A 65,989-nucleotide genomic window follows, 5' to 3' on the forward strand; every position below is an offset into this window, starting at 1 on the left:
AACTAAAAATACTTGATGCTTAAGAAAATAAATTAATTCGTCATTTCACAAACCAAATATCTTAATCCTCAAGAGTCAAGTTTTTTTTTTTTTTTGTAATTTTATTTAGTTTTGGGAACCCCAAGCACATCTATGTGTAGCTATCAAGTTTCGTCCAGTTTTAAATCCGTTTGCATCATAATTCCTTTCCTCGTCAAACTTAATTGTCAATATAGACTTGACATTCGTTATCACTCATCAACTTTCCACCACTAAATCAAAACTAAACATTTAAATATCACGATATGTATTGGAAGAAGTCTTTTTGACATATTTGCAAATAAACTTGGAAGATGTCATTCAATGGTCAATTCCAAGGTGAGCCTTCAATGAATTTAGTTACATTTAGTTCCATATATAATAGACTCTTTATATTCTCGTCTTAGTAGCTTAAACTTTCGAGTTAAATTCAATTTCAAAATTCATATCAAATCATATTTCTCTTAAATAATTGAATTATGAGCCCGTTGCGTGCACAACATAACAAAGTAACCAACAATATGAACAAGAGGATGAGCTTAACTTCAATTGATATATATTAACTGTCAAAAATCAATCAGCATACAAATAAACTAAATACACAACATGCTCATCAAATAAATATATAGGTTGGTGTCATCGGTGTGTTGATGCATAGTTAGTTACATGATGGAGCAAGAACTCGTATCTGAATAGCTTCCCGAGTCATCATATGCAACGACCTGCGAGCATGAAGAGTTATTTGGATACCACTGACTAGTTGTGTAGTACTGATTTGGGTACCACTGAAATAGTTCAACTTTGGGTTTCTCTTTCTCCTTCTCTTTTTCCTTCTCGCCACTTTTCTTCACTTCCTCTACTTTAGTTATATCTGCACGGCCGAACTTTTTCCTCAAAATGGTCGTCAAATAAACTGGATCTGCACCATCTCCAACAATTACCAACTGATCCTCGCCTTGTAGCTCGATTGAATTAACTCCTGTACCCAAGTGACGAAGTTAACGTGATCAGTACGTATATTAAAGTAGGTGCATGATCAAGAGCTAAATAATATTGTTGATCATATATAAACGTCTCAGTTCTTGTAGGTTTACCTTCTGCTGAGGCCACCAACTTCATGGCTTTAGACCGGCACTTGTCGCAGTTCATCTGCACCTTGATGGCAATCTTTTGCTGCAAACCAAAAATTGCAATCTAAGTGAGCGACAAATTAAAGATCGATCCCCTGAGAGGAGTGAAGAATTAAAGATATATGCAAATTAACAGAACTTCTAGGAATGGGAACTCACGTTCATTTCTTTTAGATCTCCGATGGATAAACGAGAGCCTCTAGACTTTTGAGCTAAACTGATGAAGAAGTGATGAGCGAACTTGATAACAACCAAGGGGGGGAAGTCTCCTCCTTATAAAGAAAAGGTTCGTTATAATAAATGTGAACCAAGCAATGTAATACACTGTGACCGATGACTTGGTCCAAGAAGGAAGAGTCCTTTTCAATATAAAAGACAACGAACCGCTGTTTATGTGACCAAACTCCAAAGTCAAGTCGTCGGAGTGAATGGGAGATTTGGAGAGACGGTACTCTATTATTTTGAAGTAAACTCATTAACTCTTCTCGGTTATGTTGTTATCTTAGCATGCATCTAAGTCCCTAATCACTTTGGAGTATAAATAGATTTGTTATCCAAAGCCATTAATTAGTCTAAGCACAATTCACTACCCGTAAATGGATAGTCGAGGGTTCCTCCAAGAAACCGATAGTGCTAATTTGATGGCCCAAGATGTGAAGTAAAGTTGCACCAACAGAGTCGTAATTAAATTGGCTACATACTTTTTCAGACCAAAGGTTCTCTTGATGGTCATTAGTTAGTGCATCTCTCGTGATTAATTAAGCCAAAAGCAATTTTAATCTTAATACTGATCTTTTTGACTTGCCTAGAAGGAGACCAGAATACTTATTACTACCACTAGCATTTCAGGGTCCCAATACTTATATTATAAGAGAGTAGTTCGCATTTGGCAGTCAAGTAACACTGTGTAGAGTGTGAAACCTGTGATTTAAAGTGAGACAGCAACTTGATCTTCTCTTTGATGTCGCTCAAAGCAAGTGTGCTTTAGAAGGATCATCCCATAAAATTAAATCGAGATTTTTACTCCATCAAGCGCGTAACCGAGTTGCACATTCACCCTGCTAAAATTCAAACCCACCTACTATCATACTATATCGAGCTCGCACGTACACCAGACCACTAAGTTAGTTGTACTAAATCGCTTGGCATAATCGAAGATTGTCATACTACTAATACCAATTGCTAAGAATATACGGACAGCGTTGCTGCCATGTAACAGAATTAGAGTATTGTTAGTTTTTTTTTCTCTTTCTTCGATTTGTGTTATAGGTGAGTGATCTTCAATCCTCTTGTTTTTATAGATTCTAAGAATTGTATCTTAGATTGCTGAATTGATAGAAACAACAGTTATTAGATTAATAATACTAAGCTTGAAGCTTTTTATTCTTGGGAATCACTTGGGTAGTTCTTCACTTTATTTGTATTTGTACCTTGTATTTAATTTTCTGAATTATATTATAGTGTTGTCTATTATAGGCTAAGTATGGAGTCGTCGCTCTATCTTATTTTAAATCTTATTATTATAATTATTAAAATTTAATAAATTACCTCGGCCAATGACTTTTCTCTCATTAAATAAAAAATTAAATAAAATAAAAATTTAACGAGGTGTGTTCAAAAGTTGGCCGCTATTTATTTTTCTTACTTTTTGTGTTTCAAATCTTATCATTATAATTATTGAAACTTAATAAGTTGTCTTAGCCTCAGTGCTTTCTCTCATTGAATAAAAAAATTAAATTAAATAAAAATTTAAAACAAACAAGAGGTCTTGATTTAAATAAAAATTTGTTGGCACAAATGTTTAAAACCCAGGTAAAAATCCAATCATAAACCATCAGATGAGGTTCCCGAGAGTGAAATGTTTTAATACCCAAGTAAAAAATCCAAACATAAGATCAGATGAGGTTCCCGAGGGCGTATATCAATACATTTACTTTTTTTATTAATTAGATAGAAATCCAACAATGTCTTTAAAGTACTACGGGCCTACGGCCAGTGATTATTTTCCAGAAAGAAAGCATACATAAGCTTATTTATTTATTTATTTATTTATATTTGTATTTGTATGTCATTTAATCGACATGGATAGTGATAATCTGGAGAGCCATGCGCCTCTTATTCATTTCTTCGGCTCGCTGTTTCAACTCCGGGGAAGACCCATGGACTTGAAGATCTGGGAGGGACTTGAGGTGCTCAATGCCACGTGGGACATCTCTAAGCTCCGTCATGTCTTGGAGCTCGAGGGTCTTCAACTTCGCCATGGATCTTTCCTGTATCTCCACCTGTTTGACACGCGGCATGTCGGAGATCGAAAGATCCTGCAGGTTGGGAAACGATCCAGCAGTGAACACCAGCTGCTCCCCGTCGTACGCCTTCCGAAGGCTGAGCCTTGTCAGGCTCGAGAACCGAGCGAGGGATGGGATTGGGTCGACCTCCAAATGGCAACTCGTGAGAGCCAACTCCTTGAGGTTGCCCTCTTGAGCTCGTAAGAACGAGGAGTCCAACGATCCTTGCGACAGCCGTCCTCTCAGATTTAGACTGACGAGTTTCTTTTCCGTGGGTGGGTTTGGTGGGGCCTCCCAGCTGTCCAATCGGAGGACCTCCTTTTCGTCGTCTCTTGCGGACAAGACCAAGCGCCAGAGGAGGAGCATGCAACTCACGGAGGCGCACAGTTGTTCACAACGCTCGCCCCTCAAGCCGTAGCATCCGAGGTCTCTTATTTGGGTCAAACTTCCTAATCGTCCCACCAACCCTCCGCAGGGCTCCACCGCCACCAGCGTTTGCAGTTCTTTCAGTTTCCGCAGACCTTCTGGTGCTTTCGGGCCAGTAATTGAGTTGAATGCTCTGAACGTCTGATCGGTCACCTCGCCGGCGTACAGATGCCGCAGCTTCTTGAGTTTCACTATCCAACGCGGCAACTCCTTTATCTCAGTTGAGTAGAGGTCCAGCGTCTGCAGGTTAGTGAGCTTACGGATAGATTTGGGGAGAGCTTTTACCTTTGAACACTTGAGACTCAGGTAGCGTAGATTGAACAAGCTCCCGACCGCATCAGGTAGGGTGTCGATCGGCAAGCCGGATAGATCTAGCACCGCAAGATATTTGAATTTGGATGAAATAGAAGGGAGCTGCCGAGACGAGGGCGTACTGGTGTCGAACGCTATTAAAGTCCGAAGGAATGGCAGATGTTCGCTTGATAGGTTCGAAAGGTCGCTGCTGCACTCGATTACCGACAGACGACGGGAAGTGGCATTAATTTTACTTGTTTCTCTTTCTTGTTGATTAGAAACACCACTATCACTACCACTACCACTACCACTTCCTCTTCTTCTTCTGTATGTGCGGTAAACCTCATGAAAATTTTTCTTTCTCGACAAAGAGAGAATAAACTCGCGTACAAGGTTGTGCATCCGGCAGAGTTCCACTGTACCCCTGTGGCCATGCTTCATAGGCTGCAGCATGCTCCGACGGGTTAGCTCTAACAGATGGCCCTCACCAACTTCCTCCAATGTGCTTTTCCCCTTTTCTTGTATGAATCCCTCCGCTATCCATAGCTTTACAAGCCTATCTGCTGAGATGAGGGTGTCCTCCGGAAACATGCTGCAATACAGAAAGCAGTTCTTGAGATGGTCGGGCAAGTTGCTGTAGCTCTGGTTTAGAGTGTTCTTCAGATGACGCAGCGCAGGATCGTTAACCAACAGCCAATTAATCTGGTTAAAAACTCGCTTCCATTCTAACTCTGTTTTTGGTTTCAAGGACAAAAGGTCTCCTATGGACACGATGGCCAGCGGCAGTCCTTCACACTTGGTTACAATTTTCCTCGCCCATTCCGTAACCTCTGCTGGGCAATCATGACCCTTTTCATTCCGAAAGGCCCACCTACAGAAGAGTGTCCATGCTTCGTTTTCGCCTAGATGCTCCAGCTTCATCCTTTTATCCTCGCTAGCAAATGAAGCTACCTCTTCATTTTGAGTTATAATGACTATTTTACTTCCTTCATGAGAATCTTTAACAAGGAATAACTCACGTATGCTGCCAAAATCTGCCGGATTCCATACATCATCCAACACAATCAGGTACCTCTTTTTTTGAAGAAATGTCTGTATCGTCTCTTTTAATCCTCTTGTATCCATGCTTGGAATGTCAGGTGGGGCTCCGTGATCATTCTTATATAACTCGGTTATCATTTTTCTTAAGATTTCATCATCATTTTTAATCGACTGAGAGAAAGAAATCCATGCATGACAGTCAAAATGTCCTTTTTGTTTCTCAAACACATGGCTGACCAGAGCAGTCTTCCCCAGGCCTCCCATACCCCACGCAGAGAGTATAGAGAGATCTTTCTCCAGAGACAGTAACAATTCAGTCAACTTTTTTCTCTCTTTTTCGAAACCGACGAGATCTCCGCCGTCCACGAAATGAGAAAATCTTGCTCGATCCAAGTTATCATGCTCGATAGAACTGGCACCTATTGGCGTCTGGACCCATCGTTCTCTCCTTTCCTTTAGTTGCTGAAGATTGTCCTCTGCAACTTTCAGCTTAGCGCCAATGTCACTCATGGTGAACAAAGTTTTGGGTTTCTTCACCATTTTCTTCACATAACCACAGAAACCCCTCACTTCCTGCCCACCTACTATGTAGAGATATTCATCTAAGATGTCTTCAATATGATATGCCTCCTTCCTCACTTGTTGTATCCATTCTTCTTGGATACCTTCGTTGGTGCCTCTCGTGTCTAGCTGTTTTAAGAAACCCTGCATTACTTCCAGTTCATCCTTTACTCGACCCATACGACTTGGGAGCTCTTCCAATAATGAAGCTTTCTTTGATATCAGACATGTAGCTAAATTCAGTAGTTCTGTTCCTGTAGCAATACCCAGCTTCGTAATAGAAAGACCAAGTGCAGGATCTGCCATTTTAAACTTCTTATACTAGCTTTTGTACTTGGATTTAGTAGTTCTCGAGTTCGTGTCTTGCTCTCCTTGTCTGCTCATCCAAACGAGCTCTTTGTTTTTACTGTATGTGATGCTGTCATCCAGTGACGGAAGGTAAATATATCAAATCTCGAGAGGATTGTTAACCTAATCAATGACCTCAAGCTAAAATTATAGAAAATCTCCGGTTATCTTGGTTCTGGCTAATCTTTGTATTAAACTAAATTTTAGGTGAAAAAGACTTCGTAATAGATACCTGTGTACCTCGTCAATGTTGGCATACTAGTAGATACCAACACGAGACTAATGGTTGAAACCGGAGATATGACCATTGGTGAAAGATTTTATTAGATAACTGGCACACGTTGCTGACAAGATTTATGGTTTTTTTTTTTTTTTGTTGAACTTTAGTCTTGCTTTCAGATGACTGTATAAAGTAGATATACATCTATGTCAATAGAAAGAGAAAATTACTAGATAACAAAGGTAACGCAGCTTTTTGATGTACTGATTATCTAATACTATCTCAGCTCTTCATGAAATGGAATGTACAGTTAGCACACTAGATGGTCTTAACATGCTGAAAGAATAATCTTAAAATATTTCTATGACCTTAAAACAAGTTATTGGCTAAAATAAAATCCTCCAATATTAAATATTAGTGTTAACATATGCAATAATATTACAGTCTCGTAAGTATCATATCAATCTTTTTAACTTGGAGAAAATAACATGGATAAATCTAAAAGTAGATATCAAATACTAAAGTACAAAGAGTTGCCAAAAGAACAAAAGAAGAAGAGAGATTCAAATTAGATTAATTTAAAATAACATCTTCATAACTCTTATTGACACATTGATATGAGAGGTTATGATGGAGTTATTCTCCCTTTATCGTTGTTGATAAATAATTGAACTATGATACGACTTGGTCGGATTAGATCCACTCGCGGTATTGTGTTTATTAGATGAGCCTATTTATCTAGTTTATATTTGCTTGAGAGAATAAGGTCTTTTGTCAGGAGGGCATTCGAACGCTAGGAAATCGCATTCAAACGAGAACGTTTAAATGCTTACACGCGTTTGCAACGACAGAGAACGGTATTTATGCGTTCAAACGTATCGCGATGAAAATTGTTGGGTTGTTAGTAATTTAATTTAGTTGTTTGAGTCATAAGGGTGTATCTGTATAAATATGTGGAGAAACCCTAATTGAAGTGAATCTAATAATTGAAACGGCATTGTACATTTATCTCTTTATTTCTTTAGCCATTGGTGCCCTCTCCCACCTCTTTCTTTCCACCGTCCAAGTCTTTGGTCAGCTTCCGCTAACTCCTAATCCCCTTCTTCTATAACAACTTCTCCCTCCTTCACTTCGAAAGAATTATCCTAGCACCTCCATTGAAGAGCTAACAAGGTAGGGTTTATTTAACCTTCAACCACTGTTTGGTCGATATCTCAAAATCTATGCATTCAAACCTTGCAATCTTGGATTCGTTAAAAAGCTCTCTTCAAGGACAACAACATATCCAAAGTTCAGCAAGATCCAACTACTAGATCATTCGCAGTTTCTTTCGAAAGTCACGTCCTCAAACTAGTCTAGAACTGCTACGAATAGAACCAAGCAAGTTCATAACAACTAGTATCAAAGCCAACAATCCTCGAATCATCATGGCTACAACAAGATCGAAGGTAGCAAAGCAAACAAGTGACCAAAGCTTGGAGACATACCACATGGCTTCGTTAAGATCGCCATCCCCATAGAGTTCGCGAGGAAGAACAGGCCTTTCCGATCTTCCGCGAATCCTAGCATTCGTGGCACAAACAATGTTAAAGATGAAGGCAACCCTGGTGGATTCGAGATCTCCAGCCTCGAGTGTGCCATATTCAGGACAGGCTCGGCCAAATTCAAGCGGGCCAACCCCTCCTTGAAGCAGGCTAGACCCGAAGGACCAGTCGGTGGACATTGAAGATCGGTGCTTGAAGGGCCTATGCTTCTATTGCGACGAGCGCGTCATGCTGGGCCATAAATGCGCCAAATAGCCCGCTGCTATTATGCTCATGGAGGAGATGATCAAGGATGATCTAGAGGGTGACATGGAGGACCAATCGCGGGAAGAGCATGGACAAACCGAAAAGGATGCACAATCAATTAAGCAACTTCATAAGGCTTGGAAACCACTATGGACACCTTAAGGACAAGGTGGTCGAAAGCATGATGGAATAATACGACTCGGTCGAATTGGATCCACTCGCGGCATTGGGTTTATTGGGATGAGCCTATTTATCTAGTTTGTATTTGCTTGAGAGAATAAGACCTTTTGTCAAGGGGGCATTCGAACACTAGAGAACCGTATTCGAACGAGACTGTTCGAATGCATGCATGCGTTCACAACGACAGAGAATGGTATTTGCGCGTTCGAACTCGATAAGGCGCATTCGAATGCACCACGGTGAGAATTGTTGGGTTGTTAGAGTTTTAATTTGGTTGTTTGGGTCACAAGAGTGAGCCTCTATAAATATGTGGAGGAAACCCTAATTATAGTGAATCTAATAATTGAAACGGCATTGTGTCTTTATCTCCTCCCTTCCTGCTCTAGCCATTAGCCCCCTCTCTCACCTCCTTCCTTCCATCGCCCAAATTTTTGATCGTCTTCCTCTAACTCCTAATCCTCCTCTTCTATAATAACTTCTCCTCCTTTACTCCGAAAGAATTATCCTAGCACCTATCTAACCATTTAAGGGCTCATAAGCTAGGGTTCATCCAACCTTTAGCCTCTGTTCGTCCAACATCTCAAGATCTAGCCATCCAAACCCTCCGATCTTGGAATTAATAAAAAGCTCTTTTCAAAGGCAACAACATATTCAAAATTCAGCAAGATCCAACGACTAAATCATTCGCAGTTTCTTTCAAAATTTACGTTTTCAAACTAATCCAGAACAGCTATGAATCGGACCAAGCCGGTTCGTAACAAACTAGCATGATAATCTATATTAGTATCAAAGTAAGTCACTTTCTATATATAGGTTATGAGTTCATGAAGATAATAAAGAACGATCTAATATATGGTTTTAACCAATCAAACTTAATTCAAAGGATAAATACATGGCAGACAAAATGAGGCTTACCACTTCTGGCTGCTGATTTAGAGATATAGGATAGACACCAGAAAGCCCTGCTGCTTGCTACTTTGGTACGATTAGTTTCAAAGGGCCGGCTATTTATCCAATTGTTACAGGTCGAACATACTGCTGAATAGAAAGACACCCACAAATAATTCTTGCCTTGTACCTGTCAGTCAGGTCTCATTTAGGAGACTGATGCTTGCTTTGCTTAATCATCTTTCCTAATCTCAATTGTTATGCTAAACTTGTCCAATCCGCCAAATTGAAAAACTATTATTTATTATCATTATTATTATTTGGCTGGATAAATTTAGATGTGCATTTCATAGTACAAAATTGCTGCTGAAAATTTTGGAATCTCATAAATGTGATGATCCAAAACTAGGATACTCGTACTAGCTCTTCCTAGTAATTCTTTGCAATGTTGTAGCTAGATGTGGTATTTCCTAATAATAATTTAATGAGTTAATTTAATAAAGGCAGTTATTAGTAATTTATGAATAAATTACTTAAGTTTTAGAAGAAAATAATTAAATTGCTTAATGCTTTAGAAAGGAACTTATTCTTAGCATTAATAATTAAAACTACTTGATGCTTAAGAAAAGAATTTATACGTAATTTCACAAACTAAATATCTTAATCCTTGAGGGGGCATTCACTCGTGAATTAATAACTTTTATACTACTTTACCTATGCTTATTTATTTAAACTTACCGGTGTGATTATTACACTTGAGGTAACATAGAAACTAGAAATATTTTGGCAAATAATTATAAATATCCTCTATTAATGGATGGATGAAAGAAGAGAGAGAAAGATTAAAAAAAATAGGAAGAGAATGATTGAAATAATAGTTGATTAAAATTATGTCTTTTTAAGAGTAAAATAATAACTATAAAAAATAAAAATATAGGATAAAAATTGATAGAGTGAGAAGTAAGTATTAGTAAACTAATATTAAAATTAACGGCTAAGACTTACTATGAAGTGTACGAGGCCTAAGATTTTACAAACTAGATTAAGGAACAGTTTTTGTAATTTGATTTAGTATAAGAAGTGATTCTCAAAATTACCTATTCTTATACCTATCATGTTTCATCTAACTTTCATGATTCTTTTGCTTCGCAAACTTCAATTTCAATATAGAGACTGACCATCTAACTTTCAATCTATCATTTTTGTGGTGTATGCTTGCCCGTTTTTGCTAATGCAACCCTCTATTTCTTCAAACAAAAAAAAAATTAAAAATAAAAGAAAACAAAAAACAATCCTTATCAAACATGGAATACCATCATCACTCGTCACATTCCTAACACCTATCAAAACTGAACAATTATTATAGTCTTAATTCAAGAAGTCCCTCGTTCGTTGCCATTCGATGGCTTTTCTTAATCAGCTAAATTTAATGAACTTAGTAAACAATTAAGTTTATATAGGATTAATTAGGTTTCAAAGTTTATGTTAAGTCATGTTTCACATGAATTATGACTATCATTTGTCTGCTCAACATAACAAAGTAAACAACAACGTCAACAATACGAGATCTCTCTAAAAATAATTAAAAAGATTAACATGAGCATTACTACGAGCTCAAATTAAATACACAAATCGCTCATCAAGTAAACAGCTCAAAATTTTCACCCTTAATTATTATAACTGTTTGGCTTCATCGGTGTGTTGATGCATAGTTAGTTACATGATGGAGCAAGAAGTCGTATCTGAATAGCTTCCCGAGTCATATGCAACTACCTGCGAGCATGACGAGTAATTTGGATACCATTGACTAGTCGTGTAGTACTGATTTGGGCACCATTGAAGTAGCTCCACTTTAGGTTTCTCTTTTTCTTTCTCGCCACTTTTCTTCACTTCCTCCACTTTAGTTATATCTGCACGGCCGAACTTTTTCCTCAAAATGGTCGTCAAATAAACTGGATCTACACCATCTCCGACAACTACCAACTGATCCTCGCCTTGTAGCTCGATTGAATTAACTCCTGTACCCAAGTGACGAATTTAACGTGATCAGCACGTATGTTAAAGTAGATGCATGATCAAGAGCTAAATATTGTTGATCATATATAAACGTCTCAGTTTTTGTAGTTTTACCATCTGCTGAGGCCACCAACTGCATGGCTTTAGACCGGCACTTGTCGCAGTTCATATGCACCTTGATGGCAATCTTTTGCTGCAAACCGAAAAGTGCAATCTAAGTGAGCGACAAATTAAAGATCGATCCCCTGAGAGGAGTGAAGAATTAAAGAGATACGCAAATTAACAGAACTTCTAGGAATGGGGACTCACCTTCATTTCTTTTAGATCTCTCTGATGGATAAACGAGAGCCTCTAGACTTTTGAGCTAAACTGATGAGGAAGGTGATGAGCCAACTTGATAAGAGCCAGGGGGGAAGTCTCCTCCTTATAAAGAAACTAGCAAGAGTATGAGAAGGTTCGTTACAATAAATGTCAACTAATCAACGTAATACACTATGACCGATGACTTGATCCAAGAAGGAAGAGTCCTTTTTAACTATAAACGACAGCGAACCGCGGTTTATGTGACCAAGTCAAGCACTCGGTTGAAGTGAATTCATTAATACTTCTTGGTTAGCTTCTTATCTTAGCATCTAAGTGTCTAATTACTTGGAGTAAAACTAGATTTGGTATCTGAAGCCAGAGATATTAATTAATCTAGGCTCTATTCACTGCTTATAATTAGATAGTCGATCGAGTGAACTGTACAAGTTATGCTGAACTTGTCCAGGATGGCGTAGTGAAAGATGATTATTATTATTATTATTGCTGTTATTATTTGGCTGGATAAATTTAGATAATTTTAGAATATAATAATGGTGATGATCCAAAACTAAGTCACTCTGCGTCCCTGTAATTCTTATTAATGTCGTAGATGTGGTTTTTGCTGAAAAAAATAAATTAAGGAGTTGACATAATAAAGGGAGTACTTATTCTTAATTCTTGAATTAAATTGCTTCATGCTTTAGAGAGGAACTTTATTTAGTTATTCTTAATGTTAAGAATTAAAAATACTTGATGCTTCAGAAAAGAATGTATTCGATAAAATTCACAAACTAAATATCATAATCCTTAAAGATTATTCAAATTAGATCGTTTAAAAACTAATTAAGGGACGCTTTTTGTTTTTTTTTAAAGTTTAGGGACTGATTTGCAAAACACACCTATTCATATATAGCTATCAAGTTTAACCTAATTTTGCGTCATGAAATTTCGTCATGATTCATTTCCTTATCGAACTTAAATTTCAACATAGACTCTACTCTGACCATCAACTTTCAATCAGTCATTTTAGTGGGGTATGCTCACCCATTATTTCAATAAGTCCCTCTCTCTTAATTTTGACATATTAGATGTCATTCAATGACTTTTCTAACTTAGTTTTCATGTTAAAAAGAGAATAAATAAACAAACGAGTTTATATAGGAATTTTAAGTTTTAAAGTTTATGTTAAATTATATTTCACTTGAATTATGATTCTTTTGTCTGCTCAACACACACACATATATATATATATATAAAACAAAATAACTACTAACAACAACAACATGAACAATTAATACGACGAACTTAAAACTAAATACACAACCTAAAAGCCCAACATTTCACCATTATTTACTGGCTAATGAGAAGTGCTTGGCGTCATTGGTGTACGTGTTGATCCAAGGTCACATAATGGAACAAGAACTCGTGCCTGAATAGCTTTCAGAGTCATATACAACTGCCTGCGAGAATGGAGGGTAATTTGGGTACCATGGAGGAGGAAGAGGTGTGTAGTAATTTGGGTACCATCGAACTTGTTCCACTTCAGGTTTCTCTTCCTCTGCTTCTTTCTCCGCACTTTCCTTCACTTCTTCTACTTTAGTCAAATAAGCTCCATGGCATAGCTTTTTCCTCAGAGTGGTTGTTAAATGGACTGCATCTACACCATCTCCAACAACTACCAAGTGATCCTCGTCCTGTAACTCAATTGAAATAACTCCTGTCCAAGTGACGAAGTTAACGTGAGTATATCGAAGCAGATGATGATCATCAAGAGAAAATATTGTTGATCATAAACGTTTCAGTTCTTGTAGTATTACCATATGCTTTGGCGGCCAACGCCATGGCTTTGGCCCGGCACTTGTCGCTGTTCGTGTGTATTTTGATGACAATCGTTTGCTGCAAACCAAATATGCAATCTAAGTGGATGAGAAAGATTCCCTAAAAGCATCTCCAATGGAGGATAATATGTCTTCTTAGGATTCTGGTGCACTCTAATCCGAAGGTGCTCTATTTTAAACTTTTAGTTATTAAATTGTATAGTATTTATATATATATCAGAATTAATGTATTAAATGTTAATAATATTAATTTATTTTTAATAAAGAAAATTATATTGCTGGGAAGCTATTATCTTAATCTTTAAAATAATACTAATATTAAATAGTTTCAGAATTAATTTTAAATTACTATTTTTTTTAATTAAGTAAATTAGAATTTTTTAATAAAATAACAAAAGTGAAATACCGTGCAAATACATAGCCGGGCATAATAAATAAGACATGATATTAGAATAAGTGAGTACATGACAATATAACTAGTTATGTGATATTATATAATATAACGGTGGAGAATGAATATGGAGAGGAATCGAATATTATTAATTCTACTCAACCTCTAATTATTGAAGAGATGGAGGCCTATAACAATGGATGCTTATAATAATTCATTGCTCAATATAAGAAGATTCATCAAAATGTTTTGTTTGAATACTTATAAAAGTGACATAAAAATAAATAAATATAATCTTTTTGGTGTATATTTTATGTACTTAATGGTTAATATATTTTAGTATTTAGTGTTTATATTTAAAGAATAATCTCGAGTCATTATCTAAATTATTTCGAAACATTTATCCAATCAAAATAACAAAAAGTAAAAATATATTTACTATTTAGTTTAAAAATCAAAATTTTAAAATAATTTGATATTAAATTTATTTTGAAGTACCTTGTTAAAAACTTAATAGCAGAACTAAATATGCACTAAATTTAAATAATCAGTGTAAAAAATAATAATACAAGCGAAATTTAAAATGATAGTGTTGAAATTTAAAAAAGAAATAGTATTTTAGAGTCAGGATCTAAAGTTTTTTTATAATACAAGTCTTTGATTAGAGTAAACCCGCTCCAAATTTAGTCGGTTGGCGATGCTCAAATAAGTGAAGATATATGCAAATAGAACTTCTAGGAATGGGAAGCTTACCTTCATTTCTTTTCTTCTCTTTTCTTTTGTAAGAACTTTGATGGATAAAAGAGAACCTCTTAAACTTTTGAACTAGAGATGAGGAGATAATAAACTTGATAGGAGTGCCACGAGGAGAAACTACTTATAAAGAAGCTAAGAAAGGTTGCAAGTGCCAATTAAGCAATGTGATACTTACTACCTATTATTCTTTGAGCGATGAATTGACCCAAGATAAGAAGGCTCCACCTATTCTAATTTCTAATAAAATTTGTGAGACCAAGCCGTAGGAGTGAAGTGGCGAGATTACGAGAGATTAATTGTTTGAAGTGAATTCATTCATTTTTCAGTTAAATATAATTTATCTTTTTGTATTTTTATACTTTTATCAAAAATTATTTTTCGACTTAATAATATTTTATGCCAAACTAATCTCCGTACTTCTTAGAACTAACATAACCCCCCACCCAATTACTAAAATATTTTTTATATTGAATACAAATTGCTTGTAAAGAAGAACAACTCGAATATTTTTATAATTTTATTATATTTGTTATGTTTGATATAAAGAGGTATTTTAATCATTTTAATAGATTCTATTAAATTAGAATGAAAATTCTAACAGTTTTTCTTTCATTCTAAATAGATTTAGCATAAAGAATTGTACAGACGACTAAACTAATTTTGGACACAAGTAGAACAAAGTAAAACACATCTTCCCAAGCCAAAGCCAGAGTTATTAATTAGAGTCTACGCGACTTCCATCAATTGCAGTCTGAGTGCTCTCTCAAGAGATCCGTAGGTGTTAATTTGATGGCCCAAAATTGTGAACTAAAGGTAGATTTTCAAAGTCATAATTAAAAAATAAAAAAAAAAACTGTTCACACCGTAGATTCTTTTTGATGGGTCATAATTAAGTCAATAGTAGTCAAAGATATCAATTTTGTTCTTACGAATGATCTTTGTCCTTCATAAAAAGAACCCAGCTACGCCCAGTGGCATTTCAGGGCCACAAGGATTAGATTCAGAGGAAGTGGTTGGCACTTGGCCGTCATTGAGTCATAGTACTTTGTTATGATTGACTATAATATCTTGAAGATTGACTATCATATGAAAATTATTATTCGGTCAGGACTATAATTTACTTGACATATCAGACGATATTCTCTTTTCATGTTTAACTTATCCATGTAGCTATATAAAATATGTAACCATGGCTATGATGATATATCAAAGAGAGTAATCCTTTTTGCTCTTCTTCTGACTCATGTGTTTTAATTTTTAACATAGTATCAAAGGACGATCGGTCTTCAATTACTAATCCAACGACGAATCCAATATCACAATTAATTAGTGATGTCTCATCTCTATATTTTCTTCATTCTGCATATCATCCGGGAGTCATACTTGTCCCCATCCCTGGTAGAGTCTCCAAAGTCTGGCGATCGGTCTTCAATTACTAATCCAACGACGAATCCAATATCACAATTAATTAGTGATGTCTCATCTCTATATTTTCTTCATTCTGCATATCATCCGGGAGTCATACTTGTCCCCATCCCACTTAATGCAAAAAATTATTCCACATGAAAAAGTTCCATGAAAATAACATTAAATGCCAAAAAATAAACTCGAGTTTGTTGATGGCTCTCTCCCAAAACCAACTGATGAGGTAAATTATTGTTCAATTATGTGAGCAATGCAATGACATGGTTCTTTCATAGTTGTTGAATTCAATAGACAAATCTCTCGCTAAAAGACTTATCTACTGCAATATACTATGAGAAGTATGGCTAGATCATGAAGGGAGATTTCTCCATAGCAACAATCCACGTATATTTTAATTTAAAGCTTGATATCTCTAATTTGCATCAAGATTCTATGACTGTAGCTGTTTACTATAGTATTATCAAGGCCTATTGGGATGAATTAACTATTTTATGTTCCTTACCAAACTATACTTATGGTGCACAGAAGTAGCTGTTTGCAGGATATTGAATGTGTTTTAATATTTAATGGGCCTCAATGATTCTTATTCCTTCATCAGCCAAATTCTCGCCATGGATCATCTTCCAATTGTAGCAAGGTATTCTCTATTATTCATCAAGAAGAAATACAAAGGCTTATTCACCTTCTAAACTGATGTGGTTGAAGATCGCAATAGTTCTAATCAACCTTTTGATAGAAAATGTCGAGGTACTGTGGCAGAGATGGTCATTGGAAAGACAATTGCTACAAGCTTCATGGTTATGCAGCCAATAAAGATCGATGTCCTAGTCCATGACAAATAAACAAAACATTCAAGCTCTCAATCTACAGCACATCAGTATTAAGAAAGTACATACTAGATCCTTCGCATGTCATTCATTATGAATAAATTCAGCTTCAACAAAATCTATCATATAAAGAGCAGCCAGTGAAAGCCCTTGCTAGGAGTGATAAGGTACTTCGAACCAAGGTTATACCTTTAGTAAAAGTTTTATGGACAAACCATATAGTAGAAGAGGCATCATGGAAGTGTAAGAACGAGATACAATCCAAATATCCATAATTATTTAGAGGTCCGTAAATTTTAGGGTCGAAATTTTTATTAGAGGGGTGGGGGCAGGGGGAGAAGAAAAATATAATAACTAAAGTAGCAAAAAAATTAAAAATAAATGAGAATAGCTGGGCCGGATGCAACCGGCCACACCGTGGCCGACCTTGTGCTCAGCATGCTTGCATTCATGGGCTGCATTGGAGGTGCCACGCACCCCACCGGTCTACGTCACGATGACACGTGGAGGTGGCTGAGCCCACCGGCCACTCCATCGTTGTGAGCCTCAAACCGTCAGGAAAGCCGATGTCGACACTCTCTTGTTGGTGAGCTTCCCTCCCCCATCCTTTCTCTCTCTCTCTAACCTTCTCTTTCTCTTTCATTATCAAGCTCGGGGTCGTCGGAAATCCGAGCCGCCGATGAGAGGCCGACCGCTGAGTGGCCACCGGCGGTCATTCCTCTCTCCTTTGGCCCAACTCCCCCTCCCCTTTCTCTCTCCTTCCTCTCTCTCCTCCTTTTTTTCTTCTTTTTCTTCCTATTCTTCACTGTTCTTCTTCCTCCTCACCTGTAAGCCCGAGCCTAGAACTGTTTAGCAGTAAGAGGTTTATCTTTTTGTTTTAATTTATGATAATTAGTTATTTAATTATTGTAGCTAATCTAAATTATAGTTATTACATAAATTAATTTAGTGATGCCATGATTAGCAAATACATATAATACATATAATATAATTTTTATATTCTGTTTAGTTAGATATAATTACTATAGAGATTAATCTAGTTGATTCTAAGTAACAATATATTAGATATTATATATATATAATATTGTAAATTAAGTTAGTATGTTTTAAATCCAAATAAGTCTGCATGTACATATATATATATATATATATATATTTGTAATAATCTAATAAATATTAATGTGAATGGAATAATAGACAGATCCCTAAACTTTGGATAATGACTTCATTATATACATACAATTAATAAATAATAAAACAAACATAGTAATTACTAATAGGATGATATTGAAATGTCGATTATAAATCAAATAAGATATTTAGGATGAATTAATAATATATAATTACAAGGAGAAATTATCTTTTAGTCGAATTAATTATAATTAGTGAAAATACTAACATTGTATGTCATTAATAATTTTAAATCCCAAACTCCATATTTAAGATTTTGTGGACTTTTCTAACGAGGACTGATTATTGGTGTAGCAAACGTGAAGATGGTTATTTGGTAACTAAAGTTATTGTGAGTAGTCTTACATCCTAAAGAGTTTTTCTATATTATGATATATCACATATTATGTATACGCATTATGTTTAGTATGATTATCTTTAGATATACCCTTAGCGTATGATAGGGTATGATTATCTTTAGATATACCCTTAGCGTATGGTATGGCATACTTTGAGTTTGTGGCATGATAGAAGGACAGGTATTGAGTTTGGGGCTGATTACCGTAGTCTAGCATGGTAAATGATATTCAAAGTTGAGACAAATGACTATGATAATGAGAGATTTGTTGATTATATCTGATTCTAACATATATGATTATTGAGTGGTTGGCATACATTATATATCATTACTGTTGAGACTATTATCAGTTGATCATGATTGTTATATATTTGGTGATGTTATATTATAATTTCGTCATAATATATTTGGTTAAGAATATAATATGCCCATTCATTAAATAATACTAGAACTAGCCCCAGAAACATATACGACTCGAATTAAGATTTATCTTAAAAACTTACATGACTTAATTAGACTGGTCTTATGAGCTTATATAATTTAACTAGATTTGTCTTAAGAATTTAATATCATGAACTAATTAAAAGATAAATAGACTTAATCCATCAAGCTCAATGTCTCTGTGAGTCGATCCGACCAAACTCGAATTTTATCATAAGAATTTAACATAAAACTTAGAACTTAATTCAATTCAAAATTTTAGTCTAAAATTTTTTATAAATAAGTTTAATATTTTGATTCTTTATCTTGGTATTTTCTTAGTTTATCATCAAAGGTCGTAAGCTAATATAACGAATAACTGACCAATACTCTCATTTGAACCACCATTAATTCAGGCTAGTTACGCGAATTACTTGAAGAGAAAAAAAGGCAGTAAAATTCAAATCATTTTTATAGTGGTCATCGGAATGCGTACCAGAACTTTGATTTTGGTAATGCTATTTCCTGTAAGAAAACTAGAGTGATTGATTCCTCGACGCCACTGAAATGAATAAATAATGGCACGACATTTACTTTTGCACTCATTAAAAAATATCACATATCTAAACAGAATCTTAGCTAATCCAATTTAATTAAAACCTAATTACATGCAAAAAGAAGAAGAAATTTTGTAAAGGGACAATGCAAAGCTTTTGTGGCATTTTAGTAGCATCTGTGATATATTATTTATTACCTCATGTTATGAGAGGGACGCGATATTATTGAACAGTAGAAATACGGAGCATTCACGCTATTATGTCTAAGCATAAACATATGCTTTAAGATTAGCTTTATTCATCCCCTGATAACCAGTAAGAACCCTCCATTTGGCAAAACTCTCTTCAATTACATCTTTCTCCGCTACGTGGCTCCTCCATAGCTTACCTCGAACCTTGCCAGTCTCCAACTTCGCCACCTCCTCCCCCTCTCTCTTCCTAACCATCATTTTATATAAAAGAAAGAAAAAAAAAAACCCACCTTTCCAGTCAGCTCTCTCTTTCTCTTCACCATGGACTACTCCGCTCCCGTCACCGCCGGTGGCTTCACCCTACCACCCTTCACCCTGCAACCCCTACCACACATCTCCGACTACCTCGACGGTGAACTGACCGCCCTCCCCAACCCCATCGACACCATCCCCTTCTACCACCCCTCCTCCGGCTTCTACATATCCGACTCCGACATCATCCTCGGCCACATCGCCTTCGACCTCTCCACCACATCCCCCACATCCTCGCCCACCGCCACCGCCCGCCTCCTCGCCTACCACCGCGCCGGGCCGCGGCGGACCGTCCGATTCGATCCGACGGCGGTGAGGGCAGCGATCGTCACGTGCGGGGGGCTGTGCCCGGGGATGAACACCGTGATAAGGGAGCTCGTGGTAGGGCTCTGGGAACTCTACGGTGTGCGCGATATCTTTGGGGTGACGTCCGGGTACAGGGGATTCTACTCCGATGAGCCGATTAGATTGGATCCCAAGATGGTGCACAATTGGCACAAGAGGGGTGGGACCGTCCTCGCGACGTCCAGGGGCGGATTCGATCTGGAGAAGATTGTTGATGCCATCGAGCAGCGAGGGTATAATCAGGTACTCTTGGTGATGGAAAGGAAGTAAAAAAAAATTTAGTTCCTTTTTAATGGAGATTTGTCTATTTAAAGAATGTCTGATGTTGATGATATCGTGATCTTTAGTTCTCATTCTGTTAATTTATCTTTACTCATATATTGACGATTTTAATTTTGGTTAATTTAGGATGATGACAGGTTGGTTATATGCATGTACTATTGAATTAGTATAGGCAAAGAGGAACGCTGATAAAGAAAATTATGAATATACAACTGATGGAAGATGCATGTGATGCTAAAACAATGGCATAACTTAGCAATGGGGAATGCTGATTTAAGAATTTACGAGTATAAAACTTGTGGAAGATGCTTGTAAACAACAAAGTATATAAGCAAAGAGGAATGCTGATAAAGAAAATTATGAGTGTACAACTGATAAATGGATGGCATAACTTAGCAATGATAAACAAAGTATCTGACTATGCTGCTTATGATCTCTCTTAGTCAAGCATATCAAGATTAGTATGTAAGTTTTAGTTCATCTTCCTAGGACATCACATTGTATAGCTTAACATTGTCTACTCATTATTCTAGTGATATTTTGGGGTCTTCATGTTATGAAAGTGGATGCCTTGTCCTTGGTTCTTTTTTGGTGAATTTGCAGGTCTATGCAATTGGTGGTGATGGAACCATGAGAGGTATTGTAAAGATCTTTAAAGAGATTGAACGACGCAAATTAAATGTGTCCATCACTGGCATCCCAAAAACTGTTGACAATGACATCGGCATCATAGACAGGTCATTCGGTTTCCAAACTGCTGTGGAAATGGCTCAGCAGGCAATCAATGCAGCACATGTGGAGGCTGAAAGTGCTGTGAATGGAATTGGGCTAGTCAAACTTATGGGCAGGAGCACAGGCCACATTGCTCTGCATGCGACTCTAAGCAGCCGTGATGTGGACTGCTGTTTGATCCCTGAGAATGATTTCTACTTGGAGGGCAAGGGCGGTTTATTTGAGTTCCTCGATCAAAGGCTTAAGCAGAATGGGAATGCAGTGATTGTGGTAGCTGAAGGAGCAGGTCAGAGTATGATACCTAGAACCGAAGCACAGAAGCAAGAACGGGACGAGTCAGGCAACCCTGTTTTCCTTGATGTTGGAGCATGGTTAAAGTCTGAGCTGAAGAAATGGTGGGAAAGAGACCATGCTGGGGAGTTATTCACAGTGAAGTATATTGATCCCACATATATGATTCGAGCAGTTCCAGCAAATGCAACCGATAACTTGTATTGTACCCTATTAGCACATTCAGCTATCCATGGAGTCATGGCAGGGCACACAGGATTTGTATCTGGTCCAATAAACGGTAATTATGGGTATATACCGGTGGAGGAGGTTGCCGTGGCAAAAAATAAAGTGGATACAAAAGATCACAAATGGGCATGGGTCAGATCGGTCACAAACCAACCGGACTTCCAGAGGACCTAAAGGTAAGCAAGCTGCTAGAAACATGGGGGAGAGTTCTAATGCCCTGAAAACATACTTCTCCTTAATAACACTGCTACTTGGGTAAAGCTTCAAGGCCAAAACAAGTTGAAAAGAAGGCATCTGTTCTACCTTATGGATATATCTTGTCAAAATGTTATTTGATTGTTCTCATAATTTACTTTCAAAAAAAAAAAAAAAGGTTGCTCATCTAAAAGCAGAATCTAATCTAATAATGTTTTCTTATGGATTTGTTTGGACACTTTCCTGAAACCAAATAATGGCAGTACTGGTATGCTGACTCTATTTCTGGTATAAGTAGAGATTATCATGATTTGCTCTGAATGAATTGATGTATTAAATATTTTATTAGAGTGTAAGTTGTGAAGGTTTAGTACAATTATCAATAAAGTGTAAACATATCAAACTCTACTATTTCCTGTGTATTCATCTTTTGCGTGTTAAGCAAAGTTTTAAGTTCTATTTCCTCGATGGATATTTGTTGATAGCTTATTGTTCGATTGCATAAAAGAAATATATGGTGATTGTGCATGTGTCTTTGCACCTCATAGAAACAAACATAGTACTTGAATTCTATTTATAACAGCTACCGTGTAAAATGTTACCTTGAGGAACGGATTTATGAGCAGTTCAATTTGGCCGAGTTGTTCAAGTAGTCTTGGGAGGCATCATAATAGATCATCTCTATTCAAGGCAAAACCATCTGCAGCAATGTACAAAGATCTATATGAGTAAATATGTTTCTGGTGTAGTTGTGCTTATAATAACAAAGTATATATGCAGCATTTAAGTCTTGCCCGCTGGTAATTTGTCATGTTCTGACATGCTTTCTCATTTGATTGCCTGTGTAAATATGATATCACTGTTAGAGCTGGGTCTTCTGTAACATATAAGGATGCAATTCAATTCATATGGTTGTTTTGTATGTAAATTAGGTAACAGTAGAGAGAACTCTGACAGAACGTTTCTAGAGCAGAGATTAGTTGGCGGTGCTTCCTTTAACTTGTGCTATTGATGCTATCGCCTGTCAGACAAGAAAAAAAAAATTGTGAGCTTTAGTGAATAAATTACTGTTCGTGTCATAATGATCATTTGATCATTATAACGAAAATAATATAAAGTAGGAATTCTTACAGTCAACCTGAGACTAATTGATATCTGTATGCAAACTGATACAAGAAATACCTGCCGATCCTACAAAGCGTAGAGAACTTTGCAGCATAAATCAAGTGCTAAATATACTCCTCGATATTGAAATATAGGCTTCTGTGCCTTGGAGTCTACTATCCTCGGCTACTGCTCACCTTTTTCCGACTCATAGCAGCTTTGCCACAACTACAGATCACTGATCTGCGGATAGGCAGCACCATCTACGCCTCCGTAAAAAGTTGAAAAGGTGAAGCCACCAACTTAACTGGATGAAGTATTCAACGAACAATTGTCAATGAATTTGCTTATGCTTCTTTCTCGTCGAGTTGTAACAGCAATCCCTTCTCGAGCAGCAAACAGTTTACTCCAGGGACAATGCGCAACTATAATAATATTATGACACAGTATAGTGGACTGATTGGTACCTCCCTCACAATGATGCATTCATGCTAATGGTGAAGTAACTCCGCCCAACCAAAATGTAAGACAGATTTCATATCCTTTTCCTCTCTATGAAAAATCTATTTTTATTTAATTTCCTCTGTACTTCGTTTCATCATCCCTCTGAAATTTCAATTGAGGTTGTATTCGTCAAAAGTTTCTCCTTTTTTTATTTTTTATTTTATTTTGAAGTGAAGAACCCTGCCAGCCAAAAAGCAAAGAAGAGAAAGAAGAAAGTTCCTCCTCAGCTTATGTTCAGAAAGCCTTCTCAAGAATACTTACTTCTTTCTTCACATATGATGAAGCATATCTGCATTCTTTGCTTATGTTCAGAAAACCTTCTCAAGAATACTTCTTTTTTAACATATGATGAAGCATATCTGCGTTCTTTGCTAGGCGATTATAATATCCTGATGATCATTGATTCAGGATGAGTCTGTCAGTGGATAACAAAGAAATGGTAGCCCACCTTGAGAACAAAGGTGAACTGACGGATCCAGCCATGCAAAAGGAAGTTAGTATATGGTCAATGGCAGTCTGAATGAGATGAGTCCTGACTAGAGACAAAAGAAATAGGATATTAAAGAACACAAGAAGTGATCATTGCAGTGATCAAGCAATGTGTTAAAGAAACTGCAAATATGTAAGACAGCTTGAGAACAGATTAAAAAAAAACAACGATAATATCAATAACAAAAAAATTACAAAAAGAAAAAGAACGTCAATATCAAAAAAAAAAAGCGGTAGGAGTCTGAGGTAATAATACAATAGAAAGTACTTAACATCAAAAAAAAGTTCATACCTGTTTTCACGTATTCACGTGCATTCATCTTATACTTATGCTTTAATGAGTAAAAATAACGAAATATCAAAGGTGAAACATATCTAAGAAACAAAACAGGCATATATACTAACCAACTTATACCGATGGTTAGAAATATTGACAAAATTAATTACAAAACCCAAAGAGAATGGAGTCTAGTTTCCTTGTAACAATTGTGGGAAACTTCATATATTAGCAGCACAACTGGTAGGACAAAAAAAACTACTATCTACATTTTGAACCACCCTAAAAGTTAGTTTATACTGAATGTTGCCGTTGAGCAGCATCCCTTTTAAACTGTAGGCGTGCGGGAGGTTGGCACTATTAAGCGAGAATTTTGCAGGATATCTTTGAAACGTCATATGATATACTACACACAACCCATAGCTCAGGGTTTAGTGAGCAACACACAGCTTGGCATCAATAGAGTCTTATCCTAGTGGTTATCTGGCTTTGGCAAATAGGGCAGACCTTCAAATCCTTCCCACATTCAGAGCAAGTCTGCAGATGTAGGCATTTTCAGATGTAATACTTAAAATATTTTGGGCATAGAAGTAGTGATGTGTATAGTCATACCTGATGTCCACACCCAAAAGCTAGATTCTTCGCTTGCCACAAGCAAATGGGACAGATCTGGAATGCAGTATGTTTTAAAGTTGAGTTCCACATGTCGCAGAAATATATATTCTAATGAAAGTTAAAAATGCTGTACACTTTATGGGAATGGCATAACGTCATTGTCCAATGAGTCACTGCAATTAGAAACTAAAAGCATCTTACCAAGGTTTCACCTTTCAACAGTTGGCAATATATTACCTGACGATCTTCTAGAGAACTCTCTGATGGAGCTGAAGAAGCATTTTTATTAACTTGTCCTTGGTCAAAGCTGCTTGATTGTGAATGTTTTGAACTTGAATAATGGCTCTTAATTGGTGGAGGGAGACAAATCCTTGCTGGTATTCCTCTTCGTTTACTACAAAATAAGGAGATGAGGATGCTCAAAATGGCCAAAAGAATCCTTCACATCAACCATGTAAAATGTGGATGTGGAACTATCATACCCGAGAATTTGGAGGTCCATTGTAGCCTTGTACTGTGATGGGATTTCCATCAATGCTGAAAGAGCAAAGTCAGTTTCCTTTTTGCTGGTGGGGATACTTTTCGACATGATCTCCGTAAAATTCACAAACTACATAGCAGCAATGCAAACAGTTATTTCCTTTCACATACATGATAAGTTTAATTAACACAATTATTTTTCAGTATGTAACCTGAAAATTATCAAATGCCCTGGAAGGTATGTTGTCATCAAATTGTCTCATCATGTCCCAGGGTCCATCACCAACTCCAACCAAAACAATTGACAATGGGTAATCACTGAAGCAGTAGGTAAATAAATTAGAAATTTGAGACCAATAATATATAAGCAACAAAACAAACCATCGTCATACAAATTTTACAGTTAACCTTGCTTTGACAATGGCTTCTACTGTGACCCGCTCTTGCGGACTTAACTGGCCATGATCTGTGTCAGCACTGCGTGTTACCTAGGTTGATTTGTACAAGGAGGATTATCAGCAAGTGAAAACAATAACTTTCTTGTAGACATACCACCATAAGAACTGGGTGACGAAGGAAAAGCACCCCAACACCACAAATAATCAGATGTGACAGATAATATCACTGTACATGTATAGAGAGAAAAGGAGCTGAAAGGATGGGAAAGATATTGACTGACAGACCTGTCCATCTGCTATTATAAGAAGGACATGATATTGACCACCACTGTTATCCACAATCCCAGTGGCCGTCTCAATAATTGGTGCAAAAGAAGTTGGACCTGCCATGAAGGTTTTAAAAGTGAAATGCAGAACATGATCAAGGAGTTGAGTTTTGAAAATGAAACATAAACATCACACTAACCAGCCAACCGAAGATGTGGGACTATTTCTCTGTATCTTTCTAATGCTTCTTCAAAGCCATCACAAGGTCGGTTATCAGGATAAAAACTAAATACCTCCTGATCATGTGTAGATGCTGCAATGTAGGAAAGAATGATAGTGTCCTGGTTATTTCTTCATAACTATTGATAAATTATACATGCTAGGAGCATGACTTTTCATAAAAAGTACAATATCACTGACCGTCACCAAATCCAAAGCAAGGAATCAGGTTATCATCATCAAACTTAGCAAGTGTCCTTCCTATAATTGATAGAGCCTGCTCATAGGGATTTGGAGTGTTTCCTATGGCATGCAAACTCCGCCGGTTGAAAGAAACTTTACCTGATGGCAATCAGGAAACAATATATAGATATTCCAATAGTTGGAAAGATGCATACCTGAAAAACTTAGTAAAAAAACATTTCTTCTTTGTTCAATGATCCAGAGAAATAGAAATTTCAACTTGTTTTATGATGAATAGCTCTCAAAGCAAAATTCTAGCAATATTTAGTAGGAGAAAATATATGTTGAGGCCAATGATTAAATAAATTAGCAACAGTGAGAGTATGGTTTTTGGTACATAAAAACAAGTCATTATAAAGAATAGATCTATGAGGTGAAATTAATTAACTCCTGATTTCAAACACGTGGATGATAACACAAATTTCGCAGATAAGATGCCCTCCAAGAACCAAGCAGTAAAATAATGTAAGAATTTAACCTGTATATTATTCAGTATTGACTACTGAGAATAACCCCATATTGATGGGAAGCAACTACATTGTGGAGTGTAATCCTAAAAGGTTAATAAATCTTGAGCAAAATCAAAAAGATAGAGACCATGGAGGAAGCTAATAGGTTTTTCTAGACAACGATAGTCGTGCCGATCGGCACAGTTGTGCCGACAGCGCACCGGCATGTGGCACAAGAGGTGCCACATGTCACCTGGGGTGCCACATATCACCTCTCCAAGCAGCAATCCGCTCGTCGTCTAAAGTAGCCGTCAAGCTTTTCATCGCCGTCCATCCTTGGCATGCTGAAGATTGTCGATGCCTTAGCTCAAGGAGGAAGAAGAGCTCTGGCGGTCAAGTGGGCAGGTTGAATAAAAACACTTTAAGTTGCAGATGCGAGCAGTGCTTCATCAACAATCTCCGGCACGTGAACAATAGGCGACAACAAGGTCGATGGTTAGCGGTGACAACGAGGTTGAAGAGTGAAGATGAGCGAGTAGTCTTCCTCCTATCTCTCTCTCTCTGTCCCCCCCCCCCTCTCTCGCAACAGGTCGGCAAAGTGTCGCATTTTGCCGTGCCGTGCCGTGCCGGTCCATAGTCTGCGTAGGCCGTGTCTGTGGCATGATCATCCTTGATTCTAAATCTCAAATTGTGCAAGATTTAAAAAAATAAACATTATGTAATTTATTCTTCTACATCCTAGATCAGTTCAGCAATTTAATATGCAACTGTATGAGGAGGACCTTCACAATTAAAAGTGACTAATATTTCCTGTTAGTCATACCGCTCGAACAACAAGAATTAAAATCTAAGTTATCTTCAGCTTTGCCTATGATTGCAAAATTGCAGGATGGCCCTAGAAGATAATAAGACTGAAAAAATTGTACTATGAAAAGTTCAGATAAAAGTGAAACCTGTCCATTCATTGCTCTTGGTGAAATCAATTCCAACTATCAGATTCGAAGATTCAAGACCAGCTTGTGCAAGCGCATCTGTTACCTACTTTGCCAGAGAAATTGAAAACATATAAACCAAAAAAAAATTGTATATCACAGCAGCTAGGGAAAAGAAGGAATACAAAAAACAATTGTTTTGTGTAGTTATATATAGTTCCTCCAGTCAGAACCAAGTTGACAGAAGTAATAAATTACTTATCCACACTAGGAAAATCTAGAGAAAAGTTATTCTTTAGTACAATAAAGTTCTTCTGCTCCCATCTTTCACAAGAGAAGTTATTAGGTTAAGATCCTTGATATCTTTGCTATATACTTCAAGGAAATATGTCAGCAAATAAATCACTAAAGAAAAGAACTACCTCCCTTGTTCTTCCATCTATCTTTAACAAGAGTAGTTATTACTTATTAGGCTAGTTTCAGCAGTAATATACTTCTTTTCTGATTTATAAACCACATAATCTACAGTGAAATAAAGAAGTTGACATAGTACCCCTTGTCGATGGTAAAAGGGCATCACTCATTTGCAAATAGAATTGTTCTCCAGGAATCTAGAACAGAAATAGGATAGTAAAAAATTCAAGTTACAGGCTACATCAACTACTGAAGCTTTAACCAAACCTGTCATCCTACAGAACAGATCAGATCCCAAGGTAAATAACAATTGCACAGTGGAGTAGGGGAAAATTCTTTCAATTTCATAACATGTCAATCATCACATAAACCCAACATCTCTGTCAGCATTAGCATGAGAGCTAATGCATAGCTTCTTCCATTTTTCAGTGCCATTCCAAACTCACTACAATGGAAAATTACAACATCCATCTTAATTGAGTTCCTCACGTCGAATATAACAAGCAGATGACCCCAAAAAAGGATGTCTATTAATTTACACTAACTATAAAGAGTTCATGCAAAATTACCTTTTGCAAGGAAATCCATTATATCTCAGTCATCCAACAACTTGTGCATTGAGTGCAAATTTCTAGTCAGAAAGTTGTATGCAATTCCTCAAACTTTGATGGATCAAAAGCAAATCCACCAAGTAACTATTACACTTGGCCTATTCGATGTGCCACATATAATTGACTTGTTTCCATAAAAAATTCCTCTTAGATCAGATATTTGCATTCGATTTACTAAATACTCATATATATATATATATATATAAGACTAGAGGATCCTCCATAGAAGAGATACCCTCTTTGCCGAATTTACATCCTCGTTTTCTTAATGTTTGTATGTCGCTTTATCCCATTTTCATGTTAGTGACACAAATAAAGATTGGCGTCCAGTGGGCAAGGCTCCCGCATACATGAGGAATGGGGAGGGAAGATATGCACGGTGTTGTTTCTAAGACCTGAATCCACGACCACTTGGACAAAAAAGGTAAGCTCTACCATCACACCACCAAGTAATGCATGCATATTAGTGACTCAAATAAGAGGGGATAAAGAGATCACTTATTCTTCATTTTCTATCACTTTGCTCAAACTTGGGAGCAACCCTATGAGATCACTTATTCTTCAACTCTTTCAGCAGCTTATATAAAGCCTTTAATAAGACCTACTCATTGCTGTATCAATAGATTTTTTTTAACCTAAAAAACAATCATGCTAAGACCTTTCTCTTTAGCAATTTGATAATTATAAGAAATATTAAGTACCTCAATTCCCATAATATTCTTACTATATATCTGATTGATTTAGAAGGCTTTTCTACATTAGTACTGCTTCTCAATTTCCACTTGGAAGATGAAAATGATATTCCAACAAAACAACTACCATTACAACTACCATTAGCAGCCTTAGACTATAAGTATGCAAGCAGTTTATATTTGCATTTCACAAAAATCTGATCTTCATTAGAAGATAATTTATGGACATAGAATTCAATGCATTCAGTAATAAGAATCTGGATAATATATACACATAAACTATTTGCCCAAAATGAATGATTTGGCTATGCAAATGGAATTAAAAGCATTTTCTTTAGAAATTTAAAAGCCTTCGATACGTGTAGTTTGGGCTCCCCAAAGCAGTTTACAACTTTACATCACGAATAAAGCAAGACACAATTTAAGATGAAGGTGACATACCTGGTCAAGAGTGTGGTAGTCATCACCGATTTTTGAGTACTTCCTCTGCACCCTATCTACAGTTCTAGCTTGTACATGGTTCCCTGGATAAGGAGAGTACCTTGCGCTACTTTGTGAAGAGGAACTGTGATCGTATGAATAGCGATTGAAACTCCTAGATTTTGAACTTTTTCCTCCCATTGCAACACTGCTAGTACAACCTCCCAAGGATAATTATCTTCCGCCACCAAATTAAACCCTCTGTCCAAGCCCAAACCAGAATAAGTCAACCTTAGATTTCAACAATCACAAACATGAAATCCTTGCCAGAGAAATTCACCAAAAGCATACATCAGACAGCACAAAATCTCACAAAAGATAAAGAAATATAAAATTTCTTTAGCCCTGTCAGATGATTCAATTGCACAAAATCCATCACTATCACAGGAAAACCCCCAACAAATAAAGCTGATGGAGCAAAATAAAAATAAAAAAGGTTAAAGCTACGGGAGAGAAACGATTCCAACAATACTCGAACGAAAAATGATGGAAACAATAAGGTAAAACATGCACAAGTAAAAGAACCGTTATCATCTACCCACATTGATACAATCTTTACAAACGCGCATAATAGATTGCAAGAAAAAAGGAAAAATACCCACAAATTCGACCTCGATTGATAACTACGATGCGGGAAAAGAGACGACTTCCTTAAAAACATCCCCCTCTCTAATCTGCAAATAAAAGCACGAAATTATTGAAATTTAGAACGGAAAGTGGGAGTGTACCAATAACAGAGGAAACGTCGCAGCAATACAACTTCGTGGAAGGTGGCCTCGTGAGCTTTTAGCAAAAGCCGCGACTTAAGCGGATTGGACTGCACCCACTTTCTCCGCACCCAGATATCCCAAACCACAAGCCACGGACTCATTCGTGGGGGGGCTCCACAAAGGTGTCAACTGTGAAGGAATGTTAAGGTGATTTTGGAGGTATGTCTACCATGCTAGCAAAGAAACAAAAGTTTGGGCTGGATTCCCCCATCTGTCATTCATCCATGTAAAGAGTGGATAACTACTATTATATATAGGAAGGACATTCCATATAAAAGTCTTATAATTAGGTAACCCAATAAGCATCAACCTTACATTTTTTGGGTTCTTAGAAGCCCATGATATACTGCCAGATCAGTTCAGTTCCATAGTTAGGTATCCAAATAACGAAAAGATGGATGTTTTCTATACTGATACGTTTCCTCCCAACAGAGAGAGTTCTCTGGACAGTATTACTCCAAAAGTTAGGAACTACAAAATGGGCAAGATTTCGTGTCTTTGCAGACGCTCAAGCCCTGCATGCTTTGCCAGTAAACAAGGCTCCTGAAAACTAATGATCTGTTGTACCTCATTAATGTGGTAGATTACCCTGATCTAAACCTAGCAAATATTCACGATAGTATATGTACATAAATAGTGATCTAGTGCACCTCGTTGGTGTGGTTTGAAGAAGGTGCTCGCAAGCTAATAATTGCCAGACATATTAATTTTTGGTGCTTGTGAAGTGAAACTCTGTTCCTCTTTAAGCTTTAAACGCAGCTTTGCTATAAAATAGTAAGAACAGGGTAGAGCACTTACCTCTTTCGGGTTGTTTCACAGCTTACATTGACGGAATTCCTAAAGATTGCCCCATCTTCTTGACATGCAACCAAGTTGACGGTACATTGAGATGCCCACCATCCTGCTAGTAACGACTACAGTAGCAAAAACTATCAGATAGATATATTGTTGAAAGATATGTTGAACTATAAGGAAGATTTGAAAATGGTACAATGTTCTATTTTAACATGTTGAACATGAAAATAACTACATGACGAGTATTTTATATCTCTTAAGACTATAAGCTATACAACATATGTCCTATATTTTGTAACATTTTTAGAAGAGCATGACATTATATTTGGGTTAAGCATATCTTAGTTTATTCTGCTTTGGCATTGTTGGTATATCATAGCAATATTATTCGTAACTATAGCATTACAATACTATATTAGCTAAAGAAAATACTAGTATCTAATTTTAAAATGCCAGAGAAACTATTTGTAATGACATATTTTCTGGTAATATGTATACTATAAATCAAATCCTGTAAGGCAAACCTTAATCATCACACCAAATAGCTTAATGGATTATTAAAAGATAAAGCTTATATATCTGAATCATCCTTAAAACTTAAAATACTATAAAAAAATAGAAAATAAATAAAAAAGATAGCTCCAAAGATTAGTATCTGTCTATTACAGAGAATTATTACTAAGACCTTCATTTCAATAATCTAATTCTAGGGAACTTCAATATCTGAAAGTATTGTACATAACTAACTTTATATAACAATATTAAATGGTAATATGTCAGAACAATTTTCTCCATCTTAGCAGTAAAAAGAATTGGAGAGGATGCAAACGGGTTGATAAAAATACTCAATACCTTACAAGAATATAAAAACATGGTCACAGGAGTGATGACATAAATACATTAGGAGAGTAAAAGATATATGCAGTTCAAGCTCAAGTATATACAATCTAAGATGAGCAATGAAAAGAACCCACAGAACTGTTAGTTTAACAGTTTCATTTTAGCACTTATTAAACGGTCCATAATTCAAACAAGGGGTGCGTGCACCTTTTGTAGATCAAAAATAAAAATGCTGTAGAAAAACTCAAAAAAGTAGAATTAATTAAGCATCAATTATAAGACTATTCGAAAGTTAGAATATTAATGAGCACCAACATAACTGATTGATAATTTATTAGATCTCAAAATATTCTGCACAAGTCTCAAAGACTTGGTTTAAAAGTCTTTGAGACTTGTTACAATCTTATTGCTAGCTTAAAAGCTCACATGGCAATTCAACATTTAGAATATAACTACTACAGTACAACAACATATGAGGAGTCACTATACCAAGAATTGAGAAATTTTTCAATACCCAAGTGACTCATTAAGCAAATGTAACTCATCTGAGAAAAACAGATCAGGAGTGGAACCCACCTTGGATGAGGTCTTTGGGTTTCTTCTCAACTACAAGCTACATCTCCAGCATCATGCATCTACTGCAACCACAAACACTTCCTTAGTTGTTGCCTTCTATGCCTCTGATGCAAAACGTGGTGGAGAAAGATGAAAGAAGAAAATAATAAGAAGAAAATAATAAGAAGAAAATAATAAGAAGGAAAGGAATGGGGTTTCACACCTCCACCCAAAGAAATGGTTTCACACTAAAATTCTCGAGAGAATAAAATCACATAAACTTTCATTAACCTCCAAAGAAAATATAACGGATCTATATATAGACCTACAATAGAATTAAGCAAAAAATACTCTACATAGGAAATAAACAAAGGACACCCTAAATAAATCAAAATCAGAACCAGATCCCTATAGGAGGGATCATCAACTGTCACGTCATCGTGTCCTATCAGTGATGTCCGCATTATTCTCCCCAGGTGGGAGAGAAGTCGACTCCATCGAGTGTGCTGCTCTGTTGCTCTCATACTGTTCTAAGGTATCAGAGTGATGCACCTCCAAATCGTGACGATCAAGCCACGTGTCGTCAGATGTAGGTCATTCTTTCCAACATACTAGATACCGTTGGGATTTACCTTTTCTAGTTGAAATAATCTCATCATCTAAAATTTTATCAATTTCGTCTGCTGTGTTAGATAGAATATTGGGAAGTTGAGGTAAAGAGGGTCTCTCATAAACAGGCTCACTGGTAGGCTCAGTATCTAGCGGGTTATCTAGGGTAAAATCTGGACCTTTATCGAAATCACTGGGGAGATCTAGAACATAAGCATTATCATTAATTTTCTTGAGAATTTTAAAAGGTTCGGCACTTCGTGCATGCAACTTTTTGACAGTTCCAGGTGGGAACCGTTCCGGACGTATCCGGACCATCACAAAGTCTCCAACATTAAATTCTTTGAATCTCCTTCTTAGATCAGCTCAAGTTTTATAATTAGTATTATTTTAAGCAATTTTGTTACTAATTTCTTTATGCAAGTCATGAATATGTGATGCGAATGCAGATACAGACTCAGACAACCTATGATAATGGGACATAGGAATGAGATCTATAGGTTGTCTAGGTTTATAACAATATACTACCTCAGTTGGACTCAGACCTATTGATCTATTAACAAAATTATTATATGCAAATTCAGCAGTTGGCAGTTTTTGATCCCAGTCTCTTAGATTCTCGCCGACAAGAGTTCTCAGTAGGTTACCTAAGCTCCTATTGATTACTTCAGTTTGCCCGTCAGTTTGCAAGTGAAAAGCGGTTGAATAATGAAGCTTGGTTCCCATTTTATGCCATAGGGTTTTCTAAAAATAGCTAGTGAATTTCACATCCCTATCTGATACAATAGTTTTTGGTAGCCCGTGCAGCTTAACGATTTCATCAAAATAGATTTTAGCAACTCAAGAGGTATCAAAAGTTCAGGAATAGGGTATAAAATGGGCCATCTTTGAAAATTGATCCACCACCACAAGAACGGAATCATGCTTTCGGATGGTCTTTGGAAGTCCAAGTACGAAGTCCATACTAACATCTTGCCAAGGACAATTAGGAACAGGTAAAGGCGTGTAGAATCCTGTATTTTGCTTTTGCTGCTTAGCGAGTTGACATGCATGACATCGACTAATAAGTCTCATAACATCTCTCTTTAAGCTTGTCTAGAAAAATCGATGTTCCGTAGCTTCAATAGTTTTCACATGCCCAAAATGTCCAGCTAAACCCCCAGCATGCAATTCCCAAATTAAAAATTCCCTTAACGAAATGATGGGAATGCATAACTTTCGAGACTTAAATAGATAGCCATCTTGCAAGATGAAACCATATATTTCTTGAGTCGCTCCATTGCTTGATAAATTGTAAACTTCATAAAAATCCGAACATGATTCATTATCAGTTTTGATTTTATCAAACCCTATTACTTCTGCATTCATCCTTGAAAGAAGAATCATGCGACGACTCAGTGCATCAGCCGCTTTGTTGTCTGCTCCAGACTTGTGTCGCAAGGTGTACGTATAGTCCTGGAGAAATTTAACCCACCTGTCATGTCTAGTGTTAAGCTTCTTCTGGGAGTTGAGGTAGCAAAGAGCTTCATGGTCAGAGAAAATTACGAATTCTTGAGGAAGCAAATAATATCTCAAGTGGCGAAGAGATTGAACCACAGCATAAAATTCCTTATCGTAAGTGGTATACCATTGTCTAGTTTCATTCAGCTTTTCACTAAAGTAGGCAATCGGATGACCTTCTTGGCTCAAGATTCCTCCTATACCAACTCCAGAAGCATCACAAGTGACCTCAAAAACTTTAGTAAAATCGGGGAGTCGCATGACAAAGGCTTCCACCATTTTCTTTTTGATTTTAGTGAAAGCTTTAATGGCACTGCTGACCACTCAAATTCACCTTTCTTGAGGCATTCTGTTATCGGAGCCATAATTGTACTAAACCCCTTGATGAACCCACGATAGAAGGTAGCGAGCCCATGAAAACTTCTCACATCTCTTATGGTACGGGGTTCAGGCCATTCATTAATAGCTTTGACCTTATCAGGGTCAGCAGACACTTCTTTAGATGAAACAATGAAACCCAAGAAAACAACTTTGTTTGTCAGAAAGGTATATTTCTATGGGTTTGCATATAGTTGCCCTCTCCTCAGGACAGCGCAGACTTGATGAAGATGATCTATATGTTGCTTCCGAGATCGACTATAGATAAGGATGTCATCAAAGTATACGACTAAAATTTGTCCCATAAAAAGTCGTAATATTTGAATAATCACTCTCATGAAAGTATTCGGAGCATTAGTCAAGCCAAAAGGCATAACCATCCATTGATGTAACCCATCTTTTATTTTAAACGCAATCTTCCATTCATCACCAGGGTGTATACGAATTTGGTGATAGCCACTTTTTAAATCTATCTTTGAAAAGATCATGGCCCCTGCCATCATGTCCAGCATGTCATCCAAAAGAGGAATGGAAAAATGGTATTTTACCGTTATTCGATTAATAGCGCGGCTGTCAACGCACATGTGCCAGGTTCCATCTTGCTTTGGCGTTAACAATGCAGGAACTACGCAAGGACTTAGGCTTTTCTTCAAAAAGCCTTTTCTCAATAACTTGTCAACTTACCGTTTGAGTTCAGCATGTTCAGTTGGGTTAAGTCTGTAATGAGGTAAGTTAGGAAGAGATGCACCCAGGATGAAATCGATAGCATGTTGAATATCCCTCATTGGTGGCAATTCATCCAAGAGATCCTTTGGAAAGACATCCGAGAATTCCTCAATCACAGCAGTGGCTTCAAAAGGAATCGATTCACTAGACTCGTTCAGAACTTCTCGAGCAGCAAGAATCAGAATAGGAATTCCTTTACTCATCTCGCGTTCAATGCTTCTCACACTAATCAAGCTGACTTTACTGTCTGAGTGGATGGGATCAGACTTCTTTTCCATCTTACCACTTCTAGGCTGCGATGGAAGAATTTTGATCTTCTTATCCTCGTGTTCAAATATGCAGATATTTAAACGACCATAAATATGCACATCATTATCAAATAGCCAAGGCCTTCCAAAGATAATTTGACCCACATCCATGGTCAATACATCGCACCAGATTTTATCCTTATAAGTCGTGAATTCAATTGGAACCAAATAACGCTCTTTTATCTCTAGCGTGGTTGAATTGATCCACGAAACCTTGTAAGGATTAGGATGGGAAACCGCTCTCAGGTTTAGTTTTGAAATAATGGTGGAGGACACGGCATTTATACAGCTCCCACTATTCACAATTACTTTATAATTTTTGCCTCCAATTTTTGTGAACGTGTGGAAAATAGAGTTACGCCTCCAATCATCATTGACTTTAGGTTGAGAGAGGGCACATCTAACAACATGTAACCTTATGGAGTCTATGTGCCTCAGGCATCCTAGGGTAGTTTCTCCCTCTTTATCTTCAAAATCTCCTTCTTCACCGTCTACATGGTGAACATATCCATCAAAGTCTTGTTCGGAGTCTTCTTCGAAGAGTTCCTCAATTAAACTTATTTTATACGGACTCGCACAATTTGCAGCAACATGTCCATAGCCTTGACACTTATAGTATTTGACTCGAGGATTAACCTTAGAAAAGTCTTTCTCAACGCTCTTACCCTTGTATTCTACCTTGATTGTGAAGGGCTAGGGGTAGATCGGTTAAAAGATTGATTAGTATATCTGGCTTGATGAGGACTTGTGGAGGATTTATGAATTTGAGGTCTTGTTTCGTAATTTCTTGAGATGTGGTTAGGTCTAGACTCCTCTAAGTCTTGAACTAAGCTGTAGGCCTTTTCCAAAGTATCAATGTTATGGGCAAAAAGTTCACTTCTCAATTCTTCGCGCAGGCCAACCCTAAATCTGGACAAGATTTGCATAGGGGTTTCTGATTCGATCACGCTACACCGAACAATCAATTCATCAAAAGCTGCAACGTAATCCTTAGCTGACTTACTCCCTTGGGTAAGTCGATTCCATCTGTCTAGAAGTTTAGGGTAATAAGAAGGTAGGAGATATTTATATTTTAGCTTAATTTTTATGTCAACCCACATTTCAATTGGAAGCTCACCCCTAATCTCATGAAGAGTCTCAACGTTGGTCCAGTATTGATTTGCTTTCCCAGTCAATTTCATGGCAGCAAATTTGATCTTACAGATTTCCGACATATCATACCATTTAAAGTAACGATCCATATCTTTGATCCAGTCCAAGAAGTACTGCGGATCTAGACAACCATCAAACATTGGAGCATCAATTTTAATGCTTCGAAGGTACCATTCATCAGGATTTTGCTCATTCCCTTGAGAGTGTTGACCAGGTAAAGGAGTGGGAGATTCACCACGTTCAAGGTCAAGGCGGTGATTATTTTGAGGAACGATGTGCTCACGGGGTCTTTCTACCCTATGTAGTCGTTCATCGATCACCCGTTGATACCTAAGCAAAGTATACTGAATATCTCTGACTTGTTGAGCTAAGGTACCTAGTTGTCCCATAATATCATCGAGCTTCTTAATAAGTTTGGGATCCATAGTGCTACTGCTGGACTCACTAGAATCACTGAGGAGATAAGCCTTACCTCTACGTGTTGGCATACACTAATATGCAATGAATGAGTTAAGTATTGCTTTATTTTTTTTATTTTATGCTTGCTAATTTAAACAAAATTAAATAATGTTCTAACCTAATGGAATGCAGACGTCTCCTAAATTTAATCCAAATACAAATGTCTTGACATAAATGATATGAGATGATATGCTATGCAATCAAGAAGATCTTAAAAATGAATACTTAATTGAATTTAGATTTTCTATTTAGGAGATTCAAAGACTAATGTCAAGATTTAATGGTTTTTAAACAAAAGTCACATTTAATAAATGCCAAACCCTTTTAAATTTCTTTCCAAAAATTAACATAATACTAATATTCTATTCGGCACAGTTCAGCTCTTAATATCAGGACTAAAGCATATAAGGCTTATATGTAATCTCTCCCTCACTATATGTGGATAGCAGGAACTGATAATGATACTAGAAAAGAATGGCCCATAAATATTTAATACGATGAAAAGAGCATGTACCTGATCATCTAAAAAAAAAAAGAATTGAAATTTAATTATTTTCTTTTCACCCTTCTTGAGAGATCGGACGGTTCGGCGATGATGGTCGCAGTCAGCTACAGCGAGAAACGAGGCACAGGAGATCAAGGCACGGGCGTCGGCGTCGTCAGTGATGGCTGCAGGCGTCAAAATGGACGGCGTCGTCGGTGAAGAACGTAGTCGTCCGAGGTGGAGAAGGTGGGCGTCGCTGTCGAGAAGCCCTAGTAGCGGCGTCGTCGGTGGGAGGCGTCGATGCAGTGTCACCATCATCGGGTGGAGCAAACAAGCCTAGGTAGTGTCGTCGTGGAGCAATGGTGTCGAGGCGGCATCGTTGGGTGGAGAGACGGTGTCAGGTGGTGTCGTCGGGGCGGGGCAGAACTAGGGCGGCGTCGTTGGGTGGAGCGACGGTGTCGGGTGGCGTCGTCGGGGCTAGGCAAAACAGGGGCGGCGTCGGGGCAACAGCGACGGGAAATTGGCTAGGGCTCGGTGTGAGGTGAGGGGGAGGTTGGGGATGAAGATAGGTAACAGGTTGGGATGATGGTGACTAACGGGTTGAGGATTTAGTTTAACAGGTTTTGGGTTTTGGATTAATGGGTTTTGGGTTCAGGTTTGATGGGTTTAATGGGATTGAGTTGAGTTGGAAGTGTTTGGATTAATGGGGGTGTGAGTGAATTTGAGTTGGGTGGTTAATGGGTTTGGATTTGGAGCTAATTTGAATGGGTTGGTTTCAAGTTAGGGAGGAAAAATTTCAAAAATTGGAAATATTGGAGAGAGAAAAAAAAAAGACAGTTTGGTAGAGGTTTAGGAAAGATATATAAACTAGGATCCTTCGCTCTGATATCAAAATGATGCAAAACGTGGTGGAGAAAGATGAAAGAAGAAAATAAGAAGGGAAGAAATGGGGTTTCACACCTCCACCCTAAGAAATGGTTTCACACCAAAATTCTCCAGAGAATAAAATCACATAAACTTGCATTAACCTCCAAAGAAAATAGAACGGGTCTATATATAGACCTACAATAGAATTAAGCAAAAAACACCCTGCATAGGAAATAAACAAAGGACACCCTAAATAAATTAAAATCAAAACCAGATCCCTATAGAAGGGATCATCAACTGTCGGCGCCTCCTGCGCTGGTACACATGCCATCGCATCCTATCAGTGATGTCTGCAGATCTCTCAACTCTAGTTGTGGAAGAGGGACTCCTCATCCACCCTCTACAACAATTAGAGGTTGGGTCACCACATATCATGTAGCTCAAGGAAGTTCTCATGGTCGTGCCTCACCAAACACTTCACAAGTCAACTGCTACAAATGTGGCTACCCCAACCCACAAGGCTAATCATTGTTTTGCCTACCTCCCAAGTTGTTCAATTTTTGCAACCATATGGGTTTCTGATCTAGGAGATCCATCTTGGTACACCAATACTAGAGCAACAAATCATATGAGTCCAGCTGGTATTGAGATCAGCAATAAACAACCATACAAAAGAGATGATAGGGTCATGGTCAGCAATGGTACAGGTCTTGAAATTTCTCAGATCGGTATGGTTTATATTCCTTTATCCTCTGGCTTTATTTGTCTACAAAATGCTCTTCATGTTCCACATCTATGCAAGAACTTGATTTCAGTTGCATAGTTCACCAATGATCATGATTATTGTTTTATATTCACACCATGGGATTTTATGATTAAAGATTTGAACACTGGCAATCTTCTTCGCCAAGGACTAATTGAAAGAGAATTATATCATATCAATAAAGCTCTGTATTCTAGTTTCATTGGACAAGTGGGTGCTAAGAGAGGGTTCATCAAATGAAATTCATCAGTTCGCTTGACCAACCCAAGCCTATGACTACTTCTAAGGATGTCTGCCATGTTCGTCTGGGATACCCAGCAAAATGGCATAGTCGAGCGTAACGATAGGCATATAGTGGAAACTGGCCTTACCCTCTTGGCTCATAGTCACTTACCACCTTCATTTTGGAATCATGCTTTCTCTATTGTCGTGCATCTCATTAATATGCTTCCTTCTACAGTTTTACAAGAACAATCTCCATATAAAATTCTCTACCATAAAAAGCTTGCCTATTCCACTCTCAAAATTTTTGGTTGCCTTTGTTATCCTTGCCAATCCTTTTGGACGATCTAAGCTACAGTTTAGAAGTGTCAAATGCATTTTTCTTGTCTACAATGCACATCACAAAGGCTTTAGGTGCATGGATCCTATTTCTGACTGAATATACCTTTCTTGCCATGTCACTTTTGATGAGTCCAGTTTTCCGTTCCTCTCTCTTCAGTCGCCAACTCCTCCATAGCAATCTTCACAAAAACATTCTCGGTTTGTCCTACACCATTTTCAATTCAAACTCACACTGAAATCAGAACAAGTCTCTCTTGCACCTATCATTCTCCACCCTCTCAATCTTCTACCATTATTTTAGATTCTATCTCTAACAACCTTCCTCCTTTATCCACCCTACATTCCCTTCCACCTAACCTTCCTATTCGGACTCATCATATGATAATACGGATCTAACATGGAACTCGTAAACCAAGTTTCTTCTTAGCCAGAAATATCCAACTCCTACTTGTCTTTATACTACCTCTATTTGCCAAGAATCCACTACCTTCAGCCAAGCAAGCCGCAACGGCAGATGAGTACCATGCTCTTATTAAAAAAAAATCAAACCTGGACATTAGTTCCAAGGATTTCTGATATGAAAATCATAGGTACAAATGGGTCTACAAAATCAAACTACAGGCAGATGGTAATCTTGAACAGAACTAAAGGCTCGCTTGGTAGCCAGAGAGGATAGACAACAATTCAGTATTAATTACGCTGAAACTTTTAGTCCTTTTGCTAGTCTAGTGTTCGACCTAGCAACATTCGTCTCGTTCTCACATATGTTGTTAATTCAAATTGGGAGTTGCGTCAACTTGATGCCAAAAATATTTTTCTCTATGGTCATTTATTTGACATTGTTTGTATGGATCAACCACCAAGAATGATTGATTCCACTCATCCTCAGTTTGTCTACAAACTACAGAAGTCCATCTATGGCCTTACACGGGCGCAAGAGCCTAGTATCACAGATTTAGTTCTTTTTTATTGTCTCTTGGTTTTGAGGGTTGTCCTTATGATGTATCTATGTTTGTACTCTCTAGTGGCTTAGATTTAATCATTCTCCTACTCTACATAGATGATATCATAGTCACGGGATCTAATCGAAACCATACTCCAATTTTTGTTATCAAAAACTTGCTAATATATTTGGTATCAAAGATCTTGGTCAGCTCAATTATTTTGTTGGGATAGAAGTCTCTAGATCGACCAAAGATACACCATTGGATAAAAATAATTCCTGACCTTGATAAGTTGGTGTGTTCATAGGTTAGGAATCATCGAGACCAAATCTATTAAGAAGATCAATATCACCTACTAGTTAGGTCCGTACAATATCTGACCTTAACTAGGATAGATATCACCTATGCAGTTAATCAAATCTGCTAATATCTTCATGCACCAACTACTTGTCGTTCGGTTGCTACAAAAAGGGTTCTCGCATATGTGAGGAACACTTTAACTAATGGTCTTCTATTAATTGGTCTAAAGATATTTCTTTATTTGGATAGTGTAACACCCCAAAATTTAAAAAAACGGGGGGGAGGGACCCGCGCATGCGCTCGTGGGACCCCACGCGCCGAGCGCATGCGTGCGTCCCAGCACCCCTTCTTCTTCTCCTCCTTCTTCTTCTTCTTTCTCTTCTCTTGCCGTGCACACAATCATCCCCAGCCCCCTATTTCTTCTCCACCATGTTACCTCTCTCTCCCTCTTCTCTTTCTGGTAGCCAATGCCGAAGACGAAGCCCTGGAGCCGACGGCCGATGAAGCCGACCGCGCGACTTCTCGGTAAATATTCTTTTTCTTTTGTTGTTTTTCTTTCCTTCTTCGTCGTGCCTTACCCCTCGCAGCCTCGTGGCTGCGCCGCCGGCGCCGTCGACCTCGGTGGTGCCACATCTCTCCCTCTCCTCGATTTCCTCCTCTTTTTTCCCCTTCCCTTCCCTCCGGCCAGCCGCCCTCCCCGGGTAAGGGTCGCGGGCCACCAACGTCAATGGCGGGCTGCCGGCGGCGCGGGCCACCGGCAGCGTCGGGCCCTTCTCTCCCCTCCCTCTGTCTCCTTCCCTTGGAAGGGAAGAGTGTGCGAGAGTGGGGGTTGTTTAACCCCAACCCCCACCCCCACCCTTGTTGGGTTGCGGCCTAAGCCGCAGCCCATGGAGCCCGTGGGCTACAGTTTGGACTGCAGCCCATGAGTTATTCCCTCCCTTGCCTATTGGGTTGGGCCTAAGCCTAACCCAACACTCCAGCCTAGCACATTTAGGGCCATTTGGACCATTTATTATCATAATTCTTTATTTTAGCCTAACCACCTAAACCACCTAAAGACAATTTATTATCATCTAAATAGTGTGAATTTTAAGATAACATAAAACTCATCCTAGGGGACCCTTTACTCATGTATATGCCTAAACCTAAATTCTCTAATAAGTAATTAATTCTATTAATCCACTAATCTCATGAATTAATAGGATGGACACTGCGTGAGGAGGATTTTGGGATTCTGAAGAAGCCGGCTAGGTGAAGAGAATTAGAATATTGTAGAGACCCTAGGCGAGTAGAGTTTATACAAGTCTAGAATAATATAGTTACAACTATTATACCTTCCATGACACTGTAGGAATGTTAGTATTAATACATGCTATGATGTATCTTGATATGTGTAGTTATTGATAGTTTACTCATTATGATATTATGAGAATGTTAGCGTATGCATTAGTGTAACGATACTCTATATATATCATGTATGATAAACTCTTGCATAAATATCTGTTGTGAATATAGAATGTAACGATCATGATGACTATGACATGCCTTATACACTCATAGATACTGCATCACTTTCACCTATCATTAGTAGTCGGATTCTGACTAGGCATTGCCCCTACTCACTCAACTCGGGGTTAAAGGTAGAGTACTCATATATAACTATATTATTAGCGGCCTACACCTGAGGTCGGGAGCCTGTGTGGCATTTAGGTAATTATACTATATAGTCAGAACTAGATTGTGAGGCAGAGATATATCTATAGCGGTACTTAACGACGCAGGGTTAGGGCGTCCATTGATGAGCCGAGGGCTCGCGATTCTCCCGCTGAGGGCGGTGATGATTTAGAGAGAGTGAGAATAGGCCCACGACTGGGGTCCTTAGTCTGATGGCCACAGACAACCGGTTAGTGTCGTCATGTATGTTTGGGTGCCATTACCGCTAGATGTGTATATATCCCTCCTCAATGTATGAGATGATTATTGATGTATATTGTTTATTGAACTTTGATAAAATAATAAGTTAACTATTATGTAAAGAACAACAAGGGCAAGACAAGTACGTGATCAGAATAATATCCGGGAATTGGTATAATAAAATTTGCAGGATAAATATTTTTCTTTTGAATGATTCCCATAGCGTTCCACAACCGTGGTCAAAATGAAGATCATGAAGAAGAAACATTAAGCCTAAGAATCATGAATTAGAATTCAAAATCAAGTGCTAGTAGATTAATGACCCAAGTCTCAATCAAGTTAAAGCCAAGACCTATTCAGGATTAAAACAAAATTACGGATATATTTGTGGAGACTACAATGTAGCACATCATACTTTTGCCTAAAAATTAGTTCTGATTCAGATAGTAACTCAAATTTAAAGCTCCAGAAATATAATAAAATCAACTTTAGGTAATTAAATTCTAGGAATCTATCATATGAATAAGTGTCTATGCAAATTGAGAATGCACTGCAGATGCCATAACAGTTTAAGCTGAGACCTATCAAAAGATTGGCTTCAAATAATTTCACAAAGATTGTCATAAGTTTTGCTTGGTTAAATTAATACCCTAAATAAGATAGCTTTTGTAAAAATAAATCAGCAATCTAGCTTCCTTTGTTTGGTTCAATCATGTCAGATGACTTCTAAGATTACAAGTGTCAAAAATGTCAAAATCCAGAGAATTAAAACATCTTGATTATGATTGCTTCTGTAAGAGAATGAAAAACAGCAGCCCAGGTTCCTGTTTTAAGTTTCAATCATATCAGATGAGTTTTTTAAGCTTGCCAGTGTCAAAAATTGTAGATTAAGAATGCACTGCAGATATAGCAGTTTAAGCTTGCTAGCGTCAAAAATGTCAAAGTCCAGAAAAATCAAATACCTTGATTAAGATAGCTCTTGTAAGAAAATTATCAGCAGCCTATGTTCATTCTTTCGGTTTCAATCGTATCAGATGAGCTTCAAGCTTGCCGCTTTCAAAATTGTCGAAGTCCAGCACCTCGATTCTTTTAAGTAGTAAGCAGTTAAGTATCAAAGATAATGTAATTGAACCAACGACTCTAGCCAACCGTGTAAGCACCGCATCACTGGAGTGAGACAAGATTCGTAGCAGAGAACATCTATCTGCAAGATAGCAACAGTGGAATTCAAAATACTTCCAAATGTGAATAAAGATTAAAGTAGATACATCTAAGAAGAATGAGGTGGAAAAAGAAAGAGAACATCATTATAAGAAAGATCATACGCCGTAGCAAGAAGAGAGGACGACCAATCAAGATTAAAACAAGAAAACGTCCTTCGGGTTCAATCAAGAAACCAAGATAGACGTAACCTAAGAAACCCTAGTACAATTGATGCCAAAAACAGCAAACAAAGGAGTAGGATTGCTACCTTAACATCAAGAACTGCTCCTCGGATAAAAAATTAGGTCGAACTCACCAGCGCGCTACCCTCTCGGATCGCGTTGGGCGATCAAGAATCCTTTTCTTCATCCCGATCTCCGAAACCCTCACTTTGCTCTCTCTCTCTCTCTCTCTCTCTCTCTCTCTCTCTCTCTCTCTCTCTCTCTCTCTCTCTCCGCGCGAAAATGCTCTCACTGGCCTCTCGCCTGCTATATAAAGTCGAGGGATACGACCGTTGGAGATTTGAAACGGCGTAGCTCATACGCAGAAAGTAGGCGACTATGTATTCTACTCGGACTAGTACAACGTTCGTATTTGCATCGAGATGCGAGCACAAATAACTAGCAATGGGTCATGCTCACCTCTCCAACGTTAATATCAATCCCAATCTAAGAGCCTAACAGCACCCACTTGTCATGACAAAGCTTCAGGAGCTGATCGAGGAAGCCAATGAAGGCAGGCAACTTGACTTGCTGATCAGGTGATTGCATTAATTACATCACCCTATCATTTTCCCAACTACGTTTTATAATGTTATTAAAAAACACCCAACAATGATTAAAGAGAAATAAGCACCCAAGGAAGGGATCGATTCATCATTCAATTGTAGCCAAGAACCTATGGAAACAACCAAAATAAGCCCTTGGTCCACTCTCTCTCACGGCCACTGGGAGAAGGTGACGTGAGAGAAGGGATGACCCGTATTTATTCGGTCTGGGCTAAAACCATCAAGATTCAAATGCTTTTCATCTGGGTATTATTAACTCATGATTATTTCTTAGAAATATTAGTTTAATCTCTGACCTCATAATTTATTAAAAAATATCCTTCCTATATAAATATAGAGTAATATAATATGATGCACTTGATACTTATCTTGCGTACTATGGGATCCCACATCGAAGACTAGCACATAGGACTGGGGCCCATCTTCTTTAATATGGATTTTTGTTGGTGGGATAGGTGGGATAATCGATTGCTTGTGCTTGTGAAATGCTTACAGATTCTATTTGGGATGGGATGGGCCCACGTGGAATCCTACAGATACTTTTCTTGTCCTAATGGGATCTACAAAGAATAATACAAGGGAGGATGCATGATGTATAATTTAGTTGTTTAAATAATGTATTTTTCTTTTCTTATCATGTTATGAATGGCCCCAAGATAGCATCCTGTTACCCACTTCTATACTACATCCTAGAAGACTAGCCTACTAATTACAAATGAGATGACAAAACTACCATTATGTTCATTGGATCCATTGAATCTTCTAGGAGGGCCAGTGGATCCGGAGTCCTGATATTTTGGGGGCCAGGGGTGTCTTTTTCTCTAAAAAGGAGAAATAGAAAATATTTGTGGTGGAATTAGGGAACCAATGTCTTAATTAGTTTGTTGCATCCACATGATTAGATAAATTTAATATCAAACCCCACTATTTCCTCTTCTTTCTGGCAAAATTTTAATGAATTCATTTCTCTTGTTCAACTCATTCGGAGGCTTGCGGTGGCATCGAATTGCCAGCCACCAAGTAATCTCCAGTTCGGAAAAGTGGGGAGGAACTTCCACTTTCTAACTCCCACTTCCAGTCTTCGAGCCCACTACATCCAATCCAAAAGGTTAGAAAATCAATAGCGTTTAAATCTTAATGAAGCCCTTTAATGTACTCTTTTTTAGTTAGAGTGTCACCTTCTTAAGTATAAACACCATGACAGAAATCCTTGTTTTTGTATCATATCTAACATTCCAACTACAATTCCCCTTAACCCGGAGGGTATCTGACTCACACTGGCAGGTGGCAGACCTGAAAGTGAGTTCCCCCTCCTTCTAATCCTTAATCCACATCAAACAACTCCCATTAATCCTACCTTCCAAGTTCCATTCAACTAAGAAAGACAGGTGAGGGGCATTCTAGTAATCGTGTGCTAATAATGTTTAGGCCACTTGGACTAATAAGAGAGCAACACAATGGAAAATATAACTAAATGGACGGTTTTGTCCTTCCGACACTATAAAGTTGTCAAGCATTGGGAGTGGAGTGAAAGCCAATAAAAGAACCATCTTTCTCTTTATCTTTTATTACCAGTTTGTTTTAGAAAACCAAGGGTGCAACTTCTCTGTCTCAGCCTCCATGGCGTAGAAGCAATTCATCCCCTATAGCGTTTGCGTGCTGGTCTCCCTTGTTAACTAATCCAACAATATAAGAGAGCCACTCTTCCATAGTTCCATTGGAGGCTAGCGCTAGCTAGTACTGAGGTTCTTGTTCTTTTGCTTGTTATTGATGTACGAAAGGAGGAGAGGAGGAGGAAGAAGGGGTAGTAATCCTGGGAAAGCCGGGGGAGTTATCGGGGCTCTTGGATTGCATCAATGAGGTCACTGCAGCCATCGCAGCAGCAGCGTCTTCGTCGGCGGCGGGGATGAGCGAGTCGGCTTACCGGGTGGAGACCACACCGCGCCTTGCACAATGGAGGATCGACGCGCTCTCCTCTTGCACTTATCGCAAGTCCGATCCCTTCAAGATGGGTCTCTGGAACTGGTATAGATGTCTTTTTTTACTGGCGAAATTTTTACTCGCTCTAATTAAATCTTCATCAAGGTGCTGTCTTTCTTTGGGGAAGCGAAAAAAGATCCGATTTTGGAAGTTCCGACATGAATAGAAAAAGATTCTTTCTTGACTATGTTCTGGATTCTTTCTAGTTTCTTCTGAGTATTCTCCTTCTTGTGAGTTGGGCTTGTGATTTTCTTACAGAATTAGTATGTGATTTGTTGTAAAGATTTGATCTTGCAAGAGCTAGACATGTTTTTCATCTTTGATTTAGGAAATCACATAGGAAGTTGCCTTGTGTTGAACTAAACTGTTGAAAAAATAACTACAAGGATTAGCTAAAAGTTTTTTTTTTTTTTTTTTTTTTGTTTTTTGTGAAGGCATCTAACAGTGGAGAGGAATAAACAACTCTACGTGAAGCTCTATCCAGAGGTCTCAAACTTGACAAGAGATAAACCCCCAATAGCCTCCTTCATCATCAAGCTCGTCTCCTCCTCTTCTCCGACTCGCAAAACTCTAGTCCATCCAGGTCTCTGTGTTCTTCTGCACTCTGTTTTTCTTTGTCCTTTCTTCTATTTATGTACTTTCCAATATTTGAGGTTTTTGTTTGGTATTGTTCTTCTTGACATGTTCACTACTTTAAATGGACTTTGACAAAACTTTGGGATAGCAAGATCTTGTGATGCGGTATGCTAACTAATCCATAGTATGTGCAGGAATTTGTGACAAGCAGCTAAAGAGCAACGACGATTTTGTATGGGCAATTGATACACTTATTACTGGCAGACTTGTAATTGACGTTGAGTTTCTTGATCTAAAGACTCTGCCACCAACTGTAAGAAATTCTAACTTGTTCTTCTTTACATGGTTGGTGTAGCAGAGCTCTCTCTCTCTCTCTCTCTCTCTCTCTCGTCATAATAATTTTACCTGAAATCCAAGCTTCCAAAGTAGTTCTGCATACATGTGGATTACACGGCAAAGTCTCTCTAGTTTCTTCTCAGAACTTTTTACCAAGAATAAAAATTTTACAGTTATTGTGTTCAGTGTTTCTGACTGCTCCATGTTGCAAACTGCCATCTTCAAGTTTGCAGAGAGCAGGTCAAAAGAGAAAAAGAGAAGACATATTTAAAATGCAGGAAGAAGTGAGTAAAGGAACAAGATATCAACAGCATTTAGTTAGTGAAGACATCAAGTTACTCTCGATCTTAAATCAAGTTAAACCTGATTAATGCACCAAATAGAGAAGCTCCAAGAGTTGGTTGCAACTTCCAATTTATCAGTTAATCTATGCCCTTCCACCACAAACTATATCAGTATCAGGATCTAGAGATAATTTTTACATCAAAATTTGGATTTAATGCTGCAATATTTCAGATCACTACATGTTTAGTGGTCGATAAACCTGTAAATTTGGTAGTTGGGGTTCTCATTCTATCTGGTATTAGCATAAATTTGGCATCTTTTATACCATCTATGTAGTTTTACTGAATTGTAGATTAACTTGTTATTGATTGCCTCAAATTAAAATCCTAGTGCATTTCCTGCTATGCACTAATGTACTCCAGCAGTTCTATAACTGCATTTTTCATTTTCGGTATCAATCAAGAGCAGAGCTCTTTTTTCTATGAAGCAACGCACCACTAATCACCTGGAAAATTGATTAGTGTTGCACAGCTGGTAGAAGAAAGCTAGAAATGCACTGTCTCATTTAATTCTTGTTCTGTAACACAGGGTGGAGAACCAGCCTCCATCTGGACCAGTCAACACATTAAGAAGTACTCAAATTGTACTGCTTTATCTTGCCTGAGCCGAATGCTATCAGAGGGTATCCACACTGACATCACAATCAATGCCATGGACGGCAGCATTGCTGCCCACCGTGCTGTTCTAGCTACAAGATCTCCTGTCTTCCGTAGCATGTTCTCCCACAATCTCAAAGAGAAAGAACTGTCTACAGTGAATATCTCTGATATGTCCTTTGATGCTTGCCAGGCCTTCCTCAACTACATTTATGGAAATTTCCAGGCCAATGAATTCCTCACTCATCGGCTTGCCCTTCTCCGGGCTGCAGATAAGTATGACATCTGTGACCTAAAAGAGGCATGCCATGATAGCCTTTTAGATGACATTGATACAAAGAATGTGCTCGAGAGACTACAGACTGCATATCTCTATCGCCTGCCTAAGCTAAAGAGCAGCTGCATGAGATACCTGGTGAACTTTGGAAAAATATATGAGATACGTGATGACTTCAATGTGTTCCTTCAGAACGCCGATAGGGAACTCATAGCTGAAATCTTTCATGAGGTTCTTGCAGCCTGGAAAGGTTTCTAAATATCCTGTTAGGAAAGGTAATATATATTTATAAATATTTGTGTTATAATTGTGTGGGTTTTCACTGTAAATAGATTGACAAACAGATGTATAGGATTTGTTCTTATGAAGTGGGTGCATACATTAGTTCAAGATGGATATGTATAATTTGATTGAAGGAAACTATCCATTCCCTATTTTATAATGAAAACTCATTATTTTTCATGCATCATCCTTTTGTTCTGATATTTTCTCTTTTATCTTGCATGTCGTGTTTCATTTATTAATCATCAAATTTGACTTAAGTGTTGGAATTAAAAGCTTGGTTGTTTTGTTGTAGTTAATATCTGAATTGTTAGAAGAGCTGCAAAAATGCTTAAAAGGGTTCTATATGCAGGTGCTACTGTTAGTTAAAAGAAAAGAAAGACTTATTATATTTTCAATTTTGCCCTTGCCCGATCAGTTACTGCCACCATAGAGGAGCTTATTTGGCAAATGTAGAAGATAATGCTCTCTCCTTGGTATTACAAGACAATGTCCTCTGCTAAATGTATCAAAAACATCTTCAAACCTTCCCACTGGCCTAACAAATGTCGCATGACAACTAAAATTGACAAGATAGTGACCAAGGCAGGCCTCTAGTTTCTCTCTAGTTGTTGAAATTACTGTCAGATTTTCCTTTTTTTTAATCCCTTTTAGTGCCAACATCTTTTGCATCCAAAACATTAGAGGGGGAAAATATCTCCATGCAAACATCACCAATCACACAGAAGTTGAAATATTCGGCGATTTCTGATTTCATCATCTAGTCAATATTATCAGCATACATAAAATGAAGTTTTTTTGTTGATACAATGATAACAGCTGAATTCTGAACTAGCTACTTTGACAAACATATACATCTAATGATCCTGCTGATGCATTATAAATATCAGAGAAATTTGTGATTCTTTAACAGGATTGCCATCTGCAAAGGCTTCTTACATCATATCATCAAATATCACAGATCAAATAAAGAACATTGTCACTTGCTAATTTTCAGAAATTCGGCATCTTGTGATGAAGATAAATAGATAGAAAGGCATATCCAACCAAACATTTTTCAGACGCTAATATCATAGTATTACAAAAGATGACAGTTTACATTTTTAATACTGTAATAAGATGGTGTGTCACCTCCAGAAGTTTCCCCAGAATTTTTGCTAAAATTGAATCACCATTTCTCACCTACCCATTTGATCTAATAAATGACACTTGTTCTGATAGCTCTGATTAAGATTAGCCAGTGTGTCACCATCCGGTCTTTAGAAAGTTTCTTCATCCACTGACCTCTCGACAGAACATTTGAAGAATGTAATAGCTTAAAAGTATCAGAGGTTATAGAACTAATCAAAGCTAGCAGCTAACTGTGACAGAGTCTATTTCTACCCAAATGGATCTCTCTTCCAAATTCACAACCATTGTACCAATACCCGATGTTTAACCAAAAAGACTAAAATTTGACAAATGATCCCGAGATTATATGATTATTACTATCGAAAAGCTTTTTGATGTCCATTTGTTGTTACTTTAGAATATAGCCAAATGCACAGCTCATACTTGTCTTCTTATTCAGATGATATATCCCATCTAAAGCAAAGAGAAAATAACGGGAATCTTATTCTTTGATGAACAACAAGCACCTGTCCACTTATTTTTTGTCATCCAACTATCTGGGCCTACATTAAGAATATGAATTTGAATACCAGGTAAACTACTCTTTATCATTTTCTATTCAGTTCTGAATCAATCTGATGCTGTTTAAGCACCTAATTGAAGCGTATGGTTCTTGGAAAGGTTAAAAGAAATCCACTACTATGCTCTCTTCTACAACCTTTAAATCAAATAGTTATATGATGTGATCTGTGACATAGCAATTGACAAGAAAACACATCAACATACAAGACCATAATTTGGATTCATGCAAGTTGAATGTTATCTTAAGATAGATATCTACTAGAAACACACATTAGTCGAGGTGATCGGCCCACTTTCTGGCCCAATAATGAATATTTTTTAAAGATCGCAATAGGGAGCACTTTCAAAGTGACCAACACCAAAGACAGCATCAACGTTCTTTTTCCTGGCACTACCAATTCATTGAAACAAGTTTAGACTTCATATTTCTCTATTTATCAGCCAATACTTTGGAATTTAACATGATTCTTTTCGCTATTATGTCATAAAAGCTTCACCTTTGTTTTCCTTGTACACCTTCATAGCACCAAGTCTAGCCAACTCTTCCAGAAAGGAAAGAAGCGGCTCACACTTCAACTGCTTGGATACCAAATCTATGAATCTTATCTCGTATTAAATTTTATCTCTGACAAATTTCTTTTTAGCAAAGTGGCTTTTATGAAACAGAAAGCTTCCAGTCTCCCCCACTACTTTCTGTTACAAAAAGGGTCATCTATTCCAGCCGTGGCCTTATAAACTGAGAACCCCCACCCCCCCAACACAGTAACCCTTCCGAAGAGAACAATAAAAAAGAAAAATTTAAGCAAAAGGAGTGATGGGTTCTCAAAGGAAGAGCTTTATTTCCCTTTGTTTGCTCTTTCTCCTCTTTATTCTACTGCAGAGACCCTCTTTGGCTTCCAAAAAGGTACCTGAAGTCTAAGATTTTTTCATGGCTATCTTACGATTAGAACGCAAATCTCATGTGGGTCTGTCCATTTATGCTGCAGTCTTATGTTGTCTACTTTGGAGGCCATTCTCATGGCTCGGAAGAGGTCTCTTCGGCCTCCCACGAGAGAGTCGTGGATTCCCACTATGAGTTTCTTGGTTCGTTCTTAGGAAGGTAAAGAGATTTCCCAGCACACAACTTAGTCCTCCTTCTCCTTCTCTGTGGTAATATTTTCAAGCTCTAATGCAGCAAGGAGAAGGCCCAAGATGCGATCTTTTACTCATACACCAAGTACATCAATGGCTTCGCAGCCAACCTCGAACAAGAGGAGGCAATGGAGATATCAAGTGAGAAATTTTAGTACATTTATTTGTTTGGGTCCCTGTTCTTCTTTGCTTCTTATTTCTTTGACATGGCTCTCTTTGATCATTTTGTAGAGAATCCAAGGGTCATATCTGTGTTTCCAAACAGAGGGCACAAATTGCACACAACCCGTTCGTGGGATTTCCTTGGTCTGGAGAAGAGCGGCAGAATCCCACGGAGTTCCATTTGGACGAAGGCAAAGTTTGGAGAAGATGTCATCATTGGAAACCTTGATACTGGTACCTATCATGCACAAAGATACTCCCTTTCTATTATGCTTCAATTATTCTATGCGCTTCCTCACTTATTAATCTAACATCTTGAAGCATGTAGTTCAGTTAGAACCTCTTAGCTTTTAGGTGACCCCTTTATTGGACATTAAAAAATGCTCATCAAAAGTAACGGCCATTTTTTGTCCATAATGATATGTGTTTAAAACCTCTCTATCTCTCTCTCTCTCTCTCTCTCTCTCTCTCTCTGCTGCATTGAAGTGGTTTTGAAGATACTGTTGCATTCTGAAACATGTCTCACACCCATACAAGCAACAAGTTGGCATTTAAATCTGTTTGACTTGGTAGCTTCACTTGTTCTTTTACCTCATGTAAGAAGCGGCACTTTTTGAGTTTTTGAACAGTAAAATAATATTTTTCCCATTTAAACTGATCATGAATTCCTAAGTTAATATAGGCCATAAACAAAAGGATTAGCCATTATTTACATCTAGTTAGACAAAATCCAGCAATCCATTATAAGAAACAAGTCATAATGGACATAAATCATATGCATGTAGATTAATATGACTCAACCATTTGATTACTTTGGTGACCTCCTGTTACCCTTCTTATTTCAAATGGTTAAAGATGCACATGTTGAACATATCCAGTTTCAAATACTAATAGTATCAGTTTAACTGGAAAGAAAGTTTTAACTCTCTAAAACAAATATCTTGATATAAGGTACATGAGAAGCTGCGCTAAACTATTAGATTACAGTTGTGACCTTCTTATATATATATATATATATTGAATTAAAGCGTGCATAAAGTTATTTTTATTCCACAAACAAACTTTTGAGCCAAGTCGGAGAGATGGAATGGAAGAGCCATGAGGGGTTGTCTCCTGTCACGTTTGACCTCAGAATGGCATATGGCAGAGTGCGGGCGTACAAAAGTCCAACTCATCACGTCTCAATGATGACTAAAAGTACCATTGACTAAGGCACTTGTTGCACATGGTAACAGCTGGGAGGCCTCCCCTCCACCATTTGTCCATCGTCAAATCTCTATCACCTCCTCTCTGGCTTCTTTGCAGGTGTATGGCCGGAATCAGAAAGCTTCAGAGATGAAGGAATTGGCCCCGTTCCGTCGAACTGGAGAGGAATCTGTCAGACCCAGTCTGACATTGACAACAAAGTTCGTTGCAACAGGTCTGTCTGTCCGTTTTGTTCCCCTGGCCTCCTCAACACCACCCTTTAGTATATCCTTCTCCACCACCCCCCCTCTCTCTCTCTCTCTCTTTATTGCAGCACATTGGATGCAAACCCTCAGCTCCAGCATTTTCCTGCAATCCGATAACTTTTTCACCTATCTTTCTTTGATGAACTCGAGTTTGAAGCACTAAACGGCCACCTAGATAGGACTAACATTATACACACATAAAGCTTAAATGGGCATTATCTTCCTATAAGTTTCCAGCATGACTTTCGTAGCACTATTTCTTTCTTTTTCAGTTAGTGGGGTCGATCGCTTTAGTAAAAGCCTCTCTCTCTCTCTCTCTCTCTCTCTCTCTTCTTTTTTTTCGTTCACTCTATGTTTCACCTTTTTTTCAACTTTATCGTTTACCCCACTAAAGACCGTCAATTGTAAATTCTAATGTACAATCTAAAGGAGTGGAGTGTAGGAAATTGCTGCAGTCGAGGCTGCAGGCCATCTGCTCCCATTCCTTTTTCTCTGATTGTATCATAGCAAAAGGACAGCCTCTTCTGCTTCGTTTCAGATTGCTAACGTTTTTTTAAAAAAAAAAAAAAAGAAAAAAAAGATTGCTAACGTGTTGGTTATTAGGATTGGCAGCAGATGCTTGGCCAGACTAGCAACCAACTCTACGTTACTTGTTTTTTGCCTCTTTCCAAAAAACTTTGGAGTTTTTCTTCTTATATGTTACAATAATGCTGTCCTCACCTAGCTGTGATTAATTTGGATTTAGTCAACAAATATAGTGTCCTCAGTGTGGGTGCGAAAGGGTTGAAACATAGATAATAAAATAGTGGTACTTGAATATATTTTTCTCAAAATGTTACGTTTATGTGCAACTCTGCAAGTCCATCTTTTTATGTTGGAATAATAAACAAATATAGAAGGCAAATTATTTAGTCTTACGAAGAAGAGGACCACTCCCGAGAATCCTGAGCCGGGAGCCCGACCAACCGCTAAAAGTTCCTCAAGATGCATTTCACGGAATACGCGTTTCCCGGGAAGACCGTTTTAAAGTTGACCAACCGTTTCTACAAATGACCGTTGAGCCATCTGAATTGTGTCAACTGTCTGTCTGTCTGTCTGTCTGTCTGTCTGACCATCCATCACCAATGATCATGATGAATCTGACGGTCCAAATGCTGCTGTGCGCAGGAAGCTGATCGGAATCAGGTACTTCAACAAGGGCTATCAATCGTTGGCCGGCTCGGCCAGCCCGGAGTCGAGCACGCCGCGAGACACCGACGGCCATGGGACCCACACGCTCTCCACTGCCGCTGGCCGGTTCGTGCCGGGTGCCAACCTATTTGGCTATGGCAATGGCACGGCGAAGGGCGGTGCACCTAACGCCCGTGTCGCCGCTTACAAGGTGTGCTGGCCACCGGTCAATGGCAGCGAGTGCTTCGACGCTGACATACTTGCAGCCTTTGATGCGGCCATCGACGATGGTGTGCATGTCCTCTCGGTGTCGCTCGGCGGAGGGCCGACGGATTATTTTAAGGATGGGGTAGCAATTGGGTCGTTTCATGCAGTCAAGCATGGGATCATAGTGGTGTGTTCGGCTGGCAATTCCGGGCCCGATTCGGGCTCGGTATCAAACACTGCACCGTGGATTGTTACAGTTGGAGCTAGCACAATTGATAGAGAGTTTCCTGCTTATGTTTCACTTGGTAATAAGAAGCAAATTAAGGTTAGTATTCACTAGGTATACACACACACACACACACACACTAATGTTGGCCTTTATTTTGGTCATAATCGTTTTTGTTTTGTGAATTTTTAGGGACAAAGCCTTTCTCCCATGAGCCTTCCAGGGAACAAGTACTATCCCATGATTAGTTCTGTAGAAGCTAAAGCTTCCAATACAACAGAGCATGAAGCGTAAGAGTGAACTCCAGTTAAATTTAGTTCCATAGTAGTTGCCGTATATATATATATATGGGATCTTAATTTCCATTATCATCAGCATAAAGTTCTACACGTTCTTCTATTTGAATTTGCAGAAAGTTATGTCTTTTGAGATCTCTAGACCCTGCAAAGGTGAAAGGAAAGATAGTTTTTTGCCTTCGTGGGAAGAATGCAAGGGTGGCAAAGGGAGAGGTTGTTCACCAGGCTGGTGGCCTTGGGATGGTCTTAGCCAACGACGAAGCCACCGGAAACGAGATCATTGCAGACGCTCATGTTCTTCCTGCAACCCATATCAGTTATTCAGATGGCCTTGCTCTTCTTTCCTACCTCAACTCCACCAAGTATGTTCCTTCCACAGCTATTAGTTCATTAAAAAGCAATTGACTCAAAATTTTAACCAGTTAGATAATGGATCAATAATGTATGTGCAGATCGGCATCTGGGTATATCACGATTCCAGAAACAAAGATCGGTACGAAACCAGCACCTTTCATGGCTGCTTTCTCTTCTCAGGGGCCAAATACCGTCAACCCTGAGATCCTCAAGGTTCACAATGAAACTAAACTCTTATATTACTCTACATAAACTCCAAGTTGCTCCAATAGTCCCACTGATACTTCTTGCTCATTCTTCGTAGCCTGATATCACTGCACCTGGTGTTAGTATTCTTGCTGCCTATACTGGTGCATCAGGACCTACAGGTCTCGCCTTCGATGAACGCCGCGTTCTCTTCAACTCGGAGTCTGGTACCTCCATGTCTTGCCCTCATGTCGCGGGCATTGCCGGCCTCCTCAAAGCTCTCCACCCTGAATGGAGTCCTTCAGCAATCAAGTCAGCTATCATGACTAGTGGTAAGCATCAATATCTCATTGTTCTGAGGACTAGTTCGGCAATCAGCATGCATACATATAATTAATGTGACATCTGGTTGTTGAGTAATCTGAGCATGTTTCATTACCATCACTATCTCGTTTTTCTGAGCACTAGTTCAGCAATCAGCATGCATACAGTAATCTAAGAAAGCTTCATTACCTTGCCTCTTATGCAGCTAGAATTCAAGACAACATACAAGAGCCTATGAACAACTCATCCTTTCTGAAGGCAACTCCATTCAGCTATGGCTCTGGTCACGTCCAACCTAACCGCGCCATGGATCCCGGTCTCATTTACGATCTAAACACCGATGATTACTTGAATTTCTTATGTGCATTGGGCTACAACTCGACCCAAATCGCAACTTTCAGCATCGAACCTTACAAATGCCCAGCTAAACCTCCAAAGCTTGAAGATTTTAACTACCCCTCTATAGCTGTTCCTAATCTATCAGGTGATCTTAGTGTCACCAGAACAGTGAGAAATGTTGGAATACCAAGCACTTACACAGTTCGTGTGAAGCAGCCAACAGGTGTATCTGTGACTGTGGAGCCATCAAGCCTCAAATTTGACAAAATGGGTGAAGAGAAGAAGTTTAGGATTACCCTAAAGGCTAAGCAGAGGAATTCTAACAGAGGTTATGTCTTTGGTATGATGACATGGTCAGATGGGAAACACCACGTAAGGAGTCCAATTGTGGTGAAAGCAATAGGGCATAAGCCTTGATATAGTGCCACGGCATTTGCTTCTTCCTCATTTAAATTTTGGATTAGGTTGTGGAGATGGATAAGAGATGAATGTGATGGCAAATCTTGTCTGACTTGTTGAAGAGAGATGTATTGATGATCACTTCAATTGTAAGCAATAAAAGGCAAAGTAATTCTTAAGTGTTCCAATTTCTAAACAATGTTGTCTCATCTTCCTTCTATCCAGAAATAATCCTTACAATTTGAGGAATTTACAAGTAAAGAAGAAAAATTGACGGTTAAAATGAAATAAACTGAGGGAGGTTTTTTTTTTTTTTTTAATGATTAAACTAACACTAACTCGGACGAGTTGGACTCGGACGAGTTGGACGATGGGCTTTGCCTTCCTTCGTGGGTTTTCTCAATTATGGTCGGCGCGTTGAGACAGCGAAGCGCCAGTAAAGAAAAGAGAGGTTTTTAGGCGTCTACGCTTCTCTCGAAGAAGGAAAACCCAACTCGCCCTCCTCCTAGATTCTTCAGATTTCTCTTCTTCTTCTTCGTTGTAAAATTCCTTGTCTCGTTCTCTTCGATCGGAAGGGAGGTTATTGGATTGGATTTTTCGTTGAAAAGATCGGAAGAAGATGTCGTACGCGTATCTCTTCAAGTACATCATTATTGGGGATACAGGTTTTGTTTCCTCTCCTCGGCTTCTTGTTTTGATCCCTTCGGAAACGTTAGGGCTTTATCCTGTAATCGATTTTATGGTTTGATCCGTTTTGAAATTGGTGTGAATTGGGTTGATTAATTTGGGATTACTCTTCTATTCTTGGTGTTAGGTCTTTGGTGATATATCTGTCAATCTGTGTCTGGTATAGTGGATCTTTTTTTTAATCCGTAGGGATGGATTAAAATATGCCTTTATTGTTGGAAAGTTTGAGTGTTGTGATCCTGCGTTTTGTTGTCTGTTCTATTTGATCGTGATGGTTTCTACTCTTTTTGGTCAGGAGTTGGAAAATCATGTCTTCTTTTGCAATTCACCGATAAGAGGTTCCAGCCTGTGCATGACTTAACTATTGGCGTGGAATTCGGAGCTAGGATGATCACAATTGAAAACAAACCCATCAAGTTGCAGATTTGGGATACGGTTGGTTTCCATGTTCCTAACCTTTTATTGGAATTGATGTTTGCATTTAAATTTATTGCTTACTCTGCAACAGCTAATAATTCCAAAGTATGGCTCTTTTTAATTCCTTTGTCTTCCATAAAAGAAGAGTTGATATTGCTTGCTAATCAACAAATAAATTCCCTGCGAGTTTGCTCAACTCTTTGTGAGATGTGTTCCTTTTTTTCTCATGTATAGTTAGTTTGATAAACATGAGTTTCAAATAGAGGAATAAGAAGAGTAAGAAAATTATGATCAAATTTATGAGGATTGCTGAAATGTTCTATTTCGAATTGAAATATATTGAGCCACATCCTGTTTCATTTCCTAGAGCCTTAAAATCCAACTAACTCAGATTCCGGCCTTCTAGTTCTAGGTGTTTGCTGGGGGTAATCTTCATAAAGATCTTCCAGGGTCTTTCTTGAGTAAAAGACCTCAAAGGGCTAATTTCACTTTTTTACAACAGTATGTAGATCATATAAGCTATTTTGTAGCTATATGGAATTCTTAGTCATTTTCTACATCGTGGAGTCACCACACAAACATATACAGGACTGAGTGTTGAACTTCAATAAATAGGAATAATATACATTGCAGAATGCATGATTAGAGTAGATCAAGAGCAGCTTTGATATATGCTTTAGCTGAGGAGAAGCACCCAAGTGATCCAAGAATTTAGTTGCCTAGAGATTCATAGGTGAACCAAGGACCCCAGGCAGTTGGTTCAGATCAAGAACTTGGCTACCAGCCTAACTGAGTAGCAATCAGAAGCAAGAGAAGATAGAGGCAATGGTTGTGTAGATGCAAATAAATAAGCTGGAAAGAGGTGTTTTGCATTTCTAAAAGCAAGTAAACACCGAGAACCTAGAGACCAAGAATTTTCTCACAAGTCTGCTACCATAGATTTCGCTGGATTGGGGGGATTGGCAGTTTTATGGAAGATGATTGTTGCACAGGAGAGATATTGGAGCTTCCACTTTTGTGTCCTATTTCTTGTAATGAAATACTGATTTTAATTCTTAATGTATAATGTTTTTGCTAATTTTCACTTCTCCCAATTCATATTCTTCTTGATCAATCACTTAAGTCTTATTAGTATAAAACTAAACTTATTGAACATGTATTTTTGGAATTAGATGCAACAAATTAGAATTTAAAATGCATTCCATATTGTGCTATTATCTATTTCAAAGACTAATATGAATGAAGAATTTTAATTAAATCATAAGAGCTTAATACTACATGCTGCAGCATGATGTACATTTTGATGAACGTGTCATCTTTCTGTTGTTTCATAACCAAAACTGAAGATGATTATCTTAATTTATTCTTGACCTGTCATGGAAGGATTAGTTCCAACTTTTTTTCTCTACTTGGCATATTATGAACCTATAAATGAGTGTTCCTATCAAGTATCAAAACATGCAACTGATGCAAGGTTTTCCTTAATGAAACAGGCAGGCCAAGAATCCTTCAGATCTATTACTAGGTCTTACTACCGAGGGGCAGCTGGTGCACTTTTAGTATATGATATCACCAGGTACTGAGTTTCTGTCAGGTGTATTGGATTTAAATATAACTTGGAAATGTAACCTCTCCATGGCCCAAGCCTAATTGTTTTAAGTGCATGTTTTGTTGGAGGTGTTCATTTTTCTTTTCCTTTTCAATTACTGTTAGGAGAGAGACATTTAATCACCTAGCAAGCTGGTTGGAAGATGCAAGACAACATGCAAATGCTAACATGACCATAATGCTGATTGGTAACAAATGTGATCTGGCTCACCGGCGAGCAGTCAGCACTGAGGAAGGGGAGCAGTTTGCGAAAGAGCATGGTCTGATCTTTATGGAGGCCTCCGCAAAAACTGCACAGAATGTGGAGGAGGTGACTGCATTTTGTTCTATATGTGTGATAATGGAATCAAACTTCTCATTTTATTTTATTATCATAATTCTGGTATTGGCTATCTGTGCAGGCATTTATTAGCACTGCCGCAACCATATATAGGAAGATCCAGGATGGGGTCTTTGATGTCTCCAATGAGGTTAGTTATACTCCCATGTTTAAACATTATCAAACTCCTTCCAGTTTTCTACTTGAACATCATTGCTTCACAGTAAGCAACAACCCCTTGTTTTAGAAATGCAAGAACCACTGGTGGTTCAAGGCCCAGATGGTGCCTAGGCACTTGATGGAAGACTGGTGGTCACTGTAGTGGTGCTAATGTAGTTGATCTTAATGTTTGTATATTGTGATCAAGTGATCATGTAATTATGTTGTTACCTGTAATGCTTGTGTTACTTACTCTAGTAACACTTTTGGTAGCTTGAACTTCACATCTCTTGCATTAGGAACCTGACCTCTATGCATAAGAGGGATTAGGGAAGTTTTGATGACAAAAATATTGGCAAGTTCTCTATAAAAGGAAAAGCATGTAAAATGGGACATTGTGCTTCTTATATGTCCATCCAGGAACGACTAAGTCGGAGCACTCAATGACAATGCTACAGTAGAAGGCACCTTTCATGTCTCTGATACCACTGTCCTGTCATGATGATAATATTTTCTAATACTTTGTCTTGCTAGTTTACTTCTGTTTGACGACATCTTGTATTCCGTACTTGTATGATTGGCATATGATAATCACTAAGCACTTTATATCTACTAAATAAACTAAGATTAATGCTATTTTGTGACTTTTGCAGTCTTATGGAATTAAAGTTGGATATGGAGGAATACCTGGCCCATCTGGAGGGAGGGATGGCTCATCATCCCAAGCTGGCGGCTGTTGCAGTTGAGCTTCAATCCAATAGTTGCGACTTTGTGAATGAGATTCCTTATATATTACTTCTGGCTTATCCAATGATAATAGTTTCTTTGTGGTGATTAATTGTTTCTTCAACATCTGTGGTACTCTGAACCAATCAAATGTGCAGTTTGCTTGGTAAATATTGTATAATCTTCCCAGACATCGAATGAAATCCCCTGTTAATTACTATTCAGCAGTTGCATATTTTATATTGAAGTGTTCCATCTTGTTGGGAATCGAATGTGCTTATTTATTTTATGGTAGAGATTAGTACTTTAGGAGTAACCAGATAACATCGTTGTTGATTCCATGTTATTCTATGTAGGCAAAAGAGCATTGGTTTGCAACCTCCTCCAAAGAAAATGCATGACAAACGTCTCGTTCTAAAACTTTGCACAGGAACTGGTCGATTTATTTGTGGACTTAATGATGTACAAAGAGTTTTTGCTTCCAAACGAGTGAGTCATGTTTTAATCGTTGCTCAGTGAGGGATTGCTCAATTGGCTTGGGAGTATTAAATCACAATCAACTATAGTCTTTACTTGCATCCATAGCATGCGCTCATGTGGGGTTTGAGTCCAAGTGTTGCAAAGACTCACCAACTGCTTCGAAGTCAAGGTTTCGTCGTTATATCTCATTGTGACGGACCGACCAGACGTTTGGTTGTAAAGTGGATCAGTTAAAACGTCAATCTTTTCCAATTCTAAAGAAAGCATGTGAAACAACGGTCAGTTGCTCACCAAAAGCCAACTAATCTTCCAGACATATGACTCTATGAGTGGATTAGCTATAACCGTTGCCAACTCGGAAGCAATATTCTAGTTTATTCCTTCTTCGCTTCAAATTTCAAATGAGAATATCTAAATTAATTACAGAGACTTAAATGACATTTTTCACAGATGGCATCATCATATCTTTTGAATTATAACAGAATGAAAAGGCCTTTTGCATACACATTTAATCTTATTCCAGAATTAACACTTCCGAAATCATCTCATATTCAATCTTTCAGAATGTTTTCATAATATTAGGGAGATACTTTTCAACTGTTTTCCGCTAAAAGGGAGAGAATATAAGGTACTCAGTAGTTTTTTCTTTGCAAAAATATACCTGTAAATATGCAAAGAAAGAGGTGGTCCCTTGAAAATAAGCTAAAAATTGCAGGTGGTTAAAAAATAACAATAATGATCGAATCCCGTGACTACTAACAATTATAATGAAACCAATCGAATTAAAATAATCGAGTAAAATCCAAGCAATCTCCGCCCAATACATTACCAGATCCCAAACCCTACTCCCCAAATCTCCTCATTTCACTCCCCAATCCCCATAAGAGTTTTCCAATCCCAACCCAGACCCTAGCACGATATACAAGAATAGAACAAGAGAAGAAGAATAAGAAGAAGAAGAAGAAACCAACGAGTACTAAAAGAGAGGAGGAGGTGCGGCGAAGCCATGGTCGTGGTAGTCGAGATGTAAGCTATCCTTTATCTTGTGGAATCCATGAGCGAATACACCGAACCCGAATACGAACCCGATCAAGATGATCAGCGCTATCAGCAGCAAGCAAAGGCAGCACGACTTGCTCGGGCAGCACATCTCCGCCGTCCGTTCGATTCCTCCTCTCGAACTTGAATGCGTACAGAGATGAGAGAGGTGAGAGAGGGAGAGTAATCCTATGGGTTCTCGCTTGTTCAATATATAGACGAGATAGAAAGAGTTATGAGGATTCTTTTATGCGGGAGGTTGTATGTTTATTTTATATGCGGTATATGAAGATCGCTGTGTATGCGGATTTTTCGCGGAGAGCTAGTGGTTAGTACTTGATACACTTTATGCGGACACGTGTAAGCTGAATGACGGGTTAACGGATGCGTCAACAAATCCGAACCCGACCCGCTCCCTCTATTTCAAGGAAACGGATTTGGATGCGGATATAGTAAGAGCCCAATCCGCTATTCAAATATTTAAGCGGGGATCTCTATCAGCGATGGCATTTCGAAGTAGACGACAATCTTTTGTGTTAAATAAAAGGTTGTCTTTTAACAGTTATGTCCCTAATATTTTGTATATTTATAATAAGACTATTTGTTATAATTGATGAGAAATATTTTATGGTATCTATGATTTCGTCTATTTCCAATTCCACAGTCTTCAATTCGTCTTTGCCCTTAGCTTTTTTAGTGGCAACAATAGAATGAGATGTGAGAGAACAAGTGGGAGATAAAATTAGTAGTGATAGATGAGGTTGGTGGGGAGATATATGTTATTATGCAGGGAAGGGGTGAGGAATCTATAAAGGGCATAGTAGAGAATGATTTGTACTACTCCCCAAGTTAAAACAAAAAAAAAATCACTCTTGGTATCTTAAAATGTTTTGAGATGCCTTTTTTTTTTTTAAAGAAAGTCTATCAAACAAAAGAAAACCACCAAAAGTCCCACATTTTTGCAACCAAATGTTACTTTCTCTATAATATTATATTGATAGGAGACTAATATGAAAATATAACTAAAATATTATATTGCGAACTATTTACTTGTTTTCATAACCCCTCTTTTGAGAGTCTTCCTAGTTGCCCTTATCGATGGCTTGCCCTCTCTCCCTTCTTCTAATGACTAGATAGACGAAATAGATTTTTCTTATTATTTTTTTTTATCTTTCTCTCTTCCCTCATCTAGAGATGTCCTCTCTAATGTCTCTATCAAATCTAAGCTTCATCACTAATGCATCCAATGTAATTAGTCTTCCATATAACCACTGCTTACATGCTCACTCATCGATGCCGGTTCTATCCCCACCCTCCTGCATCTACTTCATCCATTTTCTTTATGTCACTCATATACTCGTCCCATAACATTCTCTCTCCTTCTATGTTATGCTGCTCCTGTGAGAGCAATATTATTCCCATTTGTTGGGCGTAGGGAGCAGCATCTCTCTCTCCCTCATTCATTACTTCTCACCTCTCAGTTTGTTGACTTGTTGTGGAAGCAAATTGAGAGTGTGGGGCGTGGGTTAGACATGAGCTCTCGCCGTCTCTAACTTGTCTTGCAGAGGCAACCAATAGTCACTGTGGTGGTATTTATGGATGTGAGGGGTGCTCAAGGAGCAGGTTGGCGTTGAGTTTTTGTATGGGAAGCTAAATTTTGTTATCACCTTTGCTGATTGCATGCTAAATCTCTAACTCATGGCATGGCATTGTGCTTCCTCTCACTCACCTCGTCCTTCACTGAGAGACCACAACTCTTAGAGCATTTTATTTTCTCTTTGTAGCTTGGGGATTTCTTTTTCCTTCCAACCATTCAATTTACAGATTTCAACTACCAGATTGCAATGGAGTTACTTGCTAACTTTATAGATTTTATTCTTGACGAATTTTCTAGGGCAGTCTCATATTACTTTTATTTGTGCTCTAGAGTTAGATATCTTATATTCGATGTAGTGATATTCACTATTATAACAAAAATATGAGATTTGTGTCCAAGAATGGTAGTCTTACTCAATTGTTTATCATGATGTCTCCAAGGAATAAATGAAGCTGTGTTTATAGGTTTTCCTTAAAAAAATAGTACCATACACATAGAGTTAGGCGTGTAAACAAGACAGTTTTAGTTTAATCTCGACTCAAAATGAATTTAAAACTCTTTTTTTTATTTAGACTTAATTTGAGTTTAGCTAGGATGAGCTCAAGTCAAGCCCAATCTTTAAACAAGCATATTTTAAGTCATAAATAAGCTGGGCTCAGTTCAATTCTTAAATGAACTAAGTTCGAACTAAAATAACTTAATTATATATATATATATAA

At 38.0% G+C, this 65,989-nt stretch overlaps 9 protein-coding genes and 1 long non-coding RNA gene across 12 annotated transcripts; 4 read left to right on the forward strand and 6 right to left on the reverse strand.

The window, feature by feature from the left end:
- Positions 1-552: 552 nt before the first annotated feature.
- Positions 553-1,450, reverse strand: LOC140780794 (heavy metal-associated isoprenylated plant protein 47-like). Its single transcript, XM_073126555.1, has 3 exons — positions 1,308-1,450; positions 1,113-1,191; positions 553-997 (listed from the first exon to the last, which is right to left on the reverse strand). The coding sequence occupies exons 1-3, from the start codon at positions 1,311-1,313 to the stop codon at positions 681-683; spliced, it is 402 nt and encodes a 133-aa protein (XP_072982656.1). The 5' UTR covers positions 1,314-1,450; the 3' UTR covers positions 553-680.
- A 1,615-nt stretch (positions 1,451-3,065) lies between these two features.
- On the reverse strand, positions 3,066-9,307 carry LOC140780793 (disease resistance protein RPM1-like). Its single transcript, XM_073126554.1, has 2 exons — positions 9,209-9,307; positions 3,066-6,173 (listed from the first exon to the last, which is right to left on the reverse strand). Exon 2 carries the CDS (start codon positions 6,059-6,061, stop codon positions 3,221-3,223), a length of 2,841 nt encoding a protein of 946 aa, XP_072982655.1. The 5' UTR covers positions 6,062-6,173; positions 9,209-9,307; the 3' UTR covers positions 3,066-3,220.
- Positions 9,308-10,760: 1,453 nt separating this feature from the next.
- On the reverse strand, positions 10,761-11,588 carry LOC140802084 (heavy metal-associated isoprenylated plant protein 47-like). The gene is made up of 3 exons (XM_073157550.1): positions 11,507-11,588; positions 11,312-11,390; positions 10,761-11,199 (listed from the first exon to the last, which is right to left on the reverse strand). The coding sequence occupies exons 1-3, from the start codon at positions 11,510-11,512 to the stop codon at positions 10,898-10,900; spliced, it is 387 nt and encodes a 128-aa protein (XP_073013651.1). The 5' UTR covers positions 11,513-11,588; the 3' UTR covers positions 10,761-10,897.
- A 1,076-nt stretch (positions 11,589-12,664) lies between these two features.
- Positions 12,665-14,617, reverse strand: LOC140802000 (heavy metal-associated isoprenylated plant protein 47-like). The gene is made up of 3 exons (XM_073157440.1): positions 14,483-14,617; positions 13,318-13,396; positions 12,665-13,217 (listed from the first exon to the last, which is right to left on the reverse strand). The coding sequence occupies exons 1-3, from the start codon at positions 14,486-14,488 to the stop codon at positions 12,904-12,906; spliced, it is 399 nt and encodes a 132-aa protein (XP_073013541.1). The 5' UTR covers positions 14,489-14,617; the 3' UTR covers positions 12,665-12,903.
- A 5,011-nt stretch (positions 14,618-19,628) lies between these two features.
- LOC140801424 (ATP-dependent 6-phosphofructokinase 2) lies at positions 19,629-22,226 on the forward strand. Its single transcript, XM_073156581.1, has 2 exons — positions 19,629-20,333; positions 20,976-22,226. Exons 1-2 carry the CDS (start codon positions 19,755-19,757, stop codon positions 21,795-21,797), a joined length of 1,401 nt encoding a protein of 466 aa, XP_073012682.1. The 5' UTR covers positions 19,629-19,754; the 3' UTR covers positions 21,798-22,226.
- Positions 20,203-22,746, reverse strand: LOC140802244 (uncharacterized). The gene is made up of 3 exons (XR_012111617.1): positions 22,613-22,746; positions 22,421-22,518; positions 20,203-20,338 (listed from the first exon to the last, which is right to left on the reverse strand). It is a non-coding gene; the product is annotated as an uncharacterized lncRNA (long non-coding RNA).
- Positions 22,747-24,291: 1,545 nt separating this feature from the next.
- Positions 24,292-30,856, reverse strand: LOC140801593 (E3 ubiquitin-protein ligase RGLG2-like). Of its 3 annotated transcripts, none has more exons than XM_073156969.1 (12): positions 30,721-30,856; positions 29,954-30,193; positions 27,817-27,901; positions 26,373-26,513; positions 26,152-26,265; positions 25,971-26,068; positions 25,696-25,775; positions 25,500-25,605; positions 25,290-25,417; positions 25,045-25,201; positions 24,805-24,861; positions 24,292-24,729 (listed from the first exon to the last, which is right to left on the reverse strand). In XM_073156969.1, the coding sequence occupies exons 2-12, from the start codon at positions 30,131-30,133 to the stop codon at positions 24,649-24,651; spliced, it is 1,227 nt and encodes a 408-aa protein (XP_073013070.1). In that variant the 5' UTR covers positions 30,134-30,193; positions 30,721-30,856; the 3' UTR covers positions 24,292-24,648. The 3 variants fall into 3 exon arrangements, with proteins under 3 accessions (XP_073013070.1, XP_073012912.1, XP_073012992.1); XM_073156811.1 differs by having other exon boundaries at positions 30,595-30,770; XM_073156891.1 differs by having other exon boundaries at positions 30,591-30,770.
- A 15,715-nt stretch (positions 30,857-46,571) lies between these two features.
- LOC140801772 (BTB/POZ domain-containing protein At1g55760) lies at positions 46,572-50,486 on the forward strand. Its single transcript, XM_073157091.1, has 4 exons — positions 46,572-47,935; positions 48,325-48,473; positions 48,661-48,779; positions 49,676-50,486. The coding sequence occupies exons 1-4, from the start codon at positions 47,817-47,819 to the stop codon at positions 50,276-50,278; spliced, it is 990 nt and encodes a 329-aa protein (XP_073013192.1). The 5' UTR covers positions 46,572-47,816; the 3' UTR covers positions 50,279-50,486.
- A 2,225-nt stretch (positions 50,487-52,711) lies between these two features.
- Positions 52,712-58,438, forward strand: LOC140801058 (subtilisin-like protease SBT5.3). Its single transcript, XM_073156091.1, has 11 exons — positions 52,712-52,898; positions 52,981-53,093; positions 53,169-53,266; positions 53,357-53,521; positions 54,593-54,707; positions 55,906-56,440; positions 56,534-56,631; positions 56,754-56,999; positions 57,090-57,204; positions 57,296-57,509; positions 57,707-58,438. The coding sequence occupies exons 1-11, from the start codon at positions 52,809-52,811 to the stop codon at positions 58,255-58,257; spliced, it is 2,340 nt and encodes a 779-aa protein (XP_073012192.1). The 5' UTR covers positions 52,712-52,808; the 3' UTR covers positions 58,258-58,438.
- Positions 58,439-58,557: 119 nt separating this feature from the next.
- LOC140801918 (ras-related protein RABB1c-like) lies at positions 58,558-62,379 on the forward strand. The gene is made up of 6 exons (XM_073157331.1): positions 58,558-58,904; positions 59,222-59,361; positions 60,837-60,919; positions 61,057-61,261; positions 61,353-61,421; positions 62,083-62,379. The coding sequence occupies exons 1-6, from the start codon at positions 58,859-58,861 to the stop codon at positions 62,173-62,175; spliced, it is 636 nt and encodes a 211-aa protein (XP_073013432.1). The 5' UTR covers positions 58,558-58,858; the 3' UTR covers positions 62,176-62,379.
- Positions 62,380-65,989: the final 3,610 nt, after the last annotated feature.

The sequence above is a fragment of the Typha latifolia genome, chromosome 1 (assembly GCF_019914945.1).
Source record: "Typha latifolia isolate L0001 chromosome 1, TyphaL0001v2, whole genome shotgun sequence".
Lineage (NCBI taxonomy): Eukaryota > Viridiplantae > Streptophyta > Magnoliopsida > Poales > Typhaceae > Typha > Typha latifolia.

Coding starts and splice junctions, on each gene's coding strand:
- LOC140780794 (XM_073126555.1), bottom strand. Junction 998..1,112: donor GTTGGTGGCCTCAGCAGAAG/GTAAACCTACAA, acceptor ACTTGGGTACAG/GAGTTAATTCAATCGAGCTA.
- LOC140780793 (XM_073126554.1), bottom strand. CDS start 6,061: ATGGCAGATCCTGCACTTGGTCTTTCTATTACGAAGCTGGGTATTGCT.
- LOC140802084 (XM_073157550.1), bottom strand. Junction 11,200..11,311: donor GTTGGTGGCCTCAGCAGATG/GTAAAACTACAA, acceptor ACTTGGGTACAG/GAGTTAATTCAATCGAGCTA.
- LOC140802000 (XM_073157440.1), bottom strand. Junction 13,218..13,317: donor GTTGGCCGCCAAAGCATATG/GTAATACTACAA, acceptor TCACTTGGACAG/GAGTTATTTCAATTGAGTTA.
- LOC140801424 (XM_073156581.1), top strand. CDS start 19,755: ATGGACTACTCCGCTCCCGTCACCGCCGGTGGCTTCACCCTACCACCC. Junction 20,334..20,975: donor AGCAGCGAGGGTATAATCAG/GTACTCTTGGTG, acceptor GTGAATTTGCAG/GTCTATGCAATTGGTGGTGA.
- LOC140801593 (XM_073156969.1), bottom strand. CDS start 30,133: ATGGGAGGAAAAAGTTCAAAATCTAGGAGTTTCAATCGCTATTCATAC. Junction 27,902..29,953: donor ACTACCACACTCTTGACCAG/GTATGTCACCTT, acceptor CTGGCAAAGTAG/GTAACAGATGCGCTTGCACA. Junction 25,418..25,499: donor GGGCATTTGATAATTTTCAG/GTTACATACTGA, acceptor GCTGCTATGTAG/TTTGTGAATTTTACGGAGAT.
- LOC140801772 (XM_073157091.1), top strand. CDS start 47,817: ATGAGCGAGTCGGCTTACCGGGTGGAGACCACACCGCGCCTTGCACAA. Junction 47,936..48,324: donor AAGATGGGTCTCTGGAACTG/GTATAGATGTCT, acceptor TTTTTTGTGAAG/GCATCTAACAGTGGAGAGGA. Junction 48,474..48,660: donor CAAAACTCTAGTCCATCCAG/GTCTCTGTGTTC, acceptor TAGTATGTGCAG/GAATTTGTGACAAGCAGCTA.
- LOC140801058 (XM_073156091.1), top strand. CDS start 52,809: ATGGGTTCTCAAAGGAAGAGCTTTATTTCCCTTTGTTTGCTCTTTCTC. Junction 53,267..53,356: donor GGAGGCAATGGAGATATCAA/GTGAGAAATTTT, acceptor ATCATTTTGTAG/AGAATCCAAGGGTCATATCT. Junction 56,441..56,533: donor GTAATAAGAAGCAAATTAAG/GTTAGTATTCAC, acceptor GTGAATTTTTAG/GGACAAAGCCTTTCTCCCAT.
- LOC140801918 (XM_073157331.1), top strand. CDS start 58,859: ATGTCGTACGCGTATCTCTTCAAGTACATCATTATTGGGGATACAG. Junction 60,920..61,056: donor TTAGTATATGATATCACCAG/GTACTGAGTTTC, acceptor AATTACTGTTAG/GAGAGAGACATTTAATCACC. Junction 61,262..61,352: donor CTGCACAGAATGTGGAGGAG/GTGACTGCATTT, acceptor CTATCTGTGCAG/GCATTTATTAGCACTGCCGC.